The following is a 72,089-nucleotide window of genomic DNA, read 5'->3' as shown; positions in this document are numbered from 1 at the left end:
AGACTCTTTGGCCACACCCAGATTCCACTTGGTCTTGTTGCCAACGTCAATTACCCAGTAATGGCGGCTGGAGGTGAAGCCCTCAGTGCCCAGGACGCAACAGCAGTAGTCGAAGCGTCGCGGGTTTTCGGGTAAAGACTGTTTGGTGTCACTGTATCGGACGCTGGTCAGGTCTTCGGAGAGAACTAGGTTGAGGTGGGCTGTGCTGGGGTCCATGATAATGTTCGGCAAGGCTGGAAAACATGAGAAGGATTAAAGCTGGTGCTAAAGGGAATATAGTGGCTTAGAGGGAAACAAATCACTAAATTGCAAGGAAAATGGTGGCCAAGACTCAACAGTGCCCAAATAGTTTGCTTGTTTTTTGGTGTTTTTTTTTGTTGCTAATATTGCAGTAGCTTAAAGGGGCCACACATGATAGACAAAGTTCTCAGCTAGTAGCGAGTGCACCCTGGTCCCCCTTATATACATTAGTGTGCATGTTCCCCCATTATATATATATAAAAAACATTTCCATTTAGGGTTCACACATAGTGGGAATGCTGCAGATTTTATCCAGCAGGGGGGGGGAGTCATTTCTGCATCAAAAACCATCAAATTGCGCATCGTTGGTGATCAAAGATCAGCTGCAGATCCGCGGCTTCTTCCAGCCTGCAGCTCCTCTCACCTCACAATCTGCAGCCCCTCACTGCAGCGCACAGAGCAGTCCTCACCCGCAGGTCAGGTGTTACACCCACTATTACATCATCTGACTGGTGGCTGCAGCGATCCGTAGCGGTTACCGGGTGAGGGCTGCTCCGTGCGCTGGAGCGAGGTACTGCCAATTGTGAGGTGAGAGGAGCAGTGGATCTGCAGCTAACTTCCAGTAAAAAAATGATAGTAACAGTGTTTAAAGCCAAAAAAACCCCTATGTCCATCCAGTTCAGCCTATTAATCCCCTAATGTTGATCCAGAGGAAGGGGAAAAAAAAAACAATGAGGAAGAAGTCAATTTTTCCCTTCCCGACTCCAATCTGGCAATCAGAATAATCCCCGGATCACCGACTCTGAGTAATCAGTGATCCAATATGTAATATTATTACACTCCAGGCCCCTGTTGTATTGTATTAGTGAGTTCCCCATCATCACATCCTCAGACAGAGAGTTCCATAGTCTCACTGCTCTTACAGTAAAGAACCCTCTTCTATGTTGTGTAGAAACGTTCCTTCCTCTAGATGTAGAGAGCGCCCCCTTGTTACTGATGTTATTTGATGTGGAAATGCTGCGATTTCCATTACATGTGAACATAACTTCAATCTCAGGATGACATACTAACGGGAGTTTTTCCCTAACAGTGGGGAATAGGCCTCTACTGACCAGTGTAGTGACCCAGTACATCATCCTGGTCCCCTCTATAAAGGTCATACATGTATATCCTATGTTGATACACTGTGCAAATCGGTCTTGTTATTTCCAGTATGTGTATTGCACAGCTGCAGCGCTTGAGAGGTTAACGTCTGTAAAATCCAAAGCCTGCATCTAAATGTATCAAGTCTGTCTTGTCATGTGGTATTAGAGAGGTTATAAAAGTGAGTGATTGAGAGCGGGAAAAGGGTCCATGTCTTCAGGAGTGTTGCTGTTCAGGAGGTCCGGGTACATGGGGACACCTTTAATCTTCATCTACTGAGCATGGAGATTTCCCGCGCCAAGTATGTTTGGATGTAAATGGAGTGAGCCCCCCAAGAGAGAGTGAGAGCATTTGTAAGCAACTACTTTTTCTCAAGGCCAGTGCAGAGGTACTATCTAAACGTCTTATTCCTACGTGGCCGTCCAGAGCCAGGATCACTACGTAGAGGTACACCCTTTAATTGTCACACCCACGCGTCCCCAATGCTGGGTGGAGGTGCTACAAGATAATAATCACTGTTCACATATGTGCATCTTTGAGCTTATGAGAGCCGTGTGGAGGTACCAAGTTCTGAAGTCAAGCCTTTTACCTGCACTGTGAAGTCTACAACTGAACTGCTTTGCAATATTTGTTGCCAAGTTTCAAGTAAAGTTTGAACCATTCCAAGAGACCCGTGGTACTAAGAAACTGTCTGAGACGGAGTTTATTATCTGCCGAGGGTCATAACAGTGTGTGAAGGAATGGTGGTGTCACCTGTGACAATTAACTCCGTGTTCCTGTTTAATGGGTATTTCCTATTCTAGGGGTGTCCCAGGTGGCCTGCAGGCATATTTGCACTAACTGCTTAGGTTAAGCAGCGCTGCTGATTAGAGCCACCTGATTGGCTCTTCGGCACCACGTGACTACACAGCGTGCACGCGCATTGCCTTCAGCAGCCGTGCACTACACACTACACTTAAGCAGCACGGGGTTAGTGTTTAGGGTTAGTGTTTAGGGTTAGTGTTTAGGGTTAGGTTTAGCTAACCCTAACCCTAAACCTAACCCCTTGTTGCTTAAGTGTAGTGTGTAGTGCACGTCTGCTTAACTGTAGTGTGTAGTGCACGGCTGCTGAAGGCAATGCGCGTGCACGCTGTGTAGTCACGTGGTGCCGAAGAGCCAATCAGGTGGCTCTAATCAGCAGCGCTGCCTAACCTAAGCAGTTAGTGCTAATATGCGGCCTGCAGTGTTACTCTGGCCTTGTCTGCGGGTGTCCCTCCAGGAAGGAGCCTGATAAGTGCCACCGTGACACGTCAGCACTTTACCCTTCCAGGCGTTCAATTATGGTGGCACATACATACATCTTATTTTATATATATAGATCAGTAAGTCATGAGCTACATCAGCACAACGTTAAATGTCATGCAATTAAGGAATCACCAGGATTAAAACATAATAACTTTCTTTTCCATTTCTTGGTTGATGTCCGTAGCGATCATATATCAGTGGACACATAGAAGCCTTTCATTAAAGCGGTTATTTTACATGTTAGGGATATCATTAGTAGGAATAATGTACCTGGGATTCTTCAGGTTACAGACAGAGATGACGTTCTGGGCAACATACGGCAGTGCTGGTAAAGTAAACGCTTCTGTGTTTTACCCCTCGTGTCTCAGCCACCTCGCAGGGACACTCCTGTGACAGGCCGCAACTCGCCTCTGGATCCAACAAGTCTTCTGGTAGCTTCGGCAGCTCTCTGTCTGCAATGCTGATAGGGATCTTTCTTCTCCCGGTAATGCTAACTCACTCTCTATACACACTAACACTATCTCTCTTTCTCTCCCTGGCCACCTGCAGACGGCCAGGTCGGATCCCGCTGTGAGAATTCTTGCAGCGGGATGCGGTGCCCCTGCAGAGGCCTGCGGCTTACCCGCTTCTGGTGTCTTCTCTCTGTACTGTGTGTCGGCTGCTAGCCAGCAGGCGCATGCGCAGAGAGGGGTCGGCCTGTCACCACTGACATCTCTGTGCGGGCCTCTGTGAGACCCGCACAAAAATAGAGCATGCCGCGGTTTGTTTTCCGTGTGTGTTTTTTTACGCGGACAATTCACATCCATCTGTCTAGGATTGCGTTATCTAATGCAATCCTATGCAGGCGGTCAAAGGCGGAAATTCCACCACGGAATTTCCACCCATGTGCAGGGGGCCTCTCTGATGGACACCCGAAGATTTTTGCTATCTAACTCTCTCACTTGTCTGACTAACTCCTATCAACAACACACACGATCACACTGACTAACTATACGGTTCACTTGTTTGACAGCCGACTTACTAACAAACTGCGCACTTTACTGTTCTGATCTGACTGAAATCTCACTGACTATCTTGTCACTATTAATACGACATGACTCCTCTCCTACCTCTTGCTCTCCTCTTCACTCTGCACAATCAACTGACTCCCAACTGTCCCTCCACTGGCTTGCAGCCAATCAGCATTCAATCTGCCGGCAACTGATCAAAATTAACTGTCCACCTGGCTGATTATTAATAGCGCTATCTTAGGGCAAATTAAGTATTAGTTAACCCCTGCTAGTTATACATGAACTGAGCACCGCCATTTAAAGGCAAGGCACTTTTGTAGGACCACTACATATAGATGATGTACTTCATTGTATAATATGAAGAGTTGCTGATGGAGAGATTGGTATATAGATGATGTACGTCATTGTATAATGTGAGGAGCTGCTGATAAAGGGATTGATATATAGATGATGTACTTCATTGTATAGTGTGAGGAGCTGCTGATGGAGGAATTGGTATATAGATGATGTACTTTATTGTATAGTGTGTGGAGCTGCTGATATAGGGATTGGTATATAGATGATGTACTTCACTGTATAGTGTGATAAGCTGCTGATAGAGGGATTGGTATATAGATGATGTACTTCATTGTATAGTGTGATAAGCTGCTGATAGAGGGATTGGTATATAGAGGATGTACTTCACTGCATAGTGTGATAAGCTGCTGATGGAGGCATTGGTATATAGAGGATGTACTTCATTGTATAGTGTGAGGAGCTGCTGATGGCAGGATTGGTATCTATGCATGAGGCGGCTGCTTAGATGCTCTGAAGCGTCTCCGCGTCGTCTGTGACAGAGCCACAATGGCCTCTCTGTGGCCCAGGTTATGAGGGTATTCTGTAGCTCTGGGGTCTGCAAATATAACTCTGCTCTGTATTTGGGGCCCTCTCCTCGTGCTAAAATAAATACTTCTGTGTTTTACCTTTTGTGTCTCAGTCACCTCGCAGGGACTTGTGACAGGCCGTAACTCGCCTCTGGATCCAACAACTCCTTCGGCAACTTCCGGCAGCTCCCTGACCACAATGCTGACTGGGATCTTTCTTCTCCCGGTAATGCTTACTCACTCTCTATACACACTAACACTATCTCTCTCTCTCTCTCTCTGATGGACACCCGAAGATTTTTACTATCTAACTCTCTCATTTGTCTAACTTCTCTCAACAACACACACGATCACACTGACTAACTATACAGTTCACTTGTTTAACAGCTGACTTACTGACAAACTCTCTGTGCACTTTACTGTTCTGATCTGACTGAAATCTCACTGACTATCTTGTCACTATTAGTACGACATGACTCCTCTCCTACCTCTCGCTCTCCTCTTCACTCCCCAGATCTGCATGATCGACTGACTCCCAACTGTCACCCTACTGGCTTGCAGCCAATCAGCGTTCAATCTGCAGGCAACCAATCAAAATTAACTGTCCACTTGGCAGATTAATAGCGCTGTCTAAGGGCAAATTAAGTATTGGTTAGCCCCTGCTAGTTATACATGAATTGACTGCTACTATTTAAAGGCAAGGCGCTTTTGAAGGACCCATTTGGGCCCCTACATATAGATGATGTACTTCACTGTATAGCGTGAGGAGCCACTGATGTAGGGATTGGTATATAGATGATGTACTTTATTGTATAGTGTGAGGAGCTGCTGATGGAGGAATTGGTATATAGAGGATGTACGTCATTGTATAGTGTGATAAGCTGCTGATAGAGGCATTGGTATACAGATGATGTACTTCATTGTATAGTGTGATAAGCCGCTGATGTAGGGATTGGTATATAGATGATGTACTTCACTGCATAGTGTGATAAGCTGCTGATGGAGGCATTGGTATATAGAGGATGTACTTCATTGTATAGTGTGAGGAGCTGCTGATGGCAGGATTGGTAGCTATTAGAGATGAGCGAGCACCAAAATGCTCGGGTGCTCGTTACTCGGGAGGAAATTTTCGCGATGCTCGAGGGTTCGTTTCGAGTAATGAACCCCATTGAAGTCAATGGGCGACCCGAGCATTTTTGTATATCGCCGATGCTCGCTAAGGTTTCCATTTGTGAAAATCGGGGCAATTCAAGAAAGTGATGGGAACGACACAGCAACGGATAGGGCAGGCGAGGGGCTACATGTTGGGCTGCATCTCAAGTTCCCAGGTCTCACTATTAAGCCACAATAGCGGCAAGAGTGCCCCCCCCCAACAACTTTTACTTCTGAAAAGCCCTCATTAGCAATGCATACCTTAGCTAAGCACCACACTACCTCCAACAAAGCACAATCACTGCCTGCATGACACTCCACTGCTACTTCTCCTGGGTTACATGCTGCCCAACCCCCCCTCCCCCGCACGACCCAGTGTCCACAGCACACACCAAAGTGTCCCTGCACAGCCTTCAGCTGCACTCATGCCACACCACCCTCATGTCTATTTATAAGTGCGTCTGCCAGAGGAACAGCAGGCACACACTGCAGAGGGTTGGCACGGCTAGGCAGCGACCCTCTTTAAAAGGGGCAGGGCGATAGCCCACAATGCTGTACAGAAGCAATGAGAAATATAATCTTGTGCCACCGCCATCAGGAGCTGCACACGTGGGCATAGCAATGGGGAACCTATGTGCCACACACTATTCATTCTGTCAAGGTGTCTGCATGCCCCAGTCAGACCGCGGTTTTTTATAAATAGTCACAGGCAGGTACAACTCCGCAATGGGAATTCCGTGTGCACCCACAGCATGGGTGGCTCCCTGGAACCCACCGGCTGTACATAAATGTATCCCATTGCAGTGCCCATCACAGCTGAGGTAATGTCCAATTAAAAACAGGTAGGCTTCGGCCCACACTGCATGCCCCAGTCAGACTGGGGTTCTTTAGAAGTGGACACATGGAGTTACAACTCCGTGTGGACCGACAGCATGGGTGGGTGCCAGGAAGCCACCGGCGGTACATAAATATATCCCATTGCATTGTCCATCACAGCTGATGTAACGTCAGCTTTAATGCTGGTGGGCAAAAAATTAATTGGATTACACTGTAGGCGAGGGCCCAAAAAAATTGGTGTACCAACAGTACTAATGTACCTCAGAAAAATTGCCCATGCCCAACCGAGAGGGCAGGTGAAACCCATTAATCGCTTTGGTTAATGTGGCTTAATTGGTAACTAGGCCTGGAGGCAGCCCAGTTAAAATAAAAATTGGTTGAGGTGAAAGTTTCAACGCTTTAATGAGCATTGAAATGTATAAAAATTGTTTACAAAAATTATATGACTGAGCCTTGTGGGCCTAAGAAAAATTGCCCGTTCGGCGTGATTATGTGAGGTTTCAGGAGGAGGAGCAGGAGGAGGAGGATGAATAGAATACACAGATTGATGAAGCAAAAATGTCCCCGTTTTTGATGGTGATAGAGAACAATGCTTCCATCCGCGGGTGCAGCCTACGTATTGCTTAGGTATTAGAGATGAGCAAACGTACTCGTCCGAGCTTGATATTCGTGCGAATATTAGGGTGCTCGGGATGCTCGTTACTCGTAACGAGCACCACGCGGTGTTCCGGTTACTTTCAGTTTCCTCTCTGAGACGTTAGCGCGCTTTTCTGGCCAATTGAAAGACAGGGAAGGCATTACAACTTCCCCCTGTGACATTCAAGCCCTATACCACCCCCCTGCTGTGAGTGGCTGGGGAGATCTGATGTCACCCGAGTATAGAAATCGGCCCCTCCCGCGGCTCGCCACACATGCCTTGTGAGTTAGCTGAGGGACAGTGGTATCGTGCTGGAGCTGCTGTAGGGAGAGCGTTAGGAGTTAGTGTAGGCTTCAAGAACCCCAACGGTCCTTCTCAGGGCCACATCTAATAGTGTGCAGTACTGTGTTAGCACTGTATTTTATTTTTTTTTTTCAAAATTGGATCTGCAGAGCATTGCGCCCTGCAATAGGGACAGAAGTGGTGGTTAGGCAGGGAGAGTGTTAACAGTGAGTGTAGGCTTCAAGAACCCCAAGGGTCCTTTCTAGGGCCACATCTATCTGTGTGCAGTACTGTCCAGGCTGCTGTTAGCAGTGTTGCATTTTTTTTTTTCCTCAAAACCGGCTGTGCAGACCATGGCACCCGGCATTAATACTACAGGGATAGAATTGTGTAGGCAGGGCCAGAAGACATACATTATTCATTGAATAGACGCAGTGTGGCTTGTCCTTTGAAAAACAAGGGAAAAAATTCTATTTCGCCTGCCTCTGACAGTCCTCAGGGCTCTGGGTACGTGTGTGCTGCGTGCAGAACGTTAAAAAAAATCAGACGCAGCCAGCTACGTTTTACTGCAGGCTTGCGCCAATTTTTTTCCTGCATGGGAAATCCCTGATCTGCTGTAGCGAATAACTTTGCATCACTGCAGTTCTCTGACACATTTGCAGGGCCACAACACAGTTATTAAACTTAGTAGTATTCATTGAATACACGCAGTGTGGCTTGTCCTTTGAAAAACAAGGGAAAAAATTCTATTTCGCCTGCCTCTGACAGTCCTCAGGGCTCTGGGTACGTGTGTGCTGCGTGCAGAACGTTAAAAAAAATCAGACGCAGCCAGCTACGTTTTACTGCAGGCTTGCGCCAATTTTTTTCCTGCATGGGAAATCCCTGATCTGCTGTAGCGAATAACTTTGCATCTCTGCAGTTCTCTGACACATTTGCAGGGCCACAACACAGTTATTAAACTTAGTAGTATTCATTGAATACACGCAGTGTGGCTTGTCCTTTGAAAAACAAGGGAAAAAATTCTATTTTGGCTGCAGGCTTGCGCCAATTTTTTTCCTGCATGGGAAATCCCTGATCTGCTGTAGCGAATAACTTTGCATCACTGCAGTTCTCTGACACATTTGCAGGGCCACAACACAGTTATTAAACTTAGTAGTATTCATTGAATACACGCAGTGTGGCTTGTCCTTTGAAAAACAAGGGAAAAAATTCTATTTTGGCTGCAGGCTTGCGCCAATTTCTTTCCTGGCTTGGAAATCACTGGTAATACAGCATGCTGAGGGGTAGGGGTAGGCCTAGAGGATGTGGACACGGCCGAGGACGCGTAGGCCCAAGTGAGGGTGTGGGCACAGGCCGAGCTCCTGATCCAGGTGTGTCGCAGCCGACTGCTGCGCGATTAGGAGAGAGGCACGTTTCTGGCGTCCCCACATTCATCGCCCAATTAATGGGTCCACGCGGGAGACCTTTATTAGAAAATGAGCAGTGTGAGCAGGTCCTGTCGTGGATGGCAGAAAGTGCTTCGAGCAAGCTATCATCCACCCACAGTTCTGCGCCGTCCAGTGCTGCAAATCCGAATCCTCTGTCTGCTGCTCCTCCTTCCTCCCAGCCTCCTCACTCCACTACAATGACACATGCTCAGGAGCGGGAAGACTCCCAGGAACTGTTCTCGGGCCCCTGCTCAGATTGGGCAGCAGTGGTTCCTCTCCCACCAGAGGAGTTTATCGTCACTGATGCACAACCATTGGAAAGTTCCCGGGGTCCGGGGGATGAGGCTGGGGACTTCCGGCAACTGTCTCAAGACCTTTCAGTGGGTGAGGAGGACGATGACGATGAGACACAGTTGTCTTGCAGTGAGGTAGTAGTAAGGGCAGTAAGTCCGAGGGAGGAGCGCACAGAGGATTCGGAGGAAGAGCAGCAGGACGATGAGGTGACTGACCCCACCTGGTGTGCAACGCCTACTCAGGACAGGTCTTCAGAGGGGCAGGCAAGGGCAGCAGCAGGGCAGGTTGCAAGAGGCAGTGCGGTGGCCAGGGGTGGAGGAAGGGCCAGACCGAATAATCCACCAACTGTTTCCCAAAGCGCCCCCTCGCGCCATGCCACCCTGCAGAGGCCGAGGTGCTCTAAGGTCTGGCAGTTTTTCACAGAGACGCCTGACGACCGACGAACAGTGGTGTGCAACCTTTGTCGCGCCAAGATCAGCCGGGGAGCCACCACCAACAGCCTCACCACCACCAGCATGCGCAGACATATGATGGCCAAGCACCCCACAAGGTGGGACGAAGGCCGTTCACCGCCTCCGGTTTGCACCGCTGCCTCTCCCCCTGTGCCCCAACCTGCCACTGAGATCCAACCCCCCTCTCAGGACACAGGCACTACCGTCTCCTGGCCTGCACCCACACCCTCACCTCCACTGTCCTCGGCCCCATCCACCAATGTCTCGCACCGCACAGTCCAGCCGTCGCTAGCGCAAGTGTTGGAGCGCAAGCACAAGTACGCCGCCACGCACCCGCACGCTCAATCGTTAACCGTCCACATAGCCAAATTTATCAGCCTTGAGATGCTGCCGTATAGGGTTGTGGAAACGGAGGCTTTCAAAGCTATGATGGCGGCGGCGGCCCCGCACTACTCAGTTCCCAGTCGCCACTACTTTTCCCAATGTGCCGTCCCAGCCCTGCACGACCACGTCTCCCGCAACATTGTACGCGCCCTCACCAATGCGGTTAGTGGCAAGGTCCACTTAACTACGGACACGTGGACAAGCACAGGTGGGCAGGGCCACTATATCTCCCTGACGGCACATTGGGTGAATTTAGTGGAGGCTGGGACAGAGTCAGAGCCTGGGACCGCTCACGTCCTACCCACCCCCAGAATTGCGGGCCCCAGCTCGGTGGTGGTATGTTCGGCGGTGTATGCTTCCTCCACTAAAGCACCCTCCTCCTCCTCCTCCTCAACCTCTGTCTCGCAATCTAGATGTGTCAGCAGCAGCAGGACGTCGCCAGCAGTCGGTGTCGCGCGGCGTGGCAGCACAGCGGTGGGAAAGCGTCAGCAGGCCGTGCTGAAACTACTCAGCTTAGGAGATAGGAGGCACACGGCCCACGAACTGCTGCAGGGTCTGACAGAGCAGACCGACCGTTGGCTTGCGCCGCTGAGCCTCCAACCGGGCATGGTCGTGTGTGACAACGGCCGTAACCTGGTGGCGGCTCTGCAGCTCGGCAGCCTCACGCACGTGCCATGCCTGGCCCATGTCTTTAATTTGGTGGTTCAGCGCTTTCTGAAAAGCTACCCACGCTTGTCAGACCTGCTCGTTAAGGTGCGCCGGCTCTGCGCACATTTCCGCAAGTCCCACACGGACGCTGCCACCCTGCAACATCGGTTTAATCTGCCAGTGCACCGACTGCTGTGCGACGTGCCCACACGGTGGAACTCTACGCTCCACATGTTGGCTAGGCTCTATGAGCAGCGTAGAGCTATAGTGGAATACCAACTCCAACATGGGCGGCGCAGTGGGAGTCAGCCTCCTCAATTCTTTTCAGAAGAGTGGGCCTGGTTGGCAGACATCTGCCAGGTCCTTCGAAACTTTGAGCAGTCTACCCAGGTGGTGAGCGGCGATGCTGCAATCATTAGTGTCACCATTCCTCTGCTATGCATCTTGAGAAGTTCCCTGCAAACCATAAAGGCAGCCGCTTTGCGCTCGGAAACAGAGCCGGGGGAAGACAGTATGTCGCTGGATAGTCAGAGCACCCTCCTGTCTATATCTCAGCGCGTTCAGGAGGAGGGGGAGGAGCATGAGGAGGATGAGGAGGAGGGGGAAGAGACAGCTTGGCCCACTGCTGACGGTACCCATGCTGCTTGCCTGTCATCATTTCAGCGTGTATGGCCTGAGGAGGAGGAGGAGGAGGAGGAGGAGGATCCTGAAAGTGATCTTCCTAGTGCAGACAGCCATGTGTTGCGTACAGGTACCCTGGCACACATGGCTGACTTCATGTTAGGATGCCTTTCTCGTGACCCTCGCGTTACACGCATTCTGGCCACTACGGATTACTGGGTGTACACACTGCTCGACCCACGCTATAAGGAGAACCTTCCCACTCTCATTCCCGAAGAGGAAAGGGGTTCGAGAGTGTTGCTATACCACAGGACCCTGGCGGACAAGCTGATGGTAAAATTCCCATCCGACAGCGCTAGTGGCAGAAGGCGCAGTTCCGAGGGCCAGGTAGCAGGGGAGGTGCGGAGATCGAGCAGCATGTACAGCCCAGGCAGTGCAACAGTCTTTAAGGGCCTGGACAGCTTTATGGCTCCCCACCAAGACTGTGTCACCGCTCCCCAGTCAAGGCTGAGTCGGCGGGAGCACTGTAAAAGGATGGTGAGGGAGTACGTAGCCGATCGCACGACCGTCCTCCGTGACGCCTCTGCCACCTACAACTACTGGGTGTCGAAGCTGGACACGTGGCCTGAACTAGCGCTGTATGCCCTGGAGGTGCTTGCTTGTCCTGCGGCTAGCGTCTTGTCGGAAAGGGTGTTTAGTGCGGCTGGGGCAATCATCACAGATAAGCGTACCCGCCTGTCAACCGACAGTGCCGACAGGCTAACACTCATCAAGATGAACAAAGCCTGGATTTCCCCAGACTTCTCTTCTCCACCAGCGGACAGCAGCGATACGTAAGCAATACGTAGGCTGCACCCGCGGATGGAAGCTACGTTCTCTCTCACCATCCAAAACGGGGACATTTCTGCTTCATCAATCTGTGTCTAATATTCCTCCTCCTCCTCCTGCTCCTCCTCCTGAAACCTCACGTAATCACGCTGAACGGGCAATTTTTCTTAGGGCCACAAGGCTCACTCAAATAATTTTTCTGAACAATTTTTATAAGTTTCAATGCGCTTAAAAGCGTTGGAACTTTAACTTGAACCAATTTTTCGTTACACTGGGCTACCTCCAGGCCTAGTTACCACTTAAGCCACATTAACCAAAGCGATTCACCTGCCATCTTGGTTGGGCATGGCCAATTTTTACTGAGGTACATTAGTACTGTTGGTACAGCAATTTTTTGGGGCCCTCACCTACAGTGTAATCATAGCAATTTGTATGTTCTTCGCCTGCACTCATGGTACAGAAAGGTGTGTGGGGTTGGCCTACACTTTAGCTACATAAATGTAACTTGGGCCTTGGCTATACTAAGGCTACTGAAATGGAACTAAGACTGCGCTCCCACTATACTGCTGCTTCAGAATTGTTACTGGGGCCTGTCTTGAGTGCTACTATTGCTGACATAGAACGAAGACTGCGCTCCCGCTATACTGCTGCTTCGGAATTGTTACTGGGGCCTGTCTTGAGTGCTACTATTGCTGACATGGAACGAAGACTGCGCTCCCGCTATACTGCTGCTTCGGAATTGTTACTGGGGCCTGTCTTGAGTGCTACTATTGCTGACATGGAACGAAGACTGCGCTCCCGCTATACTGCTGCTTCGGAATTGTTACTGGGGCCTGTCTTGAGTGCTACTATTGCTGACATGGAACGAAGACTGCGCTCCCGCTATACTGCTGCTTCGGAATTGTTACTGGGGCCTGTCTTGAGTGCTACTATTGCTGACATGGAACGAAGACTGCGCTCCTCCTATAATGCTGCTAGTGATATGTTAGTGGGGCCTGTGCTAATGCTACGGCTGAAATGTTACGAATTCTGGGCTCTGCCTATACCGCTGCTAATGGTATGTCTCTGGGGTGTGGAAACAGAGGCTTCCCAAAGACATGATGGCGGCGAGGCCATTTCCCACCAACGCGGTTACTGTTAAGGTGCATATAACCACGGACACGTGGAGAGGACACGTAGTGCCTCAAAAACATCCCCCTCCTCCTCCAACAGGGAAAACATTCTTGGCAAATGCCTTTGCATTGGTTCGTCTGGTGGCAGTCCAAGAATTTCACCTTTACCGACACAACAAGAGAGCCCCCACACCATCCCCCCGCCACGGCCCACTTAATCCTGGCCGCATTCCGAAAACCAACAAAATACAACCGTGCTACTAGGTCCGCAGTCACCACCACATTACCACCAACGCGGTTACTGTTAAGGTGCATATAACCACGGACACGTGGAGAGGACACGTAGTGCCTCAAAAACATCCCCCTCCTCCTCCAACAGGGAAAACATTCTTGGCAAATGCCTTTGCATTGGTTCGTCTGGTGGCAGTCCAAGAATTTCACCTTTACCGACACAACAAGAGAGCCCCCACACCATCCCCCCGCCACGGCCCACTTAATCCTGGCCGCATTCCGAAAACCAACAAAATACAACCGTGCTACTAGGTCCGCAGTCACCACCACATTACCACCAACGCGGTTACTGTTAAGGTGCATATAACCACGGACACGTGGAGAGGACACGTAGTGCCTCAAAAACATCCCCCTCCTCCTCCAACAGGGAAAACATTCTTGGCAAATGCCTTTGCATTGGTTCGTCTGGTGGCAGTCCAAGAATTTCACCTTTACCGACACAACAAGAGAGCCTCCACACCATCCCCCCGCCACGGCCCACTTAATCCTGGCCGCATTCCGAAAACCAACAAAATACAACCGTGCTACTAGGTCCGCAGTCACCACCACATTACCACCAACGCGGTTACTGTTAAGGTACATATTACCAGTCTGACTGGGGCATGCAGACACCTTGACAGAATGAATAGTGTGTGGCACATAGGTTCCCCATTGCTATGCCCACGTGTGCAGCTCCTGATGGCGGTGGCACAGGATTATATTTCTCATTGCTTCTGTACAGCATTGTGGGCTATCGCCCCGCCCCTTTTAAAGAGGGTCGCTGCCTAGCCGTGCCAACCCTCTGCAGTGTGTGCCTGCGGTTCCTCCTCATGGCAGACGCACTTCTAAATAGACATGAGGGTGGTGTGGCATGAGGGCAGCTGAAGGCTGCGCAGGGACACTTTGGTGTGCGCTGTGGGGGGGAGGGGGGGGCGGTTGGTCAGCATGTAACCCAGGAGAAGTGGCAGCGGAGTGTCATCCAGGCAGTGATTGTGCTTTGTTGTAGCTAGTGTGGTGCTTAGCAAAGGTATGCCATGCTAATGATGGCTTTTCAGAAGTAAAAATTGTTGGGAGGGGGGTGCCCACTCTTGCTGGTATTGTGGCTTAATAGTGGGACCTGTGAACTTGAGATGCAGCCCAACATGTAGCCCCTCGCCTGCCCTATCCGTTTCTGTGTCATTCCCATCACTTTCTTGAATTGCCCAGATTTTCACACATGAAAACCTTAGCGAGCATCGGCGAAATACAAAAATGCTCTGGTCGCCCATTGACTTCAATGGGGTTCGTTATTCGAAACGAACCCTCGAGCATCACGGGAAGTTCGTTTCGAATAACGAGCACCTGAACATTTTGGTGTTCGCTCATCTCTATTAAAGACCTTTCAGCAATAGAAAACATTTGGCGCATAATGAAATGAAAAGTCCAGCACAGAGGACCGAGGACTGCGGAGCAGCGAGAATCCGACATCAGGCAAGAATGGGACAACATTCCTCTCCCAAAACTCCAGCAATCGTCTCCTCGCTTCCCAGATGTTTACAGACTGCTGTAAAAGGAATCAAAATGAAAAACGCTCTTGCCATAAGCAATAACTAGGAGTTGGATCCCTTTACAACGTAACTTATTGAATTACACTAGATTGCACACAGAGACGAAAATATGTAAAATCCCAGCATATGCTGCAGACATATATATATATATGATTGTGCTTTATTACTAGCCACATTGTCAATGTTATCCCATATTCGGATGGCTGTCAGTCTGTGGCTAGAGTTATATTCACATGTGTTATTCAGCAGGTCAGTACTGGAGGGGATGATAAAATGGCCAAAAAAATAAACGATCACATGTTCCCCATAGAGACCATTAACAACAAATAAATTCTCCTAGCTGGAGGTCCAAGGAAGCCTCCAGAGAATGTCTATAGCATCTGACAACATGATCTGATCGTCAGAACCTGCCAAACAGTCCTCCTGTATTTAACATGGAGGGAAGCTGCATGACTATCCAGCTATATTCTGAGTAATAACAATGCCCCAAAGGGTTAATAGTGTGGGATAGCAATGCCTGCGGTCTAATACTGATATTAAAAGATGAAACAGAGCTCTTCCAACATGTTGCACCATGGAGGGGTGGAGCTCTGAAGATTGATAGCTAGAGATGAGCGAGTATACTCACTAAGGCACATTACTCGAGCGAGTAGTGCCTTAGCCGAGTATCTCCCCGCTCGTCTCTAAAGAGCGGCAGGGGAGATCTCTCTCTCCTGCCGGAGGAACGGAGGGGAGATCTCTTCCCCCCCCCCCCCCCCCGCTCCCTGCCACAACTCACCTGTCACCCGCGCCGGCCCTCGAATCTTTAGAGACGAGCTCGAGTAATGTGCCTTAGCGAGTATACGCGCTCATCTCTATTGATAGCCCTAATAGCCTATGGTAGGGAGGCTATAGCGACTGTGTGTAATCAAACACACTCTCAGGAAGAGAAAGTCTGATAAGGGCAGGCATAGAGGTTCTAGTACCCTATTGTACTGCCTCTAGCTTGGATACAAGATGTCATATGGGCGGGCATGGAGGTTCTAGTACCCTGTTGTACCGCCTCTAGTTTGGATACAAGATGTGATATGGGCGGGCATGGAGGCTCTAGTACCCTGTTGTACCACCTCTAAGTTGGATACAAGATGTGATACGGGCGGGCATGGAGGTTGTAGTACCCTGTTGTACCGCCTCTAGTTTGGATACAAGATGTGATATGCGTTGCATGGAGGCTCGAGTAACTTGTTGTACTGCACTTTTGGCTTGGATACAAGATGTGATACGAGTGGGCATGGAGGCTCTAGTACCCTGTTGTACCGCCCCTAGCTTGGATACAACATCTGATACAGGGAGCATGAAGACTCTAGTACCCTGTTGTTCTGCCTCTAGCTTCGATACAAGATGTGATATGGGGGAGCATGGAGGCTCTAGTACTCCATTGTACTGCACTTATAGCTTGGATACAAGATCTGATGCAGGTGGGCATGGAGGCTCTAGTACCCTGTTGTACCGCCTCTAGCTTGGAAACAAGATGTGATATGGAAGAGCATGGAGGCATGTATGGTATCTTGCGGCATATCACACCACATTTTCTGTAACTGAGCCTCTAGACCATGCAAACTAGTAAGCTGTCGCAGTTGGCGTCCCAGATGGTCTCATACATGTTCTACTGGCAATAGATGTGGCGATCGGGCAGCCATGGAAGTGTGACAATGTTGTGGGGGCTTCCTGTGACCCCCTTGTGTGTGCAGCTGAGCATTATCCTGCTGGAAGCCGCCATGAGAGGAACACATGTGGCTGCAGGATGTCCTGAACATATTGCTAAGCTGTCATTGTCCCTCGTACCACTACTAGGGGTGACCGGCTGTTGTATGTGATGGCGCCCACAGACGATCACACCAGCAGCGAGCAGTGTGCCACTCCATAGCAAAGGCAGGATTGAGGCACTCACCCCGAGGTCTCCAGACATGAACATGGCCATCATTTACGACACCTCTGCAAATGGAGCTGACAGTGAGTGCCAAAGGCAGTACATGTATTCTTATGACCAACCCCAAAAAAGCTCTCCTGGAAATCCTCAAGATCTTCTATCTTTTTGGCAAACTCTCCAACTTTAAAGTCAACTTTGACAAATCAGAGGCTTTAAACATAACAGTACCAGTCAATAGCAAATCAAACTTACGGAAAAAATATGCCTTAAAATGGCCTCCTTGAAGTATTAAATACTTAGGCATCCAACCCACCCTTCTATACAGTGCGAGCTATACACCCCTTCTTAAAAAACTCATAAGCCAACTCCAACATATAAACATATTATTCCTGTCATGGATGGGTAGGAAAAATTTGCTTACTACCTATATGCTTCCATATATTACATATATCTTGTAAACAGTACCGATAGATGCCACTGGCTTCTTTTTATCCCAGATACATCAGCAATTTAGGAAGTTTGTATGGAATAAACACAAGTCACACTTAGCCTTCTCATATATATACCAAAAAAGACCACAAGGAGGCTTTGGCCTCCCAAATTTACTTCTATACTATAAAGAAATACACATTTCCAGATGGATCTCCCTGGTGGACTCTGAATCAGATGCACCCACAATCAATTTAGAGAAATTCTTAGTTAATCCAAATAACCAATTCCTCTTATGGTCCAACGACCCCTTCTCGAACATACCTCAAGCACTTAGCCCAATTACGAAAAGCACAATTAAGGTCTTAAGATCCCTATGCTTAGAAACATCTGATTGCTCCAAACTTCCACCAATGATTCCCTTCATATTAGCTGAGAGACCACTAAGAACAGTTGGTTCATGGTCAAATCTGAACTCACTAACAATATACGGCATCATCAAGGGCACCAGAATAACTAATTTACAACAAATTACCTTACTTATGCCAGATAGCCCACTAAATGTTATAGAAGCCATGGACATTTATAACTCACTAAGGAAGTTCCAGAAGATTGTCATGATAAGTTGAGAGACCAACTCTGGTTCGAGACCGATCTTTTCCTCCCCGTACGTCCAGAGAAACTCACGACACATTTATTCAAGGGTTTACTTCTAAAATCCTCCCCTGACAAGCCGTGGTTCCTCAGGGGTGGGCGAGAGACTTGGGAGTTACCTTTAATAAAGACTAAGCTAAAAATGTTTTAAATAACTCACATGGATTCTAAAACAAAATACTCACAAGGTGGTATAAAACTCCATTCTCATTATTAAGCCAATGTAACTTAACCCCTTTTTACATCCTAGCTAAGTGGGCTTTAATCCTAGAGGACTTAAAACATGCATCCTCTTTGGATTAAAGCCCTCTTGGCTGAAGATGTGACAGCTCCATGCTGTCGGTGCCAGCAGGTAGCCGACAGCATGGTGCTGTCATCCCGGGCTGCGGTTAACTCCCCCCCCCCCCCCCCCGGCAATTCGATCGGCGCTATCCAATGGATAGTGCCGATTGCAATAAAGTTTTTAAAAAAGTTTAAAAAAGTTAAACCGCCTTGTCCGTGGTGTGCTGCAGTGAAGGGGTCCTCCGGGACCCATCGCCGTTGTTCTGCGCATGCACGCCAGACGAATGACGTCACACCCATGCGCAGAAGGCCGGGGGCCCCGGTAAATTTAAAATCCCCTGGCTCCTGAAGGTAGCCGTGAACCAGGAGATATCACAGGAAACTGCGGTGAGCAGTCCCGGGGCGCGTGATCGACACTATCCAATGGATAGCAGCGATCACAAAAAAGTTGAAAAAAAGTTAGTTTCACCTCCCCTCATGGATCGGATCCATGAGGGGAGGTGAAAATACTCACTCCGGATCCTCCGCGATGTCCTGGTCTTCCGGGACCTGAAGTCCCCTTCTGCGCATGCCCGCCCGATGGATAACAGTGATCATTTAAAGTAAAAAAAAAGTTGTAAAAAAGTTTTTTTTAAAAAGTTTCAAAAAGTAAAAAAAATTTTTAAAAGCTTACGTTTCATCTCCCCTTACAGATCATATCAGTGAGGGAGGATGAAATTACGTCCCTAAGGCCTCCGGATTTATCTGCGGACCCTACCCCAGCTTCTGCGCACGCGACCTTCGCCAAAACGGCAGACGCATGTGCAAAAGCTATGGATTGCCAGGGTAATTTAAAATCTCCGTGCTCCTGGCTACAAAACTTAGCCGAGAGCCTGGAGATTTCACAGGCGGTCACGTTGAACGGTTCCTGATCACGTGTTCGCCGTTATACAATGGATAATTGTGATCACGTAAAAGTAAAAAAAAAGTTGAAGTTTCATTTCCCCTCACCGATGCGATCGGTGAGAGGAGATGAAACTTTTTACCGGAGGCCTTCGTATTTGAACCCCGATGCGTTCCTCCTCCGTGGATTTTCCCGAAATTCTAAAAGGTAGCGATCTACCTTAGGCCGGTCTCACATGACCGGATAGGAATTACGGATTCCGCATTCGTCTGATACGCGGTAATACACAAATCGATTGCATTGGATTACAGAATTCCGCTCACATTAGTGGGTTAGAATTACGTAATCCATTCACAGAAAACAGAACGCAGCATATTCTATTTTACCGCGGATATCCACAGCATAGAGCCCATTGTGCTCCATGGTCATGGATATACCCGCAGCCCATACACAAGTAAATTGTATACGGGCTGTGGGTACCTGTGTCATCACTAAGTGACCACGCGGGAAATACAAACAAAAAAAGGTGTACTGCGCATGACTGCCTGCGTGAGTAGACAGTTATGCGCAGTACATTACGCGTTCGTATGCAGCGCCACGGCCGGGCTCACAGCTGGGATCCACTGAGGCCCTACGCATGCGAATTCCACATAAGGTGTGAGCCCGGTGTTATTCAGAGCGCTACCAGTAATACGTAATTTACAAAAAGCCCCGGGAACGCTCGCCTTCCTGCAGTTCCAGGAGAAGCTTGTTGAGCGCCTTCTGTGTGACACCGCCGCACCTCAGCAAGCTTACGGAGACTCACAGAGTGACACTTTTTATACCACATATCTGCTGCTGAGGTCAAGAAATAATCCCCAAAAAGCATGAGAGGAGGGGGGATACCAGATTTTATTGTCCCATGTACCCATCCCAACCAGCCTCCGTAATTACCCCTGTCTTCGAAAAAACCACACAGTTTTCATTACTACTTTTATCTAAGATTTGGGGAACGCCGAAAAGGGGGGAGTTATTTTTAGGGAGTCGATTTTTATTCCGTACAAGTGAGCAATGGGGCCTGGGATTTATTCAGTTGTACCCTGCAATCCTACGGGTGTTCCCTCCATTACAGGCCTAGCCATATGTTCTGTAAATAGATTCAGTCCACAATAGGTATGTTTCTAAATACGGCGCAAACAGGAGTATCCATTTTGGGGTAAAAGTTTAAATTGAAACAATTGCCAAAAAAATGAAAATCGTAATTTTTTCCTACTGCTTTGCTTAGATTTATTCAAAAACTGTAGGGTAAAAATTCTCAGTAGACCCCCAGATGAATTCGATAAGGAGTTTAGTTTTCAAAATGGGGTCATTTGTGGGGGTTCTCCATCGTTTTGGCCGCTCAGGGGCTCTACAAGTGGGCAATGGGGCATAAAAGGCTTTCAAGCAAAATTTCTGTTCTGAAAACCACCAACTATTCCTTTCATTCTGGGCCCCGTTGTGCATCCAGACATAAGATTAGGGCCACAATGGGTATATTTATGAAAACAGGACACACAGGGGTATCCATTGTGAGGTGCAAGTCTTCATTCATATGTGTGCTGTTAAAAAAAACCCTGTTTTTAAATTGTCAGGATTGTCAAAAAACTGAAAAATCACAATTTTTTCTTTCTGCTTTGCTTGAATTCATTCAAAAACTGTGGGGTCAAGATGGACAGTACAGCCCTAGATAATTTCGTTAAGGAGTTTAGTTTTCAAAATGGTCTCATTTGTGGGGGTTCTCTATGGTTTTGGCCACTCAAGAGCTCTACAAGTGGGCAATGGGGCCTAAAAGGCCTTCAAGCAGAATTTCTGTTCTGAAAAACACCGTCTTCTCCTTTCATTTTGGGCCCCGTTGTGCATTGAGACATAAGATTAGGGCCACAATGGGTATATTTCTGAACACAGAACAAACGGGGAATCCATTTTGGGGTGTCAATCCTCATTTTCATATGCACTATAGAAAACAAAAATATGTGTTTAAAATGGCGTATTTGCAAAAATATGACATTTTATTTTTTCTCCTCTAAATTACATTAATTCCTGAAAAACAACTGTGGGGTGAAAATACTCCTGACCCTCCTCAGTGAATACATTATGGGTTGCAGTTTTTAAGATAGGGTCATTTGTGGGGTATCTATCATTCTGACACCTATGACCCTTTACAATCTTGGCTTGGTGCAGGAAAATAAAGTGTTCCTCAAAATGCTGAAAAGTAATGTTAAATTTGTACGTCTCCTAAATGGTTAAAAAAAACAAGAAAGTTTTTCAAATGTGCATCCAGTATAAAGTGAACAGGTGGAAATATGTATCTTAGCAAAGATTTGTACAGTATGTTTGTACATATTTGAGATATTACAGTTGAAAATGTGAAAAAATGCCAATTTTTTCAACATTTTCCCAATATTGGCACTTTTAATAAATATACACAAATTCTATCGGACTATTTTTACCACCTAAATGAAGTACAATATGTGGCGAAAAAACAATGTGAGAATCACTTGGATATGCAAAACCTTTACGGAGTTATAATATGTTAAGTGACACATTTGGCTCCGTCACTAAGGTGCAAACAGGCTTTGTTACTAAGGGGTTAATAAAGATGTAAAGGGGACAATAAACAGTAAAAAGAAGGTGCTTAAACTACTAAAACAAGGAGGCAGCGAAGAGGCACTAAAAAACCTATAAGGAAAAAAATAATGTAAAAATCAGATAAAAGCAGCAAAGATGGAGATAGAGAGACTTACTGCTAAAGAGAGTAAAACTAACCCTAATCTGTTCTACAACTTTATAAGTAGTAAAAAGGGTAAAACTGGAAGTGTTGGCCCTTTAATAAATATTGACATTGTAAAGATCAATAAGGAGAAAACAAATCTATTGATGAGATGCAGAGTGATAATATAAACTCTCCACTAAATGTCACTAGTCTAAAGCTGGCTTTGCATGGGACGAATGTCGGGCTAATGATGCCCGACACTCGTCCCTGTGTTTCCTCGTTCCCGTGCATGGGAGCTAGTAGCGCTGGCTCGCTCACAGAGCGGCCAGCGGGGGGACAGGGCGGCTGAAGGAGATTTCTCTCCTCTTTTCCCCCGCCCCTCTCCATGACATAACACGGTGGCTGTTCACTACTGAACGACTGCTATTTACACGATCTGCTCATCATCCATCGTTTATGCAGCAAGAGAGAGCTAATCATACTAGCTCCCATGCAGCAGCACAAGAGATAGTATGTGCGGGGCACGAGAGTCAGGCAGCATTTGCCCGACACTCATCCTGTCTAAATGGACCTTAACCTAGGAAGAAGTGCAGAGCCATCTTATAAGAATAAAAAATAGACAAATCACCGGGTCCCAATGTCATACACCCCCGGGTTCTAAGGGGATTAAGTAATTAGATAGACAGACCCTTGGTTTTTATATTTAAGGACTGTATAGTGATGTGGTCTGTTCCACTGGATTGGCATATAGCCATGTGGTGTCAATATTCAAAAGGAGTCAAAAAGTGAGCCTGGAGACTACAGGCCGGTAAGTCTGACTTCTATTGTGAGTAAAATATATGAAGGGTTTCTAAGAGATGCTATACTGGAGGACCTCAAGGAAGATAGCTGTATAACTCCGCATCAGCAAGGGTTTATGAGAGACGGCTCCTGTCAAACCAACCTGATCAGCTTTTAGGGCCTCAGGTGGCAAGACTGTCCATCTAGTCACCACAACTCTCATCTACATATCTGCCTGAGATGGAACTGTATGCCGAGTTTTGTAGCAAAAGGATAACTTCTTCTAGGGGCAGAGTGTTTTTGACCATGAGTGTGAGGCTGGGCTCACACAACTGAGCCGAATTGTGCATGCAGGAGGCCTGCAATGGATTCTGGCTGTGAGTCCAACCAGTGACCCTGTGTACGTCGCATAATTGCATTGTGTATGACCCCGGAGGCAAGCAGGTGGTGATGGGCAGTACAGGTTTTTTTGCCTGTATTTCCCACACTGACGCTTAGCGATGATGGGGATACTTGCAGCCCATATGCAATGTTGATTGCATATAGGCTGGCGGTCACTCTCATCCATTGACATCAATGGAGGCCGTCTGTGCGGAATCCGCAGTGAAATAGAGCATGCTGCAATTTTTCTTCCACTCACAACATACGCAATTTGTACCCATGGGAGTGAAGGATAATTTGAAACTAAATGCCTTTCAATGCCCGCGCTTTACTGTGGATTGTCCACGCGGACGGCAATTGCGGAATCCGCCATTCAAATCCGGTCATGTGAGCCGTCCTAATAATAAGAGGAAGGGATCTGCTGAAAAAGAGACACATTGTTATCATTTAGCAGTTCATCATAGTGTTAGAAGAAAACAGTCCAGCAAAGCCCATAACTCACAAGAAGTGTCCTGTAGATGTTGATGGCACTTGGAGAATATGGTCTGTATGTTGTGGATAGAAATTGGTGGAACTTGGAGCCCGGATTCATTAGATAAAGTCCAGACAAGTTAGCCAATGGCTCCTTCCTGTGGTCGCTGAGTAGAAGTGAGATATCAAGCTATTAATTTCAGTGGAGTTAAATCTCCACACAGTCTATTGCTGGATAATTACCAAGTAGATACACTTCTAGGCATGTTGGTATAAAGATGAGGTCCAACTTGTATTCACAATAGTTGAGACAGGAGTGATACAGTATCTCCCTTCGGAGCTGTGAGTTACGCTCAGAATTAGATCAGTTATAAGAGATACTTATCTGAATTGCGTAGTCCCATATGATTATAGCAGGCGGGGAGAGATGGTATGTCCTGGCCTCCAGGATGGCACTTTGCCCACACCATTTACCGTCTGCAGCAGCCTGAATAATGTGTGAGCTAATTTCTCCACTTCAGCTGGGTCAGAGAGGCAAGGGAGCCTTTTTAGCTGGCGCTTTTGTGCGATGCGATCCAACAGAGACGAAGGCTCATAGGGAGACATAGGCTACAAAACCTCACAGGTCACATGCATATCGCGAAACCTGCGAGGTTTTGGACTTGAAATGTTGTAAGCTAAAAAATATCGCAAATGTGAAGCTACCCATAGGAAAGCATGGGCTTCACATACATGTGATTAGTCACATTGTCACAACACAAGAGAATTGCACAACTTTGTCGCCCGTGTGAATGAGGGCTAATGCAAATATTCGTTTACACTTATTGTCAATAAGCCTTATTACACTATATATTATATATTCATACACACACTCTGTCAAAAAGCAATCCAGCACCTAGAAGAAGTTGTCATTTTGCTGCAAACCTCGTCCTGCAGTTCTATCTCAGGCAGATATGTAAATCATGAGAGTTGTGGTGATTAGATGGACGGTCTTGTCACCAGAGGCCCTAAAAGTGGTTCTCCCCTTGGCCTATAAGAGGCTCTCGGAGGCTCCTTGTGTGTAGTGACCTCTTCTTCTGCTTGTGTGGAGCTTGTTGACCACTAGACGCCTCTACGACACAGAGAAGAGATTTTACTCCGTTACTAGAGTCTGAAAGGGGCGCATTATTGGGATGTGAGAAGCTGGATGGTCGTATCGATGAATTGTCCCCCACTGGCCATTCTGACCAGACTGTTAGGAGGTGTTGGGACCAGTGGATGTGTGATGATACACAAGATGACCGGGCTCAGGACGCCCCCTATACACCACCAGTAGAAAGGAGCATCTGTCCAGACTGTTAAGAGGTGTTGGTACCAGTGGATACAAGAGGGGACACAAGGCGGTCAAGCTCAGGACAGCCTTGACAGACCACCAGTACAGAGGATTGTTCAACAAGCACAAGCAGTTCCAACTGCTTTGTTATCCACCATCAAGAGACAGGTGGTGCCATTGTTACACCCCTGTATCTGTTTGAAGCATTTCCAAGCACTCGATTGAAGCACAATTAGTCTCACTGTCCCCATTACTTGTACTGCCTTTGACACCCACCATTGCCTCCATTAGCAGTGGCGCCATGAATGATGAAACTGGATGCTACAGAGTGGAACCGGGTTGTCTTCAGCGATGAATCCAGGTTAAGTTTGGGCACTGATGACAACTGTGTTCATGTCTGGATACCTCGGGGAGAGTACCTCAATACAAACTTTGCTTTGGAGCGGCACACTGACCCCTGCTGGTGTGATGTTCTGGGGGGCCATCACATATGACAGTTGGTCACTCCTAGTAGTGGTACAAGGGACAATGACAGCTCAGCGACATGTTCAGGACATCCTGCAACCACATCCGTTCCTCTCAAGGTGGCTTCCAGAAGGATAATGCTTGGCCGCACACACAAGGGGGTCACAGGAAGCCCCCACAGCATTGTCACACTTTCGTGGCTGCCCGGTTGTCATATCTATCGCAAATAGAACATGTATGAGACCATCTGGGGGGCCAACTTCGACAGCCTACGAGTTTGCATGATTTAGAGGCTCAGTTACAGCAAATGTGGAGCAATATACTGCAGGATACTGTTAGCAAAATATTCACTAGTTAGAATGTTTTCAGGTGGCCAAATAAGAGTTAATGTTTGAGCATGAGGAAGCTTATAAATCACACACAACATTAAAGTCATCTCAGTTATTACTCAATCCGCAGAGATATTTATACAAAGACATTTGAAATGAGGCTAGAACACGCCTCACTTGTAATAATTATAATTCATTATCATTGGTTATTAAAAACTCAACAAGTGCCCCACATTAGGGTAATGTCTATCTAGAAGCAGGACTTCTCTCAGGCCGATTGAAGTTGTTTCTCATGAGACCCCAGTAAATGGCCTTGCATTCCTGTGATATAAATAATATGTTCTAAAGAAGAGACAAAGAAATACCAAGGAATAGCAGGTTACCAGACAAAATGGAGAATAAAAAATCTTATAGCTTCTCCCCCAATACCACACGGAACCTGTATGCCTCCAACATATAGGGGACTAGAGCCTTCATGTTACCCATATCACACCTTGCGCCCAACAGGGTACTAGAGCTTCCATGCCCACCCATATCACATCTTGTATCCAAGCTAGAGGCGGTACAACAGGCTACTAGAGCCTCCATGCCCGCCCTAATCACATCTTGTATCCAAGATAGAGGTTGCCCAACAGGGTACTAAAGCCTCCATGCCCGCTCATATCGTATCTTGCATCCAAGCTACAGGCAGTACAACAGGATACTACAGCCTCTGTGCCCATCCGTATCACATCTTGTAACCAAGCTAGAGGAGGTACAACAGGGTACTAGAGCCTCCATGCCTGCCCTTATCAAATCTTGTCTCCAAGGTAGTGGTGGCCCAACAGGGGACCAGATCCTCTATGCCCACCCGTATCACATATTTTATGCAAGTTAGAGGTGGTACAGCAGGGTTCTAGAGTCCCCATGCCTGCTTGTATCACATCTTGTATCCACAATAGGGGTGGTACAACAGGGTACTAGAGCCTCCATGCCCACCCATATCATATCTCGTATCTAACCTGGGGGTGCAGGTGGTAAGGAGGGCTTTATACATTATGTACTGCTGCTTATACGCATAGATTCAATGCTTTGTATGCTTGATGTGTAATTTTATATGATTAAATGTTTGTTAATATATAATTTTGCATACATGCATTTATTGAGCATATAATTCTATGAACTTGATATGCTGTATGCCTTCCTTCTGCCTGTCTGCTGCACATTGGAGACTCATCGTGTTGCTGCTGGTTGTGAGATGCAATCGTGATTTATTATATGACATATCAAATCTTCTATCCAAGCTAGAGGTGGTACAACAGGGTACTAGAGCCTCCATGCCCTCCCGTATCACATCTTTTAGCCAAGCTAGAGGCAGTGCAACAGGGTACTGCAGCCTCTATACCTCTATGCCTGCCTGTATCACATCTTGTATCCAAGCTACAGGTGGTACAACAGGGTACTGGAGTCTCCATGCTCTCCCGTATTACATCTACTATCATAGCTAGAGACGGTACAACGGGGTACTAGAGCCTCCATGCCCACACGTATCACATCTTGTATTTAAGCTAGAGGCGGTACAACAGGGTTCTAGAGCATCCATACACACCTGTATCACATCTTCTATCCAAGCTAGTGGCGGTACAACAGGGTACTAGAGGCTGCATGCCCGCCTGTATTACATTTTGTTATCAAGCTAGTGGCGGTACCATAGAGTACTAGAGCCTCTATGCCTATTCGTATAACATCTGGTATCTTAACTAGAGGCAGTACAACAGGGTACTGGAGTCTCCATGCCCTCCCATATCACATATTGTATCCAAGCTAGAGGCGGTACAACAGGGTACCAGAGCCTCCATACCCAGCTGTATCACATCTTCTATCCAAGCTAGTGGGGGTACAACAGGGTACTAGTGGCTGCATGCCCGCCTGTATGGCATTTTGTTATCAAGATCAGGAATCTATATGATCTGTGTGTTATGAGCAGCGTGCGTGAGGTGGCACATTTTGTGGGGTGACATTTTCACATACAGTCTGAGATAAATCTCTCTCCTATCTGCCTATACACTGAGAGGAATCTATCTGATCTGTGTGTTATGAGCAGAGTGTGGGAGGTGGACATTCTGTGGGGTGACATTTTCACATACACTCTGAGATAAATCTCTCTCCTATCTGCCTATACACTGAGAGGAATCTATCTGAACTGTGTGTTATGAACAGCATGCGTGAGGTGGACATTCTGTGTAGTGGCATTTTCACATACAGTCTGAGATAAAGCTCTCTTCTATCTGCCTATACACTGAAAGGAATCTATCTGATCTGTGTGTTATGAGCAGCGTGCTTGAGGTGGCACATTTTGTGGGGTGACATTATCACATACAGTCTGAGGTAAATCTCTCTCCTATCTGCCTATACACTGAGAGGAATCTATCTGATCTGTTTGTTACTACCTTTTTAGTTTTAACGAGGAATTATTATTCCCTTTTAAAATTCAATTGTTTTCTTATTTGTTTTTCACAAATCTTTTTAGTTTAACTTTTTTATTTTATATACGTCGCATGGTTGCCTCCACGTGGTGTTTCCTGGGTAACACAAAGAACTATGCAAAATGGTGAACATATGTTTTTCCTCGGTATCTCTAAAGTAACCACGACTTCATAAGATTTTCCGTGTGAACACCAGATAAACATCAGTACCAAATTAACTCGGGCGAAGCCGGGTATATCAGCTAGTGACAGATATGATTTAGCGAACATCTAATTTAATGTCAGACAATAGCTGCTGTGCTTCCTGTGGAACGTCTAAGACTCCTGCTGACTTACAATTTCAGCAATGTTGCAATCATTTCCAAATATTCCTCTTGCTTCATCAATCCTGCGGATTAAAAGTGTACAACTTGTTTCTCTGCTTAACCCCTTTGTGATCAGTCTGTTTTGTATCTTAAGGACCAAGTGAGTCTCAGTGCCACAACTCTTACATAGCTGTGTGAGGGCTTGTTTTTTTTTGGGGGGGGGAAGTATTTTTTTATGGCAGCACTCTGGGGTATATAATGTGTTGTAGAGCTTTTATTACACCTTTAGGGTGGTAGATAGAAAACATGTCCAGAAATTCTGCATTGTTTTGGGTCTTTACAGCCTCCACCATTTGCCAATAAAACCACGATAGCTTTCTTATTGATTACTACAATATAAAATTCATATCGAATTTTTTTTACTACTTTTGCACAATTAAAATATGTTTTTAAAGAAAAACAATTGAATCCACATCATCCCTTTCTAAGACCCATAGCAGTTTTTATTTGGTGGTGCAGCTTTTTAAAAATGTTTGTGGTATTTTATCCATTTCAAAAACTGTCTTGATAAGCCTCAGTAACCTCTACATTACTCTCACACCCGGCCAGTGACATTGAGCTGCTCTATATGCACTGACTCCTCCCACTGGCTCCTGCTGCTCTGTGTGTAGTGTGCCCAGAGCTGAAGGGAGGGGTCATTCTGCTTATAGAACGCCGTGACGTCAGTGACCGGACTGTGCTTGTAATGTAGCGGTTACTGAAACTAATAATTTATAGAGTTTCTGCAGCAGGTTCCATAGTGGTGGTGGTGGTGGTGGGGGGGACAGGTCACTATTAAGTCGGGCCACAGAGTCGTGTTTCCTCTCCTGACTGCTGTAGGATGACTTTCTGTGTTAGGGGTTTGTTATGTTTAATCTCTTTTTTACAGATTGGCCTGGACATCTAGTCGTAAAGAGACTCTGTCACCATCTTTTTGCATCCCTCTCGGTGGGCAGCCCAACGTAGTGACAGCCACACTGATCACACTGATATGCCTGCTGTGACATGTAGATATGTCTATGTGTGCAGTAGTTTTATCAGTGTCAGTACATGTGTAGAGGACTACTTGAAGTAGTCCTGGATATTTTTGAGCTGCAGGCTAAATACACCAACCCTGCTCTCCAGCCAATGATTGACTGTTGTCTGTCTATTGCTGTGAGAGATAGCTGCCAATCATTGGCTAGAGGGCAGGGTGAGTATGGCTAGGCGGCAGCTCATAAATATGTAGAACTAGTTCTGTGTCTGTCTGCTTTCACTAAAATGCACATTTCTCCAAAACTACTGCAGAGATGTCACGATAAAAATTTTGTGAACTCGAAAACTGCAAATGGGACTCATCAGCAGACATAACACAAAGAGTGACAAACACCCAAAACACTCACCTAACATACCTGCATGCATAAACAGATGGCATTCCTACAGTACCAGGTATTGGTTTGTATTTTGGCCAATGTACTTAAGCCCATGAGCCCGCTATAAGGGTCCTCATTGTCTCCCCTACTTTCACAAGACAACTTACCCCATGAGTCGCCCCGATAGGGACGGCCCCACGCTGGATCCTAAAGACCTGGCTCATTTTAGATGGAAAGCAATCCAAGCAGAACAGGGCACAGTTCACAACAACACACAAGGAAATGCATTCCACACAGAACAGGACTGTTCACACGTAATGTCTTGCCACCTGCACAGATCCATTCCACTCCAAACAGCCTGCTTGTGGTTTGCAGTCTTCATTGTTTGCGCAGGTGAGTAATCAGGGGCGGGCTTACACAACCAGGGTCTTATAAATTGCACCTGTTGAGCTATCTGTGTCCATTCCAAACAGAGGAGGAACAGAAGCAAGACAGGTAAGAGTTTATCTACCCAAGCCTAAGTGATCGTGCGACCTGAGTGTGCGCGGCTGACATAACTGTACTGTGTTGTAAGTAAATTGTGTCACAAGTGTGATTTAGGATTGGGGACTTTGGGAAAAATTTGTGTTTAATTACAGTTTATCAATTAGAATTTTTGCATATATTACTTTCATCTACTCTATCTGTAGGGTCCCTATTTAGAATGGGCTCCATGATTGACAATGCCCTCCATTGTACAACTTGTGCCAGTTGTGCAGTACTTGAGCAGCCGTTCGAGGGTACATACTGCTGTGCAAGTAGTAAGTGTGTTGCACATTTGGAAGCCTTGCAGACCCTTACATTTCTGGTCATTTAGGGAGGTGTTCCAGTTTTCAGAGAATTTTTTTTCGTCTTGATTTTTGAAATCAGTATACTCGATTACATAAAACCTGAAATGTGCCTTCCATTCAGACAAAAAAAAGGTCTTCGACACTACAGGCTGCTATACAGGTCCTGGTAGTGGCAGACTCAATTATTAGGGGGACAGACAAAGCAATCTACCATAAAGACCGGGATTGTCAAACGGTGTGTTTTCCTGGCCCTCAAGTTTGACACATTGAACTTTATGTCAATTACTAAAGATAATTGCCTTACCCAACTTGTAGAGGACCGAACTAGGTGGACGGCCATTTTGGACTTAATATTAACCAATAGACCTGACAGAATAACAGGGGTGCAGGTTGGGGGCAGCTGGGAAATAGTGACCAAAATATAATACATATCAACTTTTCCTTTAAGAGAGAATTTTATAGGGGAGCTACAAAAATACTAAACTTAGGAAGTCCAAGTTCGATCAGCTTAGTGATGCTCTTTACCTTAATGACTAGGATAATGTACTCAAAAATAAGAGTACAAATAATAAATGGGAAACGTTTAAAAACATCCTAATTACTTACTGTGAGCGGTTCATACCTTACAGGAATAAAATCCTTAGTAATAGGAGAAAAACCATATGGCTTAATAAAGATGTAAAGGGGGCAATAAACAGTAAACAGAAAGCATTTGAACTACTAAAACAAGAAGGCAGCGAAGAAGCTCTAAAAACCTATAAGGAAAAAAATAAATTATGTATAAATCAGATAAAAGCAGCAAAGATGAAAACAGAGAAACTTATTGCTAAAGACAGTAAAACTAATCCTGAACTCCTCTTCAATTATATAAATAGTAAAAAGATTAATACTGAAAGTGTTGGCCCTTTAATAAATAATGTAGGAGAAGTTGTAGAGGCTGATGAGGAGAAAACAAATCTATTACATACCTTTTTCTACAAAGTTTTCACACAGGAAAATGAAATGTCCCATGAGATGCAGAGTCATAATGTAAGCTCTCCACTAAATGTCTGCAGTCTAACCCAGAAAGAAGTGCAGCTCCGTCTTAAAAACATTAACCCTTTCCAATCCACTGCCTGACATCTAAAGACATTCTGATTGAAGGCTGTACAGCCCCGATGTCGGAAGACGTCCGGCAGGGTATTCTTACTGTAGATTACTGGCCACTCTGTTGTCAGGGGCCTCTCCAGCATGTCACATACCACAGTACTGGCTCTAGCCAGCAGATGGCACCATTTTATAATAGCAGAAAGAGAAAGCCTCCTAGGTAACACTGAATCCAAAATTGGATTGCAAAGGGTTAAAATGGACAACTCTCCAGGTCCCGATGGCATACACCTCTGGATTTTAACAGAATTAAATAATGTGATACACAGACCCTTGTTATTTAAGGACTTTATAGTGACGGGTCTGTTCCACTGGATTGGCACGTAGACAATGTGGTGCCAATATTCAAAAAGGGGCAAAAAAAGCAGATCTGGAAACTACAGGCCGGTAAGTCTTACTTCTATTGTGGGTAAAATGTTTGAAGGGTTTCTAAGAGATGCTATCCTGGAGGACCTCAAGAAAGATAGCTGTATAACTCCGTATCAGCGTGGGTTTATGAGGGGCCACTCCTGTCAAACCAATCTGATAAGCTTCTATAAGGAAGTAAGTTCTAGACTGGACCGGGGAGTCACTGGATGTTGTGTATCTGACTTTTCCAAAGCGTTTGATCCTGTGTAATATAAAAGGTTGGTAAATAAAATGAGAATGCTTGGTCTGGGTGAGAAAGTGTGTAAGTGGGTAAGTAACTGGTCAGTGATAGAAAGCAGAGGGGGTTATAAATGGTACATACTCTGATTGGGTCACAGTTACTAGTAGGGTACCACGGGGAGCAGTTTTGGGCCTTATTCTTTTAAATATATTTATTAATAACCTGGTAGAAGGACTGCACAGTAAAATATCAATATTTGTAAATGACACAAAACTATGTTAAGAAATTAACACAAAAGAGGACGCAAGGCAGTTCGAAGATGATCTGGATAAATTAGGGTTTGGGCAGAAATATGGCAAACGAGGTGTAACACTGATAAATGTGCGGTTCTGCACATGGGCAGGAAATACATGTCACCATTACACACTAAATGGGAAACCACTGGGGAACACTGACATGGAGATGGACTTGGGGATTTTAGTTAACTGTATACTTATCTGGAGCAACCAGTGTCAGGCAGCTGCTGCCAGGGCAAATAGGATCATGGGTGCATCAAAAGAACTCTAGGGGCGCACAATGAGGACATTGTTCTTCCTCTTTACAAGTCAGTAGTCAGACCACACATGGAATATTGTGTGCAGTTTTGGGTACCGGTACTCAAGAAGGACATATCAGAGCTTGAGCGGGAACAAAGGTGGGCAACTAAAGTAATACATGGAATGGGCTGACTACAATACCCAGAGAGGTTATCAAAATTGGGGTTATTTAGTAAAAAAGGCAGCTGAAGGACGACCTAATAACTATGTATAAATATATCAGAGGACAATACAGAGATCTCTCCGATGATCACTTTGTACCCAAGACTGTAACAAGGGGGTGCTCTAATAACTATGTATAAATATATCAGGGGTCAGTACAGAGATCTCTCCCATCATCTATTTATATCCAGGACCGTAACAAGGGGGCGCTCTAATAACTATGTATAAATATATCAGGGGTCAGTACAGAGATCTCTCCCATCATCTATTTATACCCAGGACTGTAACAAGGGGGCGCTCAAATAACTATGCATAAATATATCAGGGGACAGTACAGAGATCTCTCCCATCATCTATTTATATCCAGAACTGTAGCAAGGGGGCGCTCTAATAACTATATATAGATATATCAGGGGTCAGTAGAGAGATCTCTCCTATCATCTATTTATACCCAGGAGTGTAACAAGGGGTTGCTCTAATAACTATGTATAGATATATCAGGGGTCAGTAGAGAGATCTCTCCCATCATCTATTTATACCCAGGAGTGTAACAAGGGGGTGCTCTAATAACTATGTATAGATATATCAGGAGACAGTACAGAGATCTCTCCCATCATCTATTTATACCCAGGAGTGTAACAAGGGGGTGCTCTAATAACTATGTATACATATATCAGGGGACAATACAGAGATCTTTCCCATCATCTATTTACACCCAGGACTGTGACTGTAACAAGGGGGCACCCTCTACATCTAGAGGAAAGAAGGTTTCTACACAACATAGAAGGGAGTTCTTTACTGTAAGAGCAGTGAGACTATGGAACTCTCTGCCTGAGTACTTGGTGTACAAGAGGGACCTGGATGCCGTTCCTGAGCAATACAATATTACATGTTATAGTCACTGATTACTTCAAAAGGGTTGGTGATCCGGGGATTCTTCTGATTGCCAGATTGGAGTCAGGAAGGAATTATTTTCCCTTAAGGGTGCATTCACACGAACGTATATCGGCTTGGTTTTTACGCCGAGCCGATATACGTCGTCCTCGTGTGCAGGGGGGGGGAGGATGGAAGAGCCAGGAGCAGTAACTGAGCTCCCACCCCCTCTCTGCCTCCTCTCCGCCCCTCTGCACTATTTGCAATGAGAGGAGGCAGGATGGGGGCGGGGCTAAGGTCTGAGAATTAGACCCCGCCCCGTCCCGCCTCTTTCCATTGCAAATAGTGCAGAGGGGCGGAGAGGAGGCAGAGAGGGGGCGGGAGCTCAGTTCCTGCTCCTAGCTCTTCCATCCTCCCCCCCTGCACACGAGGACGACGTATATTGGCTCGGCGTGAAAACCGAGCCGATATACGTTTGTGTGAATTCACCCTAAATGTGGAGGCTTGGCTTCTACCTCATTAGGGTTTTTTGCCTTCCTCCGGATCAACATGGGGGGTAATAGGCTGAACTGGCTGGAGATATATCATTTTTTAACCTTTCATACTATGATACGTCGCTGTTTACACCAATAGAAAAACATACATGGATGCAAACACAAGGGTACTGGGAAGGAAATGAGGAAACCAACACCCTCTAGCTAGAGGTGCTGGCATTTATGTGCAGGAGACCAGTGGTGATTGGCTGGATGGAGAACTCCACACCCAGCCGGCTCAAACATCCCACACCTGTGACAGTGTGCTCTTAGAAAACCAAGGAACTACAGGTCCCAGAAGCACAACCTGACAACAGACCAACACAGTAAGCATACCACTGCAATTAGTGCGACAGGAACTACTGTATGGTGCTGCAAAAACATGGTGATAGATGTGGTATGGCTACGGTTGAAAAAAAACCAAAAATACTTGCCAGTGTAAAAGGGGCATGGTTTGGGGGCTTTGGTTGGGGGTATAGCTTATCACTATGTATGTTTTTAACTACATTATTCTAGTGGCCCCAGCTACTAATTGTGTTCCTCTCAGTGACCCTTGGACCCAGTAGTGGTTCCAATAGTAAGCGTTCCCCAGTAGTAATAGTGACACCCACAGTGACCTCAGTAGTAATAGCGACCCCCACAGTGGTCCCAGTAGAAAGTGACCCCATAGTAGCCCCAATAATAACAATGACCCTCAAAATATAAGCCCCAGCCAAGCAGCAAGTGGACCAGCCAGCACATCCACTTAACTGAGGTTCCGTCCTGGACACTAGCCACTGTAAACTCACACAGGACTCTGGACTCTTCCACCTGGTGTCTTCATTCTTACACGTACTGTATGCGGTGCAGAAGCTGGGGCCTAGGGTTCTCTGTGAGTTTACAGTGAATGGCGTCTGGGACAAAACCTCAGTTCAGTAAATGTGCTGGTGGGTCTGGTTGCTGCCCGGTCGGCGTTGCTCAATGCAGGTAAGTGTTTTTTTACTGGCCTCTAGTAGGGCTGGTAAAATATAAATATTGGCACAAGCCTCCTGGGCAGATTACCGTCTGGACCTGTGGTTATCTTGCCGGGTGGCAACCCTAGTTATGACCTCTATTATAAATGTCACAGCCTCTAAAGCAGTGTTTCTCAACTCCAGTCCTCAGGACCCCCAACAGGTCATGTTTTCAAGATGGCCTATAGTAAGAACACTGGTAGCAATGTCTGAGGCACTGACAATAATTACATCATCTGTGCAATACTAAGGAAATCCTGAAGACATGGCCTGTTTTGGGGTCCTGAGGACTGGAGTTGAGAAACACTGCTCTAAAGTGTACTGGCTCTGATAGAATGGTAAGCCAGAGCGTGCCACCCATTATTGCTGCCTGGCCGGGTGCCGAGGATCTGACAGTATTCTTGCTTCCCAATGACACAGCCCTTCACCTGACTACTGGGATAGTTTTATTTCTGTGATTCAAATAAATCTGTGTCCACTTTGACTCCCAAGTGAAGTGTTTTTGCGTTTACTCCAGAGTTCAGGGTTTACTCTAGATTGGGTTGTTTACGATGACGTGAAGGTCCAACCCAAGTTCAAAAGTCAAGCACTTTATAAGACATCAGAATCAGAGGATGGGGAGAACGCTTGGCAGCAGCTACGGACCTGGACCCTCCACAGCGATGGTGTATAGTCCATTATATAGAAACTATGGAGTGCGGCTGGACCACTTCACATCAGGGTATAATTTAGCAGGAGACACTGAAACGTATCATTTCTGACGTGTCCTGAACCAAATTCCTTACGACTGAGGGCAACAACCCTAAACAGGAAGTCCCATCAGTTCTTAGAGGATGGAAAGAGGAAGACATATATGTGTAAGTCAGCGAGTTCTGTGCCCATGTGACATATAGCGACTCACAGTATATAGAGGGGTCAGCAGTGATCCCATTCTACAGATCTGGAAGGAGCATACGCCTCGTATTGATAAAAGTCTCCGGTAAGTTGTCTCGGTCAAGGAAGGCTGGAAATAGTAATCCTAGTCCTGCAACCTATAGCTGAGGTCCACCGCTAATCATCAGTATGTCGGTAATGTATCCAATCGTTCCAAACATGTAGACTTCAGCTCTGATGCCTACAAGTATCTCCTGTTGGTGATTTGCATTCTGGGAAGTATCAGCTCGTGGCTTGATTCACTGCGTGTCGCACGCGAGGCAGCAAATATGCAATGGCATTGTGTACTTGCGGCATGCCAACAATCGCCATGCATTGTCTTGGCATGAAATACGCGCCAAGATAGAACATGCTGTGATCTTTCCTGCAGGCGTATTCGCACAATATGTGTGAGCAGGGCAAAGTAGGGCAAAGTAAGTGGCACCAGTGTTATAGTATTATTGGTTCAGCCATGTTGTTAGTGTCCAATAACTACCACTAGAATAGAGAGTGCAGCTCCGGAGTATAATACAGGATGGAACTCAGGATCAGTACAGGATAAATAATTTAAAGCACTGTTTACTGTGATTAATTCTATATATTGTGGTAGAGGAGCCACTGTGGTGACGTATATGAGTGACCAGGCGGCCATAGTTCAGGAAAATGGGCAGCAGGGAAAGGCCATTCCTAGCTGTAGAGCTACGTCATTATGAGTCACCTGAGAGGGCTTGTTAAAAAGAAGCTGTGCTTCTCAAAAATGGCTCCCATTACCAGTTCGGACAGAGAAACTGCCTACACAAAAGTCCTGTGTACTGACTTCAAGGCACGACAGGGTATGAGACGCACACTATGCTTGTATATGATATATGGTTTGATGATGTATGCAGTTTTGGGCCCTAAGCCTTAATATTAGAGAGCTGCCACTGTTAAATGTGTAGTAAGAGGCCAGATGGCCAAGATTTCTGTTTTTCTGCACTGTGTTGCTGCCAGGTGTTATTGAGCTGGCAGGAGTCTGACTGAAAGAAACTTCAGTGTGGAAGTTGATTTACTGTGTGTGCCGTATGAGAAAAGATGGTGTACCGAGGTGAGTGCCTAATCCTGGATGTCACAATTGTTCTGGAATATGATTTCTCCAGCAGGCTTTGGGGTATTTTGTCGCTTTCCTAATTGTGTGGAAGCAGTATGCGCACACTGACCAAGTCAAACACAAGGTATGAATCTCATGTTAAAAATGGCTCTCCGTCCAGAAACAGCCAGACAGGGCCTTTTATTGTACAGACACACAATGGGCGTGCAACAGGTTACATCAGTAACATATAGGATTCTCATTTGTCGGATCATACAGAATCCCCCACCTCTCTGCCCACCTCTCTGCCCACCCTCTCTCACGTCCGCCATAGTATGGACTTTGTATTCTTTAGCATGCAGACAACCTTATCAACATGTGCTCAGGCTGAAGCAATTCCTTTGTTGTAGAAGTTTCAGGATGGGAGTGGAAGGGGGGCTAGATAAACACTCAGTATTGGACACAGATCTACACATAAACTGGTTGAGCAACTTCTTATGTACTTAGAGCAAATACATCACCCATCCATTGGCTAGCAAATACCATGATTAGATTGTGTGTGTCCTTTAGACTCCACAGAGCTGAAAGTCATTACAACATCAATAGACATTTTATATTAAATAATTATCATGTCTCTCACAATCCCCCCTTAAAATGTCTATCCTCTAATTTTCACAGTTCTCTGCGCATGAGCCTATAACTGGAGCGCGTTGAAGGTTCGTTTTAGGGTCTTCAAGGGGGTGTAGGACTTGTCCACTCCTTCTGGGGATGCATCCAGCAAACTCATGGTGGAAGCGGCTTTTCCAGCATCAGTTTCACAGGTCTCTCTGACACAGGGGATAACACAGCAGACTAGAACAGAAAAGGTAATCATCAGTTCACATACAACAGCGACGCCCGTCTGTGCCAGGATCCTTTACCACCCGCTCATCCATGGCGAGTGCTGGTCCCAAAAGTTAGCTCTTTTTAGTTAGTACGGTCAGCTTCTTAATGACAACTGCGTTTTTACCCGCGGGTCATGTGTCGTCTAGGATGTAGGTATAACAAGTCTCCCCTATCATCTTTCAGACACTCCCCTTTTTAGCTAAAGTCATATCTAAGGCCATTCTATTTTTTTAAAAAAGTCATAGTCGAGGTAGGTCCTATTGGTCAACTAGTCCCTATAAGGCGTCTCTAGTATAATTTATAAACCGCTGCTAATTATAATAAACATAATTAATCCAGTCAACGTTTATTTACCATAATGATCAGGAAAGTGGACTCGAATCTAGTTTTAATTTGGTCTCTAATTTTTAAAACTTGTCAGGTACCCCCCTTGGCTATCCCATGACGTCAATGTACACGTGTAGATCAAAACTACCACCAGGGGTCTCTCTTCTCGCTCTAGTATAATGTTACAATACTAGTAGCGTGCACAGGTACGCACGGCGTGGGACTCCCTAATCTTCACCCACACCAATGTCCCTCCTGGAGATAGTCCTAATGGTGAACACGTCCAAGTCGCCTCACCCTTGCGTCAGGGCTTTCCCACTGCCCGTAAGTCCCTACTCCTAGGAGGGGGGGGGATCCCTACCTTACCTCAGAGGGAGGCCATGGATTCCCTGGGCTCATTTCCGGGCATCCATACCCTCTATCTGTACAAGTTAACACCCCACAGGGTGTGCCCTCGCCGGAACCTAAGGTCTTCTGCACTATCCCTAGGCAAATGGGAATTCCACTGACAATCCATCTTAGGAGATCGGGGCAGGCACAGTACTAGTACATTTCTCCTTTTTCTTTGGTAGCGCATGTGGTTGGCATTATCGGAACTGGCTCTTCATCTTTTTCAAACAAGGGAAACGTTGGTGTCTGACAGGATGTGGAGGAGCATAAGGGCTTTACTAAGGCACACTCCCCTGTCCAATTACCCTCCAGGCGGGTCCTCTACCTCATGTCTCCACAAAGCCAGTAAACGTCTCCTAAGGACTGGACCTGATTCTGCATCTATTCCCCTCCTATCATACTGTAGGAGGAGCAATACCCGTTGGTGAGTTCCCCAAAAATCTCCCTCCACCCTGCCTATTTGCCTGGCAGGTGTAGTTTCCAGGGTAGTCAGTAATACTCTCTCCGGTGCAAAACACTTAAGTAGTTATAGAGTATTCCTTCTTCCATTTCTCACGGACAGTGTAATTAGCGGAAATGTTCGTGAAGAGACTAATAAACCACTCTTCAGCATCTACAGGGAGATTTAGGGGGACCATCCCCGAGTGTAGTCGGGCACTACCGCACACGCAACAGTTAGACTTGTTGCTCCTGTTAGCATTGTACCTCATCAACTCCAACCAGAGATTCTGGTCAGAGTAGCCAGTCGCTACTGTCAAGGTGTCCTCAAAGGTAGGGTCGGCTATGATCATCATGTTCGTCAAGGTCTTTATCTTACGGCGGAGGGGGTTAATTATGGGCACGGGACTAAGTGAAGGCTTCCATTCGGCTGCATCTACCATACCCCTTATTTTAAACTTCCCTAAGGGATCTATCCTCCCGTACCGGTATGTCCCCAGACTATAAGTCTCCCCGTCCCCCGGGCTTGGATCTCCCATGGTTAATGTAAAAACCGCATTAAAACCAAGCAACATACTAAGTTCAGCCTTCCAATACCTGCTGTCCTTATTATTCTCAAGGAGGGTTATACGACTAATTAGGGATTTCCCGCTCCTATTTTTCTTATTTAAGGCACTTCGCGGTTTATAGGACTAGTCTGTTCCTGCGTTCCATCCCACTAATCCCCAATAACGGCAGTCTTCTCCCCAGACGTTATCAGTGGCGCAAACATATTGTATTCCCCGGGTATATAAGTCATATAACCAGCTGGACTGAGCTAAATCTGGCCTGCGGTGGGATCTTGCGCCTAGACACGGGACCACAGTACAATAGTCGAAGGAATATGCAGCTACTTGAGCATTGGACGAGTTATACTAGAAGGTAACCATACCCCCATATTCTTCCGACTAAGGATTCCAGTTGCCACCCTCCTCTCTCACTAGCCCTAACCAGAGTAACGTCTTTGGCACAACTAAGACTGGTCTCCCGGATCTGAAGCTTTCTTACAGTATGAAGCGTGGATCCATGTAAGTCTTTCGGCTAGTTTCACAGCTGTGGCAGTAGTCAGAAGCACCTGGTAGGGGCCATCAAATCGGGGCTCAGGAAGGTGCTTCCTGGGGAACTTCTTGACGCACACCCAATCCCCAGGCTGCAAGATATGTGTCCCAGTGTCTGCCTCTGAGTCTGGAAGAGAACACCTGTGCATAGGCTTTGGTTAGTTCTTTAACAACGGAAATCACATACTCAGTCAACACATCAGATTGTAATTGTAACCACTGAGGATAGTAACGACCTAGCCTTGGGGCTAGCCCAAACAATCTCATAGGGAGATAATGTATAATCCCCCCTGGGTTCATATCTAACACTGTATAAGGCTATTGGATGACAGTCTTTCCAAAGTGGCGTCATTTTTAAGTATCTTACTTTTTAGCGTGCCACTACGTCTCTCCACCTTTCCACTACACTAAAGGTGGTACAGTATGTAAAAGGCCTGGGATACATCCAGAGCAGACATGACATGTTACATTTACCTGCGAAGTTTATACCTCTGTCTGACTCTGAATCACCTCTGGTACCCCATATTCACAGTTTACCTCGTTCATGAGCTTCTTTGCGGTTACCTACTTGTTTGCCTTGGTGACAGGGTCGGCCTCCAACCTGCAAAGACATCAACAACAACAAGCATGTATTCATACTTCCCAACAAGTGGGAGCTGAACGTAGTCAATTTGCAATCCCTGAAATGGGTAGAGTGGTCCCGGCAAGTGTGGTGTGGCAAATTTACTTCTGCCCTGACTTACCCATGGCATAGATCATGCTAAACCGGACAAATGATGCAGCAGCTACAGAGAACCCAGAAGTCGCCCAACCTCTTTCAAGCGTCGCCGTCATTGCTGCTTTACTAGGTGGGTCTTTGCGTCCATCAGCTGGGCCATCATGGGATACAGGAACTGTGGTGGGCAAGTGCTGTTGACTGTTCACCACACGCTGTCCTGTTTCTGCTGCTCCCATATTAGTCCATTTATTCTTTCCTTCCTTGCTGGCTGGTAACTGTAAAAGTCTTTAGCATATCAAAGTCCAAATTTTTGTCAATGTCCAAAGTTTTTTTACCACTGACTCATGCTGTCAGTACCTTTCTTCTTTCTTCCACGGCTTGAGGGCCGCTGCCTTTGCTGCGCTGTCAGCGAGGGTGTCGTCTCTCGCCTCTCCAGTGTAGGAATCGGTGCGAACTCTCAACTTTGTCAGGTAGAAGTAGGGCCTCCATGCGACTCTGTACCGTTGCACCATTCTCAATTGGTTGTCCTGCTAAGGTAAAAAACTGTCTGGCCTTCCATATTGGGCTGTAATCATGAGCTATGCCAAATGCATACCAGGAGTCAGTGTAAAGGATTGCCGGTCTTACCTCTCGCCACTCTACACGCCTCAGTGAGGGCCTTCCATTCCGCTTATTGTACTGTGACATGCGGAGGCAGAGCTTCTGCTTCTAGGACATCTTGTTGTGTGACCACTGCATATCCGATGTGGAATCATCAATCCTCACCCTGGTACCATCTGCAAAAAGCTCAACATATGCATTATCAACAGGGGTTCTGGTAACTGTTTGCATATCTGCAGTTTCTTACTGTATTAGTACTAAATAATCGTGCTGATGTTCTATTTCACATGGCTCGGAATCTTGTAGCACAAAATCATTTATTTTTTTTTTCCAAACCCAATAGCTGATCTACAACACCTAGATCATCTATGACCCAGATCACCTATGCCTCCCCCCTTTTGAACCGCAATACTCAATGGAAAAAGAGTCATTGCGTTCAAACTAGTAAACCAAGAGGCACAAAAACAAGCACTTTGTAGGTCAAGGTGACATTGTATGCAGCGAAGTCTGAGCGAAAATCTCCTTAAAAAAATTTTTTTTTTAATTTCAGGTCACAGTTAGCATTTTTTAACACAAGGGGGCGCAACACAAGTAAAATTTTACGTCACCCAGTGTAATAGTATTTCAGGGTATGGCCAGCGTTTAGCTTTTACTCTCCTGTCGGAATATAATTATAGCTTCAGTGTAGACTGACACTAGAATATACAAAAGACTTAAAGAAAAAACTAAAGAATACGGATGAATTAACATCCTACTCTGGGCAATTCAGTCCCTCTTTCTTCACATAAAAAGTAAAATTACTTCACCAAATTGCATGAAAAAGTTTGCTGGGTGACTATAGTGAAATTATTCCATCTGTAGGAGCCTTCCATAACATCATCTGTCTGAGCATCCATTGGAGAAGCGGGCAGTGGAAAACAGAGCCCCTGGGAACATGAGAGAGCGTCCCCTGTCATGTATTCCCGGCCTCTGCCCCCCATGCATCAACTCCAATCTTCCATGCACTATAAACCAGCTTAGTCATCTACTATGTCCCAAGCTGCATCTCCACAAAGGTTTGTTTCCCTGAACTTATCACACATCCAAAGTGGCCACATCTTGGAGCGTAACAAAGTCTGGTCAAACAAAACCTTTGTTCAGACAATCATGATGTTAGCACTGGATACAGTGGCATTGGGGAATATAGGCCTCCCAAGTGCAGCAAAATGGCCGCCAGAGGCAGAAAGGGGCGGGGCTACAAATCTCCCAAGTGAGGCAAAATGGCTGCCGGAGGAACGGGCGGGGCCAGGGGCAGCAGCACTCCCAGGTGAGGCAAAATGGCTGCTGAGTAGCAGCACGTCCAGGTGAGGCAAGATGGCCGCTGGAGGAGGAAGGGGCGGGGCCAGGTCCTGTCCCGGATGGGGAGGGACCGGAAGTAACATCACACACCCTGAAAGTGAGCACATGGGGGGAAGTAACTTCAGGGTGGGGGCAGGCCTCACTACATTTTCTGCAGAGTCACACTATGTTGGATTGTAAACATTGCAAGCACGGCCGCCATTACAGGGAGGGGCTGTAGTCAACACAAAGACATTACATTGTTCATAAGCAATACACATACCCCCCTACATGCTTTCTCCTCTTCAATCTCTTAACTACATTATACCTCCTCCTAGCAATCTAAAAAACACCTTTCTTTCTGCTAGGCTTCCTGCTCATCTTCTGTAAACTTTCTACAGTCTATCTTATCTGTCCATGACCTAACATTTCTTTCTGCAACTTTTCCTGGTCCTTCTCTTTGTATAACATTTCTACATGTTCAGTAAACTCTGCTGCCTTCAGCAACCAGATCACAAGCTCTATGACCTTTGTCCTTGCTCACTTTGCTCAACTCTATGCTACCTGCTTATTCTAGCCTATTCGAAGTTTCTGCACACAGTACTGTTTCTCTTGTAAAATCTGCTTTCTTCAAATCCTTCCCATATAACCTCTTTCCCACTCAGATTACAATGCACATTAATTCTACAAAACACAGGGAACGACAAAGTAAACAGAAAGGGTTAATTGGAAAAAGCTTTCAGTTCACTCTTATCAGCAGCCCTCCCCCCAACAATAAACACTGCACATTCTTTCTATAATACCAGACAGACGGGATTACTGGAGAATACCCACAACGGCTCAAGGTATATATATATCTCATCCACCTTTATATCAACCCAAGGTATATATCTCATCTACCTTTATATCAACCCAAGGTCTACTAGCAATCCCGAAGAGCACTTCCTGTACACGTCCTAGACAGGACATTTTAGCTATACACAGAGACTGACGATTATTTTCAATGACCAAAACCTCAATAATATTCTGGAGAAATCAGCCGTCACAAAGCACGACTATACTTCATACGTATATACCTTTCCACATATGAGAACATAACACGCTCAATCATAAAGTTAAGTATACGTATCATAAATCTTCCTAACCTCACACTAGTTTTACCTAGGAGCACGTGTCACTGGCGTGTTCCCTCAGACTTAAACAGCCGAGTCCGCCCTCCTGACACATTAACCCTCACAGAATTTATCTCTTGGTCTTGCATAAACAATTTTTAACCGTCTCAGACACAACAGCATACACAGCGTACAAAATACCCCTAGACAGGTAACGTGGTGGTTTTACCGAGTGGACAGAACTAGAGTTATTACCTGTCTTTCAGTGAAGGTCCAGTCTGGATCAGGAACAGGCAGAAAAGCAGTCAGAACCCAGCTTTGACACAGGTAGATAAAGCAATCTTACCGTGTTCTGTAGATTTTCGGGCCCCTGAGTTCTGCGTGCCATCTGCCGATCTCTGTACGTTCCAGGCTGTGACCTCACAGATCCACTCGCTCACCCAGGGACTCCACTGTTCTGGAATATGATTTCTCCAGCAGGCTTTGGGGTATTTTGTCGCTTTCCTAATTGTGTGGAAGCAGTATGCGCACACTGACCAAGTCAAACACAAGGTATGAATCTCATGTTAAAAATGGCTCTCCGTCCAGAAACAGCCAGACAGGGCCTTTTATTGTACAGACACACAATGGGCGTGCAACAGGTTACATCAGTAACATATAGGATTCTCATTTGTCGGATCATACAGAATCCCCCACCTCTCTGCCCACCTCTCTGCCCACCCTCTCTCACGTCCGCCATAGTATGGACTTTGTATTCTTTAGCATGCAGACAACCTTATCAACATGTGCTCAGGCTGAAGCAATTCCTTTGTTGTAGAAGTTTCAGGATGGGAGTGGAAGGGGGTCTAGATAAACACTCAGTATTGGACACAGATCTACACATAAACTGGTTGAGCAACTTCTTATGTACTTAGAGCAAATACATCACCCATCCATTGGCTAGCAAATACCATGATTAGATTGTGTGTGTCCTTTAGACTCCACAGAGCTGAAAGTCATTACAACATCAATAGACATTTTATATTAAATAATTATCATGTCTATCACACAATATATAAACTATAAGGTGCCATCTATATATATAAAAATGAATGTCTGTGTGTCTGTCTGTCCTTTATGCATTACTACACCATTCATCCAATTGCCCTGAGACTTTGGGCAGTTGTTGAGTACACTCCTGGGAAGATTACTGGCATAGTACAACTATCCTACGATAGGTGGGGTGCGTGCGAGCGTCGACAGTTATGCCCCCCAGACAAAGATCGTTCAATTTCCATCTCAAGCACGAAAGCAAAAGGCATTACGAGCAACGGGATGCGTGTTCAACTACAAAATGATGCATCCACCGAACGTATCACAAGACAATTGCTGGATATTGGATTGGGAATGCTGAGGTAAAATGAAAGCTGCGCTGTGATTTTTTGCTATTCCTTACACTGCTGAGGTAACATGAAAGCTGCGCTGTGATTTTTTGCGATTTCTTATACTGCTGAGGTAACATGAAAGCTGCGCTGTGATTGGTTGCTATTTCTTATACTGCTGAGGTAAAATAAACACTGCACTGTGATTGGTTGCTATTTCTTATAACGCTGAGGTAACATGAAAGCTGCTCTGTGATTGTTTGTAATATATTATACCGCTGAGGTAACATGAAAGCTGCGCTGTGATTGGGTCTTATATATTATAAAGCTGAGGTAACATGTAAGCTGCACTGTTATTGGTTGTTTTATATTATACCGCTGAGGTAACATGAAAGCTGCGTTGTGATTGGTTGTTATCTATATATATAAAAACAAATGTACGTCTGTGTGTCTTCGCAGCAACGCGCGACGGGTAAGCTAGTTATATTATATAACCTGTTCATTATATGGCGCATGGACTACAGCCTCCAGCTTCTAGTGACACTTACCTCCATCATGTCTCCTTTAATCTAGGCTGAACACATATTGCTCCTGTCATTAGTCTGAAGATGTGGAGTTTCCCAGCCATCGTCACGATCATCATGTTTGCAGGGAGCAGTGATCAGTCTTTGGATATCAGTCACAGAAACAAAGATAACAGTGAGTATCACCTCCCGCATCCTCTCGCTGATCACTATCTATGTACTTCCTAATAAACCGGCACCTCACTGCAGGTCTGATATTCTATAACGTACGAGACCAAACTTCTTTCCTCCACTGCAAAGAAAACGCAACGCAACTGCACTGGCCTATGCAGTTTTATGTAGGTATAGTTCAGCCCATGGTTGGCCTTTGGGGTGTGCGATCTGTGTAACCACACAGGGCGCATGACCCTCCAGAGATGAAAGGTGGCGCTGGTGCCACCCAATCGTGTACTGGAACAGACAGTGACAGCATCACACAGCGAATAGATTTAGATGAACATCAGCAGATAGTGTACATACGCAGCGCCTGCACCCCTTTTCTCTTGATGCCCTGCAGTCAGTGACAGCATCACTCGCTGCAGCTGTTGCTTGCCTGTATAGTAACACTAGCTGATATACCCAACTTCGCCCAAGTTAATTTGATACAGGTGTTTACGTTTTGTTTGCATGGAAAATTTTGTGAAGTCAAGGTTACTTTATAGGATCGAGGAATAAAATATGTATAAACATAGAGGAGCGTTAGATTCTCCTCAGGTTGCATGTACAGATGTCCCTCTGCAGAATGTGCCACCCCTTCCACTCTTCTTATTTAGGACCTAAAGAATGCTCACACCAAATTTCACGCTTGTACGGTATCGAGAAGTTATATTACATAGGGGTGCACTTACTTTTGCAAATAGTATTGAATAATTGAGTTGTGACCCCTTTACTTTTCCTATTTTGGACCTAAAGAATGCTCCTGCCAAATTTCATGTTTGTAAGACATCGGGAAGTTACATTACATTGCAATTAGCTTTGAATAATCGAGTTGTGACCCCTTTAATTTTCGTATTTAGAGTATAAATAATGCTCGGGCCAAATTTCACACTTTTATGACATCGGAAAGTTAGAGAATTAGATTTGCTACATTACACAGGGTGCCAATGCTTCTGCAATTAGCACTGAATAATCAAGTTGTGATCCCTTTACTTTTCCTATTTAGAACCTAAAGAATGCTCCTGCCTAATGTCATGTTTGTACGACACCAGGAATTTAGAGAATTAGATTTGGTACATTAACCAGGGGTCCTAATTAGGGATGAGCGAGTATACTCGCTAAAGCACTACTCGCTCAAGTAATGTGCTTTAGCCGAGTATCTCCCTGCTCGTCCCTGAAGATTCGGGAGCCACCGCAGCTGACAGGTGAGTCGCGGCGGGGAGCAGGGGAGAGCGGGCGGGAGAGAGGGAGAGGGAGATCTCCCCTCCGTTCCTCCCTGCTCTCACCCGCAGCTCCCCACCCCGTGGTGGCCCCCGAATCTTCAGGGACGAGCAGGGAGATATTCGGCTAAAGCACATTACTCGAACGAGTAGTGCTTTAGCGAGTATACTTGCTCATCCCTAGTCCTAATACTTTTGCAATTAGCATTAAATTTTGGAGTACAGCCAATATACTGATGTAGCAGCACTGAATTTATCATTTAACTCTTTTAAACTGTATTGTTGGTGTATTTTATGAACTCTATGAGTTACAAATCTCATCAAAAGCCATCACATCACAAATTAGCACTAAACATGACAAACATGTTTGTATGACATCGGGAAGTTAGAGAATTAGATTTGGTACATTACACAAGGCTGCCAATACTTTTGTACTTAGCATTGAATAATCGAGTTGTGACCCCTTTACTTTTCCTATGTAGGACCTAAAGAATGGTTGTGCAAAATTTCATGTTTGTACGGCATCGGGAAGTTAGAGATTAGTGGCCAGTCAGTCAATGAGTCAGTGAGTCAAAAAAAATAAAAATAAAATAAAATAAATAAATAAATTTAAAAAATAAATAAATATATACATATATATATATACATATATGTATATTTGCATGTCTGAATCCATCTACTCTTCTTTATGTTGGCCGTTGCCCCACTAAGGTAGGATGCCGCTTCCAAGCAACTTGTAAATTATTTTTATATAATAAACAAAACAAAAAAGGTACAAGGACGATGCAACGCATTTCGGAGTTATAGTTCTCCTTTCTCAAGCACAAGTTCATTACATGTGAAGCATCTGGCCGGCACTATATAGTATCATATCATCTATTTGGTGGTAATGTGGGGCAGGGTGATCATAATTATGTTCGTTAGTGTGGAAGTGTACGAACGATCATGTTGCTCCAGCGAGAAAGCCCCAAATGTGAGCCTGCGTTCCAACTATCAGAAATACTACTCCACCATTAGTATTGCACATCCCCCGGTGTGCGTTTCAGAGTTATGCCACGTGCTGAAAGTAGAATGTTACAGGCTAGTATATTACAATTCATCTTAAAATTAATAAACGTGGTTAAAAATCTGGGATCACGATGGGTTGTAAAAAATATTAATCAATGTATCCTGAAGTAAATAATATTTCTTGTATATACCCTTTTTTATTCATAACCTTCTTTTATTAACAAAAAAAAAACATAATAAACCCAAATAATATAAAGCAAAATTACTATAAAATGTACAACATACAGAAACAAAAACTTAGGGGATTAATTTATTGGGACCCACGTGGTCAAACCAAAAACATTTGGTAAAATATAACAAAGGATTGGTGATGATACTCAAGATTACTGATTTTGTAAAATCATCAATGGAAATGTGGACCGACCAGGAGTAATCAAGGAGGATGTATAAGACCATAAAATATCTGTGTTTCTAGGTAATCATATATAAAAAATTATGTAAAAAAATAAAATATTCGTATATGGGGAAAATGATAAAAGGACCGAGAGGAGTGTGAGACTACAAAATAACATCATGCTCTATACAGACATAATTTGCCATTTTTTTTCTAGCCCATGTCTCCCTATAAAGCCTTCCTATGTGTTGCATCGCATCCGTGTTTTCATGCGGTGCAATACAACTTTTACAGTAGGAAATCCTACGGTCAAAGCCCTAATCTAAACTCGAACTGCAGTAAAAACCAAAAAAATAATAATACATCACCTAAGAGGCGCTGTCTCTTCAAGTCTGGCACTCATCTTCAGTCTTCTGCCAGCCTTTCCTGGATTGGAGGATCAAAATCACCGCCTCCAGGAATGGCTGGCTGTGATTGGTTCACGAGCACCATGGCTCAGCCAATCAGAGCCAGCGTTCGATGAACCAATCACAGTCATTCAATGATTCAATGAATGGCTGTGATTTGTTCCTCGAATGCTGGTACTGATTGGCTGAGCCATGGCTCTCATGAACCAGTCAGAGGCAGAGCTTCCTGGAGGCATTGATTTCCGAAGACCCGGCCAGGAAGCTCTGCAGGAGATTTTAAGCAACTGCCAGGGGGCTTAATGGGAAAACGCAGAGAGGAGAGGTAATGTATTCTTTTTTTTTTTTTTCTGCAGCTATGGATTATTTTGGGCATAAGGCTTATATTTCAAGTCCCCTCCCTCTGAAAATTCTCGCATGTGGTGCCACAAAGTCACTTTATTGCCGCTGATCACCGAAGCGATATTGCTGCGATTTTGTCATGTCAAATTTGCGTCGCCCGTGTGGATGAGCCCTTAAGATACTATAAGTTACAATAACAATTAGAAATTGGACTAAAAAGTGGACTCGAAAATGGGGATTTGTACAAACAGAAAGTGAGAGAAACAATGACTAAACAATGAAAATATAAACTATATGTTAGATTTTCTCTAATACGTCATTTAAACCATTCGGCACGAGTCTGTTAAGCTGAAGTATCCAGTACATTTCTTTAGATTTGAGTTTTATAAAGTGACCTTGTGTGACCTTCCCCAGCGGTGTAATAAACATTAGACCGGAGCCTCTATTATGATCACTGGAGAAATGTCATGATACACTGTTTTTGGAAATCCATTCTGGATATTAAAACAGTGCTTGTCTATTTAGGGTCCTGAGGGCGTTCATAGTCCTCCAAATATACCTGTGGCTACATGGATATTCTAACTGGTAGATTGTACAACTCGAGCCAAGTGAGGAATTGTTTCAGATGAAAAGATCTATTTTCTCTCTTTACAAATATCCTTGGATATTAACCCTTTCCAGTCCAATTTGTATCCTGGTTTTCGTAGGGGGCTTACTCTTTTTCTGCCGTTAGACGACAGTGCTATCTGCTGGCTAAAGCCAGTACTGCATGAGGTGACACGTTGGATAGGCTGCAACAGCAGAGAGGCTGGCAATATACAGTAAGAGAACCCCGACGGACGTCTACCAACATCAGAGCTGTACAGCCTTAAATCATAATGTCTTCACAGGTCAGACAGTGGATTGGAAAGGGTTAAAACAACATTTTCAGTTCTGAACCCCACCTTTAAAAGTGCAGATGTAACACTCCTCACTAGGAAAAGTGGATTATCTGATTATGTGGGGAAGACGGGGCTACAATATAAACCACAGTTCTGTTTATTCAAAAAATAACAGTTGGTTGTTCTGAAATCTCATTAGTGAGAAAGGGCTCACCCCTCAAGGTTTCCAGTTGTCTTGAAATGATGTTTTCCACATGAGCGAGTTGGAGTTTTTTGCCTTCCTCTGGATCAACATTGGGTGGTAGTAGGTTGAACTGGATGGGCATGTGTCTTTTTTTTTTTAGCCTAAAATACTATGTTACTATGTAAATGTAAACAGTCTCTGCCAAAACTGATTGTGACACTAAGTATATATATTGTGGCAAGTGGGGTCACTCGACTGCGGATCAATGACTTCTTGGTCCAGAAATGGGCACAACACGTGTACAAATGCCTCAAAGGCTCAGAAGACTTGCATTCTTTTTAAATCTGGCACCTGCCAGCATTTATTCCACAGCAAAATGTATGCACAGCATGCAAATACAGTCCATATGTAATGTCCAGGGTTTAAAACCCACAGGGCCCCATCACTAACCCCACCAGGGCGTCTGGAAGGTATCCTACTCCGTCAGACAGGTGACAGGCCCAACTGGTTTACACTGGACCTCAGGGTCCAAATTCCTGATGTGGCTCCTTCACCGCCTGTCTGGCTAGTAGCCAGCTTTCTATCTGCTCTACTGAGCTACAACTGCCCCTGAGTGTGGCAGGATCTGCTCCTTTTATGTTAGTACCTGCCACACCCATAGGTGTTAACTCTTTCTCTGGTTCAGGTTAACCAAACAAACAGTAATCTGTACTCCGAGGCCCTCTACAGGCAACTCTTGCTACTGCATTACCACAATATGTATATAAATGAATGAATATATAATTTTATCTGTATATCGTAAGTAAGTACATATCTTATTTCCTTAATGTACCCTCACATAAATGCAAGCTTTTTTTTTAGTACACTTTGGTGGTGGTGAAACTAGTTGGGGCAAAAGGACATTTTTTACAGGGTGCCATCTGTCCAAAGGTTGACCCTGGTTCAGTTCACTTAAAAGCAGTTGGTTTCCCTCTCTTCATGCCAAAGAAAGAAAGCCGACTTCAGTAATGCAGCTAATCATACTAAAGGAAAAGGAACTAGAATAGTGTAATACACAAGGGGTGAAGCAAATATTGTCCGACTTAATCAAACTTACAAGAGAACATAGTTAGAAGGTAAAAAAATCCGTAGAGCACGCAACAGCAAACGCCCGACTCTGGGTTTTGCTCAGTTCCTTCTTTCGGGGCATGTTGGCGTACGCGTCATCTGGGTTTGAGTAGTGGCAGGTCAAATCGGATTAAATTAATGAGATTACACAAAATTATGTTAAACATTCTCATAAATTTCATAAGCAAACATAAAATATATAGTTTTTTTTAAAGACAGCGCTACAGTCCCTAAATACTGTATAGAACTAGACAAACTGATGACATCAGCAGACACAACTCATACACACAAATGCCCACATGATTGAGCAGCCAACCAGTGACCACAACTCACAATTTTCCACAATTTCCTTACTTTGTGGGGAGAATTAGTCAGAGAGGGGGTGGCTGAATTCCGTGGGGTCTCAGCTATGCATTTGAGCTAAAATGTTTCAGAAGTGCAATGTGGCAGCTGTGGACCTGTAACTCTGACCCCCTGCTGTGTCCTCTCCTCCTAGTTGTTGGCTGCATAGATTCCTGCCGCCCTTATGACTGCTCTGATGTGTCGGCCCAGGGTCTGACAGCGGACGGCGTGTACCTGATATATCCAGGTGGGGCGAGCTCTTCACCCGTCTCTGTGTATTGTGACATGACCAGTGCTGGTGGACCCTGGACGGTGAGTACCGGCCCCCATACTGTCATATAGAGTCAGTCTTGTTAATATCTAAACATATGCTTCTGTCTAAGCAGCCATAGATCAGCAATTCCAAATCTACACCAAGATCTAAATGATCCTATAAAGGGGCCAAATCTTGGTGCATACAATACTGGGCAAAAAGTACTGCAAATTAAGAATATTTGAAAAAATGGAAATGTTAATAATTTATTTTTGTCAATTAACAAAATGCAAAGTGACTGAATAAAAGAGAAATACAAATCGCATCAATATTTGGTGTGACCGCCGTTTACCTTCACAACAGCATCAGTTCTTCTAGATATACTTGCACACAGTTTATGAAGGAACTTGGCAAGTAGGTTGCTGCAGACTTAATGAAGAACTAAGCACAGATCTTTTGTGGATGTCGGCTCGCTCCAATACTTCTGTCTCAAGACAGAGTGGATGATGATAAGATCAGACCTCTGCGGTGCCAAATCAGCACTTCCAGGACTCCCTGTTCTTTACACTGAAGATAGTTCTTATTGCCATTGGCTACATATTTGAGGTCGTTGTCCTTTTGCAGAATATATTTGGAGTCAATCAGACGCTTCCCTGATGGTACTGAATGGTGGGTAATAGTGATGAGCGAGCATACTCGCTAAGGGCGATTGCTCGAGCGAGCATTGCCCGTAGCGAGTACCTGCCCGCTCGAGAGAAAAGGTTCGGGTGCCAGGGACGGGCAGGGAGCTGTGGGGGAGAGCGGGGAGGAACGGAGGGGAGATCTCTCCCTCTCTCCTCCCGCTCCCCCCTGCTGACTGCCGCAACTCACTGCTCCCCCGCGCCGGCACCCGAACCTTGTCTCTCGAGCGGGCAGGTACTCGCTAAGGGCAATGCTCGATCGAGCAATTGCCCTTAGCGAGTTTGCTCGCTTATCTCTAGTGGGTAAGTATCTGCTTTACTATTGAATGATAGGTAAATATTCATAGTGTCCTCAGCTTTAAGGACATTAATCCTTAAAAAAATCCCCAACTCCATTTGCTGAAATGCAGACCCAAAACTGCAAGGAACTTCCATAGTGAATCATTGTTGCCTGCAGACACTCATTATTATTATTATTATTATTTGGCTCTCTACCATTCTTTACTGTTGCCTGCAGACACTCATTATTATTTGGCTCTCTACCATTCTTTACTGTTGCCTGCAGACACTCATTATTGTACCGCTCTTCAGCCCTTCGGTGAACAAACTGCCTTCTGGTTCAGAGAAATATTTCAAATTTTGACTGCTCAGTAAAGAGTACCTGCTGCCATCAATACATCCCAGTTTCTACAGTCACTTGGCCTTGTTTCTTTTGGCTTTTTGGATTTTCCATCAAGATCAGTTCTGGCCAGACTCCTCTGAACAGTAGATGGGTGTACCTGGGTCCCACTGGTTTCTACCAGTTCTGAGCTGATGGCATGGCTGAACATCTTCTGATTTTGAAGGGGAGTAAACATGATGTGTGTTTATCTGCTGCACTAAGTCTCCTTGGCCATCCACTGTGTCTACGGTCCTTAAAGTTTCTCACTTATTGTGCTTCTTCAAAAGAGCTTGAACAGCAGATCTTGAAACGCCAGTCTGTTTTGAAATATTTGCCTGGGAAAACCTTACTAATGCATTATAAATGCCTTGTGTCTTGTTGTTGTGCTCAGTCTTCCCATGGTGTATGACCTGTGACAAGAAACTGTCTTCCACAACCTCACCTTTGTTGCAGAGTTTAGTTGTTTCTCACCTAGTTTTAAGCCTCCTACACAGCTGTTTCTGTTTCAGTTAATGACTGTAATTCAACCTACATATAAAAATGGTGATCATTATCACCTGTTTGTTATGATTGGTTAATCATAAACCTGATTGTAATCTTACAAAATTTCTGACTTTGTGTAATTGTACTTTGAAGAATTGATGCTGCTGTGAAGGCAAAGGACAGTCATACAAAATATTGATGTGATTTACATTTCTCTCTTAATTCTTTACCATATTGGCAATTGACAAAAATAAACCATTAACACTTCTATTTTTAAGGTATTTTTTTTCTTTGCAGTATTTTTTCCACACCTGTCCAAAACTTTTCCACAGTAATGTACATCCCTTGTCCATAGCCACTGTATGGAAATCCACTAAGAGAGTCCCTTTAAGACTTCATCAGCCAATGATCTACTCCAAATTACTCCCAACTAGTCATTGTCGCCCTGTAAATGCACCATCCGCTGATCTCTTATCGAAAAATGTTACCAGCATCTCAAACATTCTCACTGGGAAACAAATGTACACAAGAAGCATAATCCAATTGGAACTGGTGTAGGAAATATTGATACCTTCCATCAGTTCAGTTGGGTCCAGAAGCCTTCATAAATGGATCCTAGCAGTCTCCATCATGCATCCATTCATCCATCATCCTAGATTGTGCAATGTATAACTGTGCAGGGTTACCTCCAGACTCTACCTCTTCTTGCAGGTCTTTCAGAAGAGGTTCGATGGCAGTGTGGACTTCTACCGGGGTTGGGAGGAGTATAAACTGGGATTTGGACGAGTGTCTGGAGAATATTGGCTGGGTAACTGCTTGTTTCTCACTCTTGGGCTTTAGATTTTTACATCAGCTGCACATTTGGGGTTACACATCACTGTACATTCATCTCCTCAGGTTTACAGAACATTTTCCTCCTAACCCAGAGGAAGACGTATAGCCTGCGCATCGACATGGAGGACTTTGATAACGAGACTCGACATGTGACTTATGACTCCTTCTCCCTCTCACCTCTGGCTGTCAACCCTGATGAGGATGGATATGAACTGTTTATTGATGGATTCAAGGAGGGAGATCCAAAGAAACGTACCGGTAGGTGAAGAAGGAAGTGGTTGCCATTAGATTATCCTTGTCTTGATAAGCTTGTATGGAAAGTGGCTTCCGCCTGCTCCTCCGTTTGGCCGTCCACTTCCAGACCAATACTGCAAGGAAGAAGGGTAAACTCAGAACCGCCACTCCAGTGGATAAGAATAAAACTTTATAGCACATTGCACATTTGGAAGCCCAGATCCTGGATCTAAATGAGCAGCTTGCAAAACTGAGATCCATTGGCACCATGGAAAGTAGTTTGCTGCTCACTGAGCACTCACTGGGGCAGATGTGGGGGTGGATGTTAGTTTGGGAGAGCAGGATGAGCAACACCACCTATCGGAAGGCAGCATTCCTATAAGACAATGTCAGACTTTTTGACAGGTCTTGTAATAATGACTGGGAATATAAGCCAAAGCCGGAATCCTCTCCGGAAAGAAAGGACAAACCATACACATACGGCTGTTTGGGGATATTTGCCTCTTATTAGTGTGCAGTAGGTTTGCTGGCTTTGCTAGGTGAGAGGCCTTTGATGTATAGGTCTGGAAGGATATGGTTTCTTCATAGAGAGAGCCCCCAGCCAAGCTAGCAAACCTAATGCACACTGATGAGGAGCAAATACCCCAAACAGCAGTATGTGGATGGCTAATCCTTTCCTTATGGAGAAGACTGGCTATGGCTCATATTCGCAGTCATTGTTGCAAGACTTGCTAAGCGGTCTGACATTGACTTGCAGGAATGCTGCCATCCAATAGTTGGCGCTACCGAGGTATTGTTCCATCTTCCCATTTACATAAATTTCCCAGAGGGGCACAGATGGCCTTATAAGTCTCCTCACTAGGTGCTCCCCCCAAAGGAGAAAAAATACCCTTCTCATCCAACACCAAAATAATTCTGAAATGAAAGTTTTATTGTGGAACACGACTGAGATTAAAAAATAGTCAAGAATCAAAAAGTGTCAAGATGTCACCAAGGAACTGAACGATTAGAGAAGAGGGAGTTTATTCCAATGATTGTATTCCTGAGGTTCTTTGTGGTGAAATGAAGAGGCTGTGTTCTATGGGAGAGATCTGTAGATGTATCCACTTGACCTGTTGGATGTTCACGTTTGATAAGTGGTTAAGAGAATAATCAGGAAGGGGATTTACCATTGTGTCATCTGAGCTATCTACTTGGATCATCTCTATTGATGATTTTGCGTTTCCATTCACAGGAAATTCTCTACAGGGGCATAACCAGTTTAAATTTTCAACCCACGACCACGATAGAGATATACATGTCGATAACTGTGCAGTGATCTATCATGGAGCTTTCTGGTACACCAAATGTCACGGCGCCAATTTAAATGGGAAATATCAGCATGGAATCACCACGGAGTACGCCACTGGCCTTGTGTGGGTCACATGGAAAGGAGCCTACTATTCATTAAAAAGGACTGAGATGAAGATTGCACCAACATCTGGTGATAGCAGCAAATCATAATACCGCCAAGAACCCATCTTCATAACAGATGACACGACCGACGAGTCTTTATTCTTGACGATGTTAGGCTTCGTTACCAATGGAACACGTTGGGGATTCATCACTTAATAAAGCAGCTTATTCTTCTGTCTGATTCACTTATCGCACTTATAAATGTAATAAACAATTCATAATTCTGTGTTCTTCTATCCCTCCAAAACAAAACATAATGTGTAGATGTGGATGACACTAAACAGATTCAGCCAGATAACACTTGAGATATTGACGTCTCTCGTGACAACGTCTTGCATCAGGTTATCGCTTGTGTATCTTGGCTAAGGTCTAGTAGGAAATAACTGCACCCTGAAGATGAATCAGTCATTGTCTGTGTAATTAATACACAAAGACCTATTATTCTTTCCTGATAGACATTGGATTTCACATGCATGCCCCTATCACAAGGTCAGTGGGGAGGATTCTCATCTTCCCCCAGTGAAGGTTAGGTGCAGGACGAGTGGGTTTATCCTTGTCCTAGTTGGATATCTTTATTTTAAAATCAATAAAAAATTTCTCAGGAAAATAAAAGAACAGAAAAAAAGAAGTGTATATATATATATATATATATATATATATATATATATATATAGACAAAAGCACTGACTGACGCACTGACGCACTGACTCCCAATTCTCCAACATCCCGATGTCGTAGAAACATGAAATTTGGCACAAGCATAGATTATGTCTAGAGATGAGCGAACACCAAAATGTTCGGGTGTTCGTTATTCGTAACGAACTTCCCGTGATGCTCGAGGGTTCGTTTCGAACAACGAACCCCATTGAAGTCAATGGGCGACCAGAACATTTTTGTATTTCGCCGATGCTCGCTAAGGTTTTCATGTGTGAAAATCTGGGCAATTCAGGAAAGTGATGGGAATGACACAGTGACGGATAGGGCAGGCGAGGGGCTACATGTTGGGCTGCATCTCAAGTTCCCAGGTCCCACTATTAAGCCACAATACCGGCAAGAGTGGGCCCCCCCCCCTCCCAACAACTTTTACTTCTGAAAAGCCCTCATTAGCATGGCATACCTTTGCTAAGCACCACACTACCTCCAACAAAGCACAATCACTGCCTGCATGACACTCCACTGACACTTCTCCTGGGTTACATGCTGCCCAACCGCCCCCCCTCCCCCCCACAGCGCACACCAAAGTGTCCCTGCGCAGCCTTCAGCTGCCCTCATGCCACACCACGCTCATGTCTATTTAGAATTGCGTCTGCCATGACGAGGGACCGCAGGCACACACTGCAGAGGTTGGCACGGCTAGGCAGCGACCCTCTTTAAAAGTGGCGGAGCGATAGCCCACAATGCTGTACAGAAGCAATGAGAAATAGAATCCTGTGCCACCGCCATCAGGAGCTGCACACGTGGGCATAGCAATGGGGAACCTATGTGCCACACACTATTCATTCTGTCAAGGTGTCTGCATGCCCCAGTCAGACCGGGCTTTTTAATTCATAGACACAGGCAGGTACAACTCCCTATTGTGAAGTCCCTGTCGACCCACAGCATGGGTGGCTCCCTGGAACCCACTGGCGGTACACAGAAATATCCCATTGCATTGCCCAACACAGCTGAGGTAGTAATGTCGTGCTTAATGCAGGTGGGCTTCGGCCCACACTGCATGCCCCAGTCAGACTGGGGTTCTTTATAAGTGTACAGATGTAGTAAAAACTCCGTGTGCACCTACAGCATGGGTGGGTGCCAGGAAGCCACCGGCGGTACATAGAAATATCCCATTGCATTGCCCAACACAGCTGAGGTAGTAATGTTGTGCTTAACCCTTTCCAATCCAATTTGTATATGGTTTTCCTAGGGGGCTTACTCTTTTTCTGCTGTTATACAACGGCGCTATATGCTGGCTAAAGCCAGTACTGCATGAGCTGACACGTAGGATAGGCTCCGACAGCAGAGAGGCTGGCAATATACAGTAAGAGAACCCCGACGGACGTCTACCAACAACGGAGCTGTACAGCCTTAAACCCTAATGTCTTCACAGGTCACACAGTGGACTGGAAAGGGTTAATGCAGGTGGGCTTCGGCCCACACTGCATGCCCCAGTCAGACTGGGGTTCTTTACAAGTGGACACATGTAGGTTTAACTCCCTGTGGACCCACTGCCTGGGTGGGTGCCAGGAAGCCACCGGCGGTACATAGAAATATCCCATTGCATTGCCCAACACAGCTGAGGTAGTAATGTCGTGCGTAATACAGGTGGGCTTCGGCCCACACTGCATGCCCCAGTCAGACGGGTTCTTTAGAAGTGTACAGAAGTATTAAAAACTCAGTGTGCACCTACAGCATGGGTGGCTCCCTGGAACCCACCGGCGGTACACAAAAATATCCCATTGCATTGCCCAACACAGCTGAGGTAGTAATGTCGTGCGTAATGCAGGTGGGCTTCGGCCCACACTGCATGCCCCAGTCAGACTGGGGTTCTTTACAAGTGGACACATGTAGGTTTAACTCCCTGTGGACCCACTGCCTGGGTGGGTGCCAGGAAGCCACCGGCGGTACATAGAAATATCCCATTGCATTGCCCAACACAGCTGAGGTAGTAATGTTGTGCGTAATACAGGTGGGCTTCGGCCCACACTGCATGCCCCAGTCAGACGGGTTCTTTAGAAGTGTACAGAAGTATTAAAAACTCCGTGTGCACCTACAGCATGGGTGGCTCCCTGGAACCCACCGGCGGTACACAAAAATATCCCATTGCATTGCCCAACACAGCTGAGGTAACGTCAGCTGTAATGCAGGTGGGCTAAAAATTAATTTGATTACACTGTAGGCGAGGGCCCACAAAAATTGCTGTATCAACAGTACTAATGTACATCCCAAAAATTGGCCATGGCCAGCCAAGAGGGCAGGTGAAACCCATTAATCGCTTTGGTTAATGTGGCTTAAGTGGTAACTAGGCCTGGAGGCAGCCCAGTGTAACGAAAAATTGGTTCAAGTTAAAGTTCCAATGCTTTTAAGCGCATTGAAACTTATAAAAATTGTTCTGAAAAATTATTTGAGTGAGCCTTGTGGCCCTAAGAAAAATTGCCCGTTCAGCGTGATTACGTGAGGTTTCAGGAGGAGGAGCAGGAGGAGGAGGAGGAGGAATATTAGACACAGATTGATGAAGCAGAAATGTCCCCGTTTTGGATGGTGAGAGAGAACGTAGCTTCCATCCGCGGGTGCAGCCTACGTATTGCTTACGTATCGCTGCTGTCCGCTGGTGGAGAACAGAAGTCTGGCGAAATCCAGCCTTTGTTCATCTTGATGAGTGTTAGCCTGTCGGCACTGTCGGTTGACAAGCGGCTACGCTTATCTGTGATGATTCCCCCAGCCGCACTAAACACCCTCTCCGACAACACGCTAGCCGCAGGACAAGCAAGCACCTCAAGGGCATACAGGGCTAGTTCAGGCCACGTGTCCAGCTTCGACACCCAGTAGTTGTAGGGGGCAGAGGCGTCACCAAGGATGGTCGTGCGATCCGCTACGTACTCCCTCACCATCCTTTTGCAGTGCTCCCGCCGACTCAGCCGTGACTGGGGAGCGGTGACACAGTCTTGGTGGGGAGCCATAAAGCTGGCCAGGCCCTTAAAGACTGTTGCACTGCCTGGGATGTACATGCTGCTCGATCTACGCACATCCCCTGCAACATGGCCCTCGGAACTGCGCCTTCTGCCACTAGCGCTGTCGGCTGGGAATTTTACCATCAGCTTGTCCGCAAGGGTCCTGTGGTATAGCAACACTCTCGAACCCCTTTCCTCTTCGGGAATCAGAGTGGGCAGGTTCTCCTTATACCGTGGATCGAGCAGTGTGTACACCCAGTAATCCGTAGTGGCCAGAATGCGTGCAACGCGAGGGTCACGAGAAAGGCATCCTAACATGAAGTCAGCCATGTGTGCCAGGGTACCTGTACGCAACACATGGCTGTCTTCACTAGGAAGATCACTTTCAGGATCCTCCTCCTCCTCCTCCTCCTCAGGCCATACACGCTGAAAGGATGACAGGCAATCAGCCGGTGTACCGTCAGCAGCGGGCCAAGCTGTCTCTTCCCCCTCCTCCTCATCCTCCTCATGCTCCTCCTCCTCCTCCTGTACGCGCTGAGAAATAGACAGGAGGGTGCCCTGACTATCCAGCGGCATACTGTCTTCCCCCGCCCCCGTTTCCGAGCGCAAAGCAGCTGCCTTTATGGTTTGCAGGGAATTTCTCAAGATGCATAGCAGAGGAATGGTGACGCTAATGATTGTAGCATCGCCGCTCACCACCTGGGTAGACTCCTCAAAATTACCAAGGACATGGCAGATGTCTGCCAACCAGGCCCACTCTTCTGAAAGGAATTGAGGAGGCTGACTCCCACTGCGCCGCCCATGTTGGAGTTGGTATTCGACTATAGCTCTACGCTGTTCATAGAGCCTGGCCAACATGTGGAGCGTAGAGTTCCACCGTGTGGGCACGTCGCACAGCAGTCGGTGCACTGGCAGCTTAAAGTGATGTTGCAGGGTGCGCAGGGTGGCAGCGTCCGTGTGGGACTTGCGGAAATGTGCGCAGAGCCGGCGCGCCTTTACGAGCAGGTCTGACAAGCGTGGGTAGCTTTTCAGAAAGCGCTGAACCACCAAATTAAAGACGTGGGCCAGGCATGGCACGTGCGTGAGGCTGCCGAGCTGCAGAGCCGCCACCAGGTTACGGCCGTTGTCACACACGACCATGCCCGGTTGGAGGCTCAGCGGCGCAAGCCAGCGGTCGGTCTGCTGTGTCAGACCTTGCAGCAGTTCGTGGGCCGTGTGCCTCTTATCGCCTAAGCTGAGTAGTTTCAGCACGGCCTGCTGACGCTTGCCCACCGCTGTGCTGCCACACCGCGCGACACCGACTGCTGGCGACATGCTGCTGCTAACACATCTTGATTGTGAGACAGAGGAGGAGGAGGAGGAGGAGGGTGCTTTAGTGGAGGAAGCATACACCTCCGCAGATACCACCACCGAGCTGGGGCCCGCAATTCTGGGGGTGGGTAGGACGTGAGCGGTCCCAGGCTCTGACTCTGTCCCAGCCTCCACTAAATTCACCCAATGTGCCGTCAGGGAGATGTAGTGGCCCTGCCCGCCTGTGCTTGTCCACGTGTCCGTAGTTAAGTGGACCGTGGCAGTAACCGCGTTGGTGAGGGCGCGCACAATGTTGCGGGAGACGTGGTCGTGCAGGGCTGGGACGGCACATCGGGAAAAGTAGTGGCGACTGGGAACTGAGTAGCGCGGGGCCGCCGCCTCCATGATACTTTTGAAGGACTCCGTTTCCACAACCCTATACGGCAGCATCTCAAGGCTGATGAATTTTGCGATGCGGACGGTTAACGTTTGAGCGTGCGGGTGCGTGGCGGCGTACTTGCGCTTGCGCTCGAACACTTGCGCAAGCGACGGCTGAACGGTGCGCTGAACTACACTGCTGGATGGGGCCGAGGACAGCGGAGATGAGGGTGTGGGTGCAGGCCATGAGGCGGTAGTGCCTGTGTCCTGAGAGGGGGGTTGCATCTCAGTGGCAGGTTGGGGCACAGGGGGAGAGGCAGGGGTGCAAACCGGAGGCGGTGAACGGCCTTTGTCCCACCTTGCGGGGTGCTTGGCCATCATATGTCTGCGCATGGTGGTGGTGGTGAGGCTGTTGGTGTTGGCTCCCCGGCTGAGCTTTGCGCGACAAAGGTTGCACACCACTGTTCGTCGGTCGTCAGGCGTCTCTGTGAAAAACTGCCAGACCTTAGAGCACCTCGGCCTCCGCAGGGTGGCATGGCGCGAGGGGGCGCTTTGGGAAACACTTGGTGGATTATTCGGTCTGGCCCTGCCTCTACCCCTGGCCACTGCACTGCCTCTTGCAACCTGCCCTGCTGATGCCCTTGACTCCCCCTCTGAAGACCTGTCCTCCTGAGTAAGCGTTGCACACCAGGTGGGGTCAGTCACCTCATCGTCCTGCTGCTCTTCCTCCGAATCCTCTGTGCGCTCCTCCCTCGGACTTACTGCCCTTACTACTACCTCACTGCAAGACAACTGTGTCTGATCGTCATCGTCCTCCTCACCCACAGAAAGTTGTTGAGACAGTTGGCGGAAGTCCCCAGCCTCTTCCCCCGGACCCCGGGAACTTTCGAATGGTTGGGCATCAGTGACGATAAACTCCTCTGGTGGGAGAGGAACCGCTGCTGCCCAATCTAAGCAGGGGCCCGAGAACAGTTCCTGGGAGTGTTCCCGCTCCTGAGCAGGTGTCATTGTAGTGGAGTGAGGAGGCTGGGAGGAAGGAGGAGCAGCAGACAGAGGATTCGGATTGGCAGCAGTGGACGGCGCAGAACTGCGGGTAGACGATAGGTTGCTCGAAGCACTTTCTGCCATCCAGGACAGGACCTGCTCACACTGCTCATTTTCTAATAACCGTCTCCCGCGTGGACCCATTAATTGGGCGATGAATGTGGGGACGCCAGAAACGTGCCTCTCTCCTAATCGCGCAGCAGTCGGCTGCGACACACCTGGATCAGGAGCTTGGCCTGTGCCCACACCCTGACTTGGCCCTCCGCGTCCTCGGCCGCGTCCACGTCCTCTAGGCCTACCCCTACCCCTCAGCATGCTGTATTACCAGTGATTTGATTTCACAGGCAGGAAATAAATTGGCGCAAGACTGCAGGCCAAATATAATTTTTGCCCTTTTTGGAAAACGAAAGGCCCCACTGCCTCTAGTGAATGAATTATCTAAGTTTAATAACTGTGCTGTGTCCCTGCTTATGTGTCACAGAACGTGAGGGTAGCAGAGTTATTAACTGTGGCAGAGCAGGTATTTTTTTTCCCAATTAAGGAAAGCAAATGGCGAACCCAGCAGTAAAGCGTAGCTGGGTGCGTATGATTTAGCAATGTTTTTCACGCAGCTCACACGTCTCCACAGGCGTAAGGACGGACAGAGGCTGGACAAATAGATTTGTTTTCAGTTTTTTCCCACCAACAGGCAGCACTGCGTATATTCAATGAACCTGAGAAGTTTAATAACTGTGCTGTGTCCCTGCTTATGTGTCACAGAACGTGAGGGTAGCAGAGTTATTAACTGTGGCAGAGCAGGTATTTTTTTTCCCAATTAAGGAAAGCAAATGGCGAACCCAGCAGTAAAGCGTAGCTGGGTGCGTATGATTTAGCACTGTTCTTCACGCAGCTCACACGTCTCCACCGCCCGTAAGGACGGACACAGGCTGGACAAATAGATTTGTTTTCAGTTTTTTCCCACCAACAGGCAGCACTGCGTATATTCAATGAACCTGAGAAGTTTAATAACTGTGCTGTGTCCCTGCTTATGTGTCACAGAACGTGAGGGTAGCAGAGTTATTATAACTCTTGGAGAGCAGGTATTTTTTTTCCCAATTAAGGAAAGCAAATGGCGAAGCCAGCAGTAAAGCGTAGCTGGGTGCGTATGATTTAGCACTGTTCTTCACGCAGCTCACACGTCTCCACCGCCCGTAAGGACGGACAGAGGCTGGACAAATAGATTTGTTTTCACTTGTTTTTCCACCAAAAGGCAGCACTGCGTATATTCTATGAATAATAACTGTGTTGTGGCCCTGCCTATACAATTCTTTCCCTGCAGTATCAATGGAGGGTGGAATGCTCTGCAGAGGCGATTTTGAGAAGCCCAAAAAAAATGCAGCACAGCTAACAGCAGCCTGGACAGTACTGCACACGGATAAATATGGCCCTAGAAAGGACCGTTGAGGTTCTTGAAGGCTACACTCACTCCTAACACTCTCCCTGCCTATGCAGCACTTCTGTCCCTAATGCCAGGTGCAACGCTCTGCAGAGCCGATTTTGAGAAGAAAAAAAAATCCCACTGCTAACAGCAGCCAACACACAGCTATCAGTGGCCCTAATAAGGACCTTTGGGGGTCTTGAAGCCTACACTAACTACCAATTCTTTCCCTACAGCAGCTCCGGTACAAACAGCACTGTCCCTCATCTAACTCACACCGCATCTGAGGCGAGCCGCGGGAGGGGCCGACTTTTATATTAGGCGAACACCTGATCTCGCCAGCCACTCACAGCAGGGGGGTGGTATAGGGCTTAAACGTTGCAGGGGGAAGTTGTAATGCCTTCCCTGTCTTTCAATTGGCCAGAAAAGCGCGCTAACGTCTCAGGGAAGGAAGTGAAAGTAACCAGAACACCGCATGGTGTTCGTCACGAATAACGAACATCCCGAACACCCTAATATTCGCACGAATATCAAGCTCGGACGAACGCGTTCGCTCATCTCTAATTATGTCCAAAATAGGAAAAGTAAATAGGTCCCAACTCCATTATTCAATTCTAGCGCAAAAGAATTAGCGTCCAAATTTTACGTACGGAATCTAATTCTCTCACTTCTTGGCGTCGTAGAAACATGAAATTTGGCACAAGCATTGATTATGTCATAAATAGGAAAAATTAATGGGTCCCAACTCGATTATTCAATTCTATGCGCAAAAGGATTAGCATCCAAATTTTACGTATGGAATCTAATTCTCTTACTTCCCGGTGTCATTTTATATAAAGGAAATGATCCATGGTTACCTCACCGTGGTGTTTCCTGGGTAACGCAGAGAACTATGCAAAATGCTGAACATATTTTTTCCCGGTATCTCTAAAGTAACCACGACTTCATAAGATTTTCCGTGTGAACACCAGATAAACACCAGTACCAAATTAACTCGGGCGAAGCCGGGTATATCAGCTAGTAAAGAATAAATGACGTTATGAGAGTGCGGGTTCAGTGGGGTAGTCTACAGTTGTCGAACACAAGATACATTGTTCAATCTGGTTGAGTTAATGTATATATTGAAATTTGACAAAGATGAAGAAGTAGTTGTTGAAGGACAACCAGGTATGTCATGTGTATATAAATGGTAACTAGAACCAATAACTTGTGTGTACTACACATGAGATAATTATATCAAGGCTTGGGGGTCTCAGAAGGATGACATATTTAAAGATATTTAAGGCATGCGAGGCGATCAAGATAAGGAGATATTTGAAGTAGAGGAGGAAGTCATAGGCTAGATAGGTGAAGGAAAAGATCTTAGCCATAAATTCCACTTGGATATGGAAGAATTTAGTTTTTCCTTTAGGATTGTCACCATTTTTTTATATATGTGAAACTATAGAAGTTATATCTTCCATAGAGGAAATCTTATTGCTTTTCCAGTCCCGAGTAATTGAGAGGTGTGATGCATGTAATAAGGGGCAGATGATGGTTCAACATTAGAGATGAGCGAACGTACTCGTCCGAGCTTGATACTCGTTCGAGTATTAGCGTGTTCGGGATGCTCGTTACTCGTAACGAGTACCACGCGATGTTCGGGTTACTTTCACTTTCATCTCTGAGACGTTAGCGCGCTTTTCTGGCCAATTGAAAGACAGGGAAGGCATTACAACTTCCCCCTGCGACGTTCAAGCCCTATACCACCCCCCTGCAGTGAGTGGCAGGGGAGATCAGGTGTCACCCGAGTATAAAAATCGGCCCCTCCCGCGGCTCGCCTCAGATGCGTTGTGAGATAGCTGAGGGACAGTGGTATCGTGTTGGAGCTGCTGTAGGGAGAGTGTTAGGAGTTAGTGTAGGCTTCAAGAACCCCAACGGTCCTTCTTAGGGCCACATCTAACCGTGTGCAGTACAGTGGAGGCTGCTTTTAGCAGTGTTGCACATTTTTTTTTTTTGGTATATCGGCCGTGCAGAGCATTGCGCCCTGCAGTAATAGTCCAGGGACAGAAGTGTGGAGGCAGGGAGAGCGTTAGGAGTTATTGTAGGCTTCAAGAACCCCAACGGTCCTTCTTAGGGCCACATCTAATCGTGTGCAGTACTGTGGAGGCTGCTTTTAGCAGTGTTGCACTTTTTTTTTTTTTTTGGTATATCGGCCGTGCAGAGCATTGCGCCCTGCAGTAATAGTCCAGGGACAGAAGTGTGGAGGCAGGGAGAGCGTTAGGAGTTATTGTAGGCTTCAAGAACCCCAACGGTCCTTCTTAGGGCCACATCTAATCGTGTGCAGTACTGTGGAGGCTGCTTTTAGCAGTGTTGCACTTTTTTTTTTTTTTTGGTATATCGGCCGTGCAGAGCATTGCGCCCTGCAGTAATACTCCAGGGATAGAATTGTGTAGGCAGGGCCAGAAGACATATATTATTGACTGAATATACGCAGTGGTCCTTTTGAAAAAAATATTGAAAAAAAATCTATTTGGCCTGCCTGTCACTGTGCTCAGTGTTCTGGGTCCGTGTCTGCTGGGGGTAGTAGTTCTCCAAATAAATACGCAGCCAGCTAAGTGTTACAGCAGGCTTGCGCCAAATTATTTCCTGGCTTTGAAATCACCGGTCTGTTGCAGTTAATAACAGTGCAACACTGCAGTTCCGTGACACACACATCAGGGACAGAATTGTGTAGGCAGGGCCAGAAGACATATATTATAGATTGAATATACGCAGTGGTCCTTTTGAAAAGAATATTGGAAAAAAAACTATTTGGCCTGCCTGTCACTGTGCTCAGTGTTCTGGATCCGTGTCTGCTGGGGGTAGTATTTCTCCAAATAAATACGCAGGCAGCTAAGTGTTAAAGCAGGCTTGCGCCAAATTATTTCCTGGGGTTCCGTAAACAAAGTCAGCCTCCAACCACAGGCCAATAAGCGGCACATTTAATTACAGCGTTCTGTTTCTGCACTACTGCTAATACACCATGCTGAGGGGTAGGGGTAGGCCTAGAGGACGTGGACGCGGGCGAGGACGCGGAGGCCCTAGTCCGGGTGTGGGCACAGGCCGAGCCAGTGCGGTGGCCAGGGGTAGAGGCAGGGCCAGACCAAATAATCCACCAACTGCTTCCCAAAGCGCCCCCTCGCGCCATGCCACCCTGCAGAGGTCAAGGTGCTCTACGGTGTGGCAGTTTTTCACAGAGACGCCTGACGACCGACGAACACTGGTGTGCAACCTTTGTCGTGCCAAGATCAGCTGGGGAGGCACCACCAGCAGCATGCGCAGGCATATGATGGCCAAGCACCCCACAAGGTGGGACGATGCCCGTTCACCGCCTCCGGTTTGCACCACTGCCTCTCCCCCTGTGCCCCAACCTGCCACTGAGATCCAACCCCCCTCTGAGGACACAGGCAGTACCGTCTCCCGGCCTGCACCCACACCCTCACCTCCGCTGTCCTCGGCCCCATCCAGCAATGTCTCTCAGCGTAGCGTCCAGACGTCGCTAGCGCCACAGTTTGAGCGCAAGCGCAAGTACGACGCCACGCACCCGCACGCTCAAGCGTTAAACGTGCACATTGCAAAACTGATCAGCCTTGAGATGCTGCCGTATAGGCTTGTGGAAACGGAGGCTTTCAAAAGCATGATGGCGGCGGCGGCCCCGCGATACTCGGTTCCCAGTCGCCACTACTTTTCCCGATGTGCCGTCCCAGCCCTGCACGACCACGTCTCCCGCAACATTGTACGCGCCCTCACCAACGCGGTTACTGCCAAAGTCCACTTAACAACAGACACGTGGACAAGCACAGGCGGGCAAGGCCACTATATCTCCCTGACGGCACATTGGGTGAATTTAGTGGAGGCTGGGACCGAGTCAGAGCCTGGGACCGCTCACGTCCTACCCACCCCCGAATTGCGTGCCCCAGCTCGGTGGTGGTATCTGCGGGGGTGTATGCTTCCTCCACTAAACCACCCTCCTCCTCCTCCTCCTCCTCCTCCTACACAATCTCTGTCTCGCAATCAAGATGTGTCAGCAGCAGCACGTCGCCAGCAGTCGCTGTCGCGCAGCGTGGCAGCACAGCGGTGGGCAAGCGTCAGCAGGCCGTGCTGAAACTACTCAGCTTAGGAGAGAAGAGGCCCACGGCCCACGAACTGCTGCAGGATCTGACAGAGCAGACCGACCGCTGGCTTTTGCCTCTGAGCCTCCAACCGGGCATGGTCGTGTGTGACAACGGCCGTAACCTGGTGGCGGCTCTGCAGCTCGGCAGCCTCACGCACGTGCCATGCCTGGCCCATGTCTTTAATTTGGTGGTTCAGCGCTTTCTGAAAAGCTACCCCCACTTGTCATACCTGCTCGGAAAGGTGCGCCAGCTCTGCGCACATTTCCGCAAATCCCACATGCACGCTGCCACCCTGCGGACCCTGCAACATCGCTTTAATCTGCCAGTGCACCGACTGCTGTGCGACGTGCCCACACAGTGGAACTCTGCGCTGCACATGTTGGCCAGGCTCTATGAGCAGCGTAGAGCTATTGCGGAATACCAACTCCAACATGGGCGGCGTAGTCGGAGTCAGCCTCCTTAATTCTTTACAGAAGAGTGGGCCTGGTTGGCAGACATCTGCCAGGTCCTTGGAAACTTTGAGGAGTCTACCCAGATGGTGAGCGGGGATGCTGCAATCATTAGCGTCACCATTCCTCTGCTATGCCTCTTGAGAAGTTCCCTGCAAAGCATAAAGGCAGCTGCTTTGGAATCAGAAACGGAGGCGGGGGAAGACAGTATAAAAGGTTGGTATATAAAATGAGAATGCTTGGTCTGGGTGAGAAAGTGTGTAAGTGGGTAAGTTACTGGTCAGTGATAGAAAGCAGAGGGGGTTATAAATGGTACATACTCTGATTGGGTCACAGTTACTAGTAGGGTACCATGGGGAGCAGTTTTGGTCCCTATTCTTTTTAATATATTTATTAATAACCTGGTAGATGGGCTGCACAGTAAAATATCAATATTTGCAAATGACACAAAACTACGTTAAGAAATTAAAGCAAAAGAGGACACAAGGCAGTTCGAAGATGATCTGGATAAATTAGGGTTTGGGCAGAAATGTGGCAAACGAGGTGTAACACTGATAAATGTGCGGTTCTGTACATGGGCAGGGCAAATACATGTCACCATTACACACTAAATAGGAAACCACTGGGGAACACTGACATGGAGATGGACTTGGGGATTTTAGTTAACTGTAAGCTTATGTGGAGCAACCAGTGTCAGGCAGCTGCTGCCAAGGCAAATAAGATCATGGGTGCATCAAAAGAACTCCAGGGGCTCATGACAAGAACATTGTTCTTCCACTTTACAAGTCACTGGTCAGACCACACATGGAATATTGTGTGCAGTTTTGGGTACCAGTACTCAAGTAGGACATATCAGAGCTTGAACAGGTAAAAAGGTGGGCAACTAAAGTAATACATGGAATGGGCGGACTACAATACCCAGAGAGGTTATCAAAATTGGGGTTATTTAGTAAAAAAGGCAGCTGAGGGACGACCTAATAACTATGTATAAATATATCAGAGGACAATACAGAGATCTCTCCGATGATCACTTTGTACCCAGGACTGTAACAAGGGGGCACTCTAATAACTATGTATAAATATATCAGGGGACAATACAAAGATCTCTCCTATCATCTATTTATACCCAGGACTGTAACAAGGGGGCGCTCTAATAACTATGTATAGACATATCAGGGGACAATACAGAGATCTCTTTCATCATGTATTTATACCCAGGACTGTGACTGTAACAAGGGGGCGCCCTCTACATCTAGAGGAAAGAAGGTTTCTACACAACATAGAAGTGAGTTCTTTACTGTAAGAGCAGTGAGACTATGGAACTCTATGCCTGAGGACTTGGTGTACAAGAGGGACCTGGATGCCGTTCCTGAGCAATACAATATTACATGTTATAGTCACTGATTACTTCAGAAGGATTGGTGATCCGGGGATTCTTCTGATTGCCAGATTGGAGTCAGGAAGGAATTATTTTCCCTTAAATGTGGAGGCTTGGCTTCTACCACATTAGGGTTTTTTGCCTTCCTCTGCATCAACATGGGGGGTAATAGGCTGAACTGGCTGGAGATATATCATTATTTAACCTTTCATACTATGATACGTCGCTGTTTACACCAACAGAAAAACATACATGGATGCAACCACAAGGGTACTGGGAAGGAAATGAGGAAACCAACACCCTCTAGCTAGAGGGGCTGGTATTTATGTGCAGCAGACCAGTGGTGATTGGCTGGATGGAGAACTCCACACCCAACCGGCTCAAACATCCCACACCTGTGACAGTGTGCTCTTAGAAAACCAAGGAACTACAGGTCCCAGAAGCACAACCTGACAACAGACCGACATAGTAAGCATATCACTGCAATTAGTGCGACAGGAACTACCGTACGGTGCTCTCACTAAGTGCTGCAAAAACATGGTGACAGATGTGGTATGGCTATGGTTGTAATAAAACCAAAAATACTTGCCAGTGTAAAAGGGGCATGGTTTGGGGGCTTTGGTTGAAGGTATAGCTTATCACTATGTATGTTTTTAACTATATTATTCTAGTGGCCCCAGCTACTAATTGTGTTCCTCTCAGTGACCCTTTGCACCCAGTAAGCGTTCCCCTTAGTGTCCTCAGTAGTAATAGCAACCCCCACAGTGGTCCCAGTAGGAAGTGACCCCATAGTAGCCCCAATAATAACAATGACCCTCAAAATATAAGCCCCAGCCAAGCAGCAAGCGGACCAGCCAGCACATCCACTTAACTGAGGTTCCGTCCTGGACAGTAGCCACTGTAAACTCACACAGGACTCTGGACTCTTCCGCCTGGTGTCTTCATTCTTACACGTACTGTATGCGGTGCAGATGCTGGGGCCTAGGGTTCTCTGTGAGTTTACAGTGAATGGCGTCTGGGACACAACCTCAGTTCAGTGAATGTGCTGGTGGGTCTGGTTGCTGCCCGGTCGGCGTTGCTCAATGCAGGTAATTATTTTTTTACTGGCCTCTAGTAGGGCTGGTAAAATATAAATATTGGCACAAGCCTCCTGGGCAGATTACTGTCTGGACCTGTGGTTATTGTTATGGAATTCAATGTTCCGTCAATATGCTGTGAGGCTCCAAATCAGAGGTGGTTATGGCGGCCGCCGTGAGAAAGCAATGAAACACAGAGATCAGGCCTGTGTCTAGAAGCAATCTGTGTTTATTCTGTACATTGTCATTTCTTATACAAAAAATAGAAGGAGTATCAGTAGGCGTATCAGTAGGCGTATCAGTGCAAA

At 46.4% G+C, this 72,089-nt stretch overlaps 2 protein-coding genes across 3 annotated transcripts in view; one reads left to right on the top strand and one right to left on the bottom strand.

Annotated features, from left to right (window-relative positions):
- Positions 1-269, bottom strand: part of LOC136577684 (zinc-binding protein A33-like) — a 775-nt gene extending 506 nt beyond the window's left edge. The window contains exon 1 of the mRNA XM_066577600.1: positions 1-269. This exon is cut by the window's left edge and continues 506 nt beyond it. Within this exon, the coding sequence (XP_066433697.1) occupies positions 1-216 (216 nt within the window). The 5' untranslated portion in view covers positions 217-269.
- Positions 270-30,293: 30,024 nt separating this feature from the next.
- Positions 30,294-57,138, top strand: LOC136577683 (microfibril-associated glycoprotein 4-like). 2 transcript variants are annotated; one of them, XM_066577599.1, is made up of 6 exons: positions 30,294-30,313; positions 46,336-46,461; positions 52,518-52,675; positions 55,152-55,248; positions 55,338-55,532; positions 56,743-57,138. In XM_066577599.1, exons 2-6 carry the CDS (start codon positions 46,371-46,373, stop codon positions 57,009-57,011), a joined length of 810 nt encoding a protein of 269 aa, XP_066433696.1. In that variant the 5' UTR covers positions 30,294-30,313; positions 46,336-46,370; the 3' UTR covers positions 57,012-57,138. The 2 variants fall into 2 exon arrangements, with proteins under 2 accessions (XP_066433696.1, XP_066433695.1); XM_066577598.1 differs by lacking the exon at positions 30,294-30,313 and adding an exon at positions 36,447-36,518.
- The last annotated feature ends 14,951 nt before the right edge of the window (positions 57,139-72,089 follow it).

This window comes from Eleutherodactylus coqui, chromosome 8, assembly GCF_035609145.1.
Source record: "Eleutherodactylus coqui strain aEleCoq1 chromosome 8, aEleCoq1.hap1, whole genome shotgun sequence".
Taxonomy (NCBI): Eukaryota; Metazoa; Chordata; class Amphibia; order Anura; family Eleutherodactylidae; genus Eleutherodactylus; species Eleutherodactylus coqui.
Note: the sequence above shows the minus strand (reverse complement) of the source record. Positions and strands in the feature narration are given on the sequence as shown.

What these genes read in the sequence shown, in the direction of transcription:
- LOC136577683 (XM_066577599.1), top strand. Translation starts at nt 46,371, where the DNA reads ATGTGGAGTTTCCCAGCCATCGTCACGATCATCATGTTTGCAGGGAGC. An exon ending in TCACAGAAACAAAGATAACA is followed by an intron (nt 46,462 to 52,517) that starts GTGAGTATCACC and finishes CTCTCCTCCTAG; the next exon opens with TTGTTGGCTGCATAGATTCC. An exon ending in GTCTGGAGAATATTGGCTGG is followed by an intron (nt 55,249 to 55,337) that starts GTAACTGCTTGT and finishes TCATCTCCTCAG; the next exon opens with GTTTACAGAACATTTTCCTC.